Source organism: Salmo trutta, chromosome 24, assembly GCF_901001165.1.
Source record: "Salmo trutta chromosome 24, fSalTru1.1, whole genome shotgun sequence".
NCBI classification, from domain to species: domain Eukaryota; kingdom Metazoa; phylum Chordata; class Actinopteri; order Salmoniformes; family Salmonidae; genus Salmo; species Salmo trutta.
In genome coordinates, this window is record NC_042980.1 from 33,560,288 (window position 1) to 33,621,486 (window position 61,199).

The 61,199-nt window shown below is 41.3% G+C and overlaps 4 protein-coding genes across 6 annotated transcripts in view; all 4 read right to left on the minus strand.

Moving 5' to 3' along the window:
• The window catches only part of LOC115161161 (nectin-3-like), a 16,084-nt gene extending 9,879 nt beyond the window's left edge, over window positions 1–6,205 (minus strand). Inside the window, exons 1-4 of one of the 2 annotated variants that reach the window (XM_029711937.1) lie at window positions 5,774–6,205; window positions 5,398–5,470; window positions 4,483–4,830; window positions 1–73 (exon numbers count right to left, since the gene is read on the minus strand). The exon at window positions 1–73 is cut by the window's left edge and continues 233 nt beyond it. In XM_029711937.1, the coding sequence (XP_029567797.1) occupies window positions 1–73; window positions 4,483–4,830; window positions 5,398–5,452 (476 nt within the window). In that variant the 5' untranslated portion in view covers window positions 5,453–5,470; window positions 5,774–6,205. Of the gene's footprint in view, window positions 74–4,482; window positions 4,831–5,397; window positions 5,743–5,773 lie in introns of those variants that run through there. The other variant, XM_029711935.1, reaches the window with a different exon arrangement.
• Window positions 6,206–8,568: 2,363 nt separating this feature from the next.
• On the minus strand, window positions 8,569–9,126 carry LOC115161172 (uncharacterized protein K02A2.6-like; the record flags this gene model as incomplete). The annotated part of the gene is made up of 1 exon (XM_029711955.1): window positions 8,569–9,126. A coding segment is annotated over exon 1 (534 nt), but the record flags the coding sequence as incomplete, so codon positions are not given.
• An 870-nt stretch (window positions 9,127–9,996) lies between these two features.
• Window positions 9,997–10,845, minus strand: LOC115161165 (uncharacterized protein K02A2.6-like). The gene has a single exon (XM_029711942.1). The coding sequence runs from the start codon at window positions 10,836–10,838 to the stop codon at window positions 10,041–10,043; it is 798 nt and encodes a 265-aa protein (XP_029567802.1). The 5' UTR covers window positions 10,839–10,845; the 3' UTR covers window positions 9,997–10,040.
• A 21,668-nt stretch (window positions 10,846–32,513) lies between these two features.
• Window positions 32,514–43,364, minus strand: LOC115161169 (uncharacterized). Of its 2 annotated transcripts, none has more exons than XM_029711949.1 (5): window positions 43,119–43,346; window positions 42,613–42,936; window positions 42,222–42,327; window positions 42,030–42,075; window positions 32,514–33,394 (listed from the first exon to the last, which is right to left on the minus strand). In XM_029711949.1, exons 1-5 carry the CDS (start codon window positions 43,180–43,182, stop codon window positions 33,284–33,286), a joined length of 651 nt encoding a protein of 216 aa, XP_029567809.1. In that variant the 5' UTR covers window positions 43,183–43,346; the 3' UTR covers window positions 32,514–33,283. The 2 variants fall into 2 exon arrangements, with proteins under 2 accessions (XP_029567809.1, XP_029567810.1); XM_029711950.1 differs by lacking the exon at window positions 32,514–33,394 and adding an exon at window positions 38,730–39,349 and having other exon boundaries at window positions 43,119–43,364.
• Window positions 43,365–61,199: the final 17,835 nt, after the last annotated feature.

A 61,199-nucleotide genomic window follows, 5' to 3' on the forward strand; every position in this document is an offset into this window, starting at 1 on the left:
CAGGTTGCCAAGACAACCTCATTCTCCCCAATGACAGGAGTAACATCAACTGTCACATTCACTACTGGAGGAACTATGACCAGAACACAAACCAACAGAGAACAGAAAACATGAACAAGTCACTCATTGTAAATGTCAGACTATACATGGAAAAATGACCAAAACAGACCTCACATCACATGAAATGCTCATGTTATATGTCCAACAAACTTTAAATAAACCATATCATGTTAACTATTTGTTCAATTGCAACATACATCATTAGTAGCGACACATTTACTGTATTGGAGGTTTAGGCAAATCCAGTTTTAACAGGTTTTAGCTCAACCTGATGAGAGATACTTGCACCTGAGGAATTAAGTTTCACACACACATCCCAAAATCTGTTTTTCAGCTTCAGCAGTTCCACTGAAAAGCATTCACAGCCCATTCACAGCCCTACTGTTAAGGAATGCTGTATATATTGGTGTATTCTGTATATTCCAACATCTGTTCCACCATTAGAGAAACTATTGATGCCTGTACTCTCCTGGTTACAGCTTGAGTAAGAGATACACTCTCAGAAAGGAAGGCGCTAAGTACAACCACATAGGGTTCTTTAGTTTGTCCCCATATGGGATCCCTTTTTGGTTCTACCTAGAACCCTCTATGTAGGGTTCTTCCATATAATTAGGAATTAGAATTGGATCTCTATGGGTTCTTCATAGATCCCCCTTTAAATGGTTCTGCCTAGAACCCTCTATAAATAATTACATCTATTTTAAAATGTTTTATTGTCACATACACCGGATAATTGCAGTGAAATGTGTTGTTTTACAGGGTCAGCCATAGTAGTACATCACAGCTGGGGCAAATTAGGGTTAAGTGTCTTCCTCAGCCAGAATGAAGATATCTAACAATTGGAACTTTTAATCACCTTCAACATGCATTTTAGAAAGACTGCTAGGTTAGGGAAATTTGTTAAATTATCTACCTAAATAATCTAAATTGGGACAACTATCTCAGTAACGGGTGCAATAAGTCCAACTATTAAAAGACTAGAAAAATGTAGACAAATATTGTTATTTTTTTCCGTGTAGCATATAAGGTTAATCAACTAATCAATTCACATACAAAAACACAGATATTGAAACAAACACATCTACCTGCAATAGAGCATGCTGGGAAATATGATAATGATAGGCATGGTTTTGGGTGTTTAGGCTTCTCCAAGCTCTGATGCTACTGATGGTCATTAGTAGCCTACCAAACTTGCTTTCTGCTTGGTTCTCTGCACACTATTGTCCATCTAATCACTTTGACATCATTGCAAAGGTAATTGAAAATCTAATCAAACACATTTCTATAGGCTATGCAATTGCATGAGAAAACAGAGTTTTAATGGCCTCTATTAAAAAGGGGAGGGAGTATCCCATCAGCGTTCTATTGGCTAGATCAGTGGTGTAAAGTACTTAAGTAATACTACTTTTAAGTACTACTTAAGTAGTTTTTGGTGGTATCTGTACTTTACTATTGATATTTTTGACAACTATTAGTTTTAATCCACTACCTTCCTAAAGAAAGTAATGTACATTTTACCCCAGACATTTTCCCTTGCAGCTAAAGGTACTCCTTACATTTAAAATGCTCAAGCAGGACAGAATTATGGCACCTATCAATATAGCGCTTTGACAAGCATTTTAATTAATACTATATTCTGTTACCCAAAATAAATTCAATTCAATTCAATACATTTTGAATGTTCAGCAGAATAGGAAAATTGTGAAATTCACTCACGTATCAAGAGAACACCTGATCATCCCTACTGCCTATGTTCTGGTGTTAATGTCTGAGTGTTGGAGTGTGCCCGTGGCTCTCCGTACATTTTTAAAGCAATACAATGGTGCAGTCTGATTAACGTAATATAAGAAATTTGAAATGATTTATATTTTAACTTTTACTTTTCATACTTAAGTATATTTTAGCAATTACATTTACTTTTGATAATTAAGTATATTTAAAATCAAATAATTTTAGACTTTTACTCAATTAGTATTTTACTTGGTAACTTTCGCTTTTACTCGAGTAACTTTCTATTAAGGTATCTATACTTTTATTCAAGTATGACAATTTGGTACTTTTCCCACCACTGATGATTTGAAAAAGTTGGGGAAAAAAAGTTAAGCTGTGTCTTGCCTTACTGCACAAACTGGGCTTCATTCACAAGTGATAGGCTATTATTGTCAACTATCAGACTATTCTTTATTTAGTGTCGTCTTTTCATATACTAAATAATATATGTGTGAAATTAGTTTTTATTTAGAATGGACCATTATCATGCACCTGTCACGGAACAGGGAGAGGTTGAGGGTAGAGGAAGGACAGGAGTAAAAACAAACAAAATAGAACTAAAATTGACTAGTTTACTCAAATTAGGGGAGGGGTGGTAGGATTAGAAAGTAATAAAGTAAAATATATTTTAAAAAATGGGATGTGTAAAAAAATGGGATGTGTATGTATATATATATTTGCAAAGAATATATGGGGGATTGGAAGTGATGCAGACAATTACATTGATGGAAGATAGAATCTATCTGTAACATTAAAGCTGATCTACCCCTTTAAAGAAGTACTTTGCGTTGTCAGGGAAACTGTATGGAGAAAAAAGTATAACATTTTCTTCAGGAATGTAGTGAAGTAAAAGTAAAAGTTGTCAAAAATATAAATAGTAAAGGAAAGTACAGATACCCCCAAAACTACTTTAAGGAGTACTTCAAAGTACGTATATTTAAGTACTTTACACCAATGCAAATCATAGTCGCACACCTCATGTACCCTAGCCCATATACCTATATGTTTTGATAAGGTTTGTATCACAACTAAAGTGGCCAAATAACTTCTTAAAATTAAGCACATTAATTTGCTTTATAACAGGTAGAGCCTACTGGCATACACAGGCTGCGCTTGAGTTTCACGTTTCAGAATGATCATTTTCACCATAAATACGCACCTTTATAATAAACCATTAGATGCATAATTGCGTTTGTCATCACTTTTGAGAACAGTGCAAGTGCAATCGAAAATCACACCAAACACTTATCATCAAAACAGCTTTTTCATACTTTTAAAACTCACCTCACAGTGATAATCAATTTGAAAAAAGAAGTTCAACAGCAGGTTGAAACAGTGTAACGAAATGAACAGAGCTCACAAGGTGATGATTAATTCAGAACATCCCTATGCACATTAGAGCTTATGCATATGTATATCAGCATTATGGTTTCCTAAATTAATAACTGGGTAGCTGCAGGAACAAGGTTGGAGAGCCCATGGCAAACAGCGTTTAGGTGAAATATCACCTGTCGGGCAGCGAGAGCATACTCCTCAAACAGTGGTTGATGCGTGGAGTGAAATAAGTGTTATTGTATTTATTTCTCAGCTGCTCTTAAGCACATGCTCCACTTTAAAACCAAAGTGGCCTACCTATCAACATTGAAAATCAGCCCGTCGGGAAAACTCGCGGCCTCCATTCCCTATTCGAGTGCATAAAGATGACATGTATTTTTTTTTACACATTAGTGAAGACAAAATTAAATTGAGAATAGTCTCATGTAAAAATCGCTTGACGAGAGAACAGCTGTGCTGCCTAAGAACAGGGTGCAAGCTTTTTTTTGCTACTTTCTCAAATCATCAATAGCCTATAGTCGCACCATGCAGCCCATATATGTTCTGATTTCTAAGACATTCTAAGGTTGATATCATTCACAACTAAACTCTAAATCCAGTATATAGGACGTGTTTCCTTCAATTGTACTCTAAATCCAGTATATAGGACGTGTATCCTTCAATTGTACTCTTCATAATATAAAATCATATAAAATAAAATAATGGCACGGGATTTAAAGCATATCTTGTCAGCTAAATGAACAAGCCTACAGCATATGGCATGGAGTATAGCCAGATAGCATGCAGTAGGTCAACTCATATTTTGTAATTCTGAAATACATTTTCTTCATATCATAATTTTTCTTCAGACCTGATTAAAATAATTAATTAATGTATTGTGATGGTGTATATTAAATGTATTTATTATACTTTTTTTATGTAGATCATCAGCGGCTTGTATGTGTGGAGGTCCGGAGATGCTAAACGTGATTATGTTAAGAAACAGTCAATTACTGTGAGACATGCCTTCTTTATTTGCATGGCAATAACCGACTGCCACAGAATCATCAAATAACTATTTCTTCCAAAAACGGTTCTTAGGATAAAAAAAGGTTATAGGCTGAATCGTATCCCTCTGGATAGAACCCGTTGGGCACCTTTTTTTCTAAGCACAGGGAAGATAGAAGATGAGGGTTCTGTAGATGAGGGCTTTGCTCTTGCTTCACTTGAATAATGAAACTACCAAGTTCTTACCTTTCTAGTATTGATTATCACATTCAGTCTTTCCACACTGTCAATCATAGAAACAGTGATGCAGAGTGAAGGAAGAGTTCTTACCAAGCACAGTCAGAGGTATCTCTGTAGTGTATGCTCCACTGGGGAAAACACTGAAGATACATGTGAAGGTGCCTTCATCCAACAGTCTGACAGCTGTTATTCTAATAGATCCAAGGTTTTCTGATGGGTTCCCAATAAACTGGACTCTGTCTTTTAATCCATTTGGTGCAATAAACTTAAAAGCCCCATTGGGATAAATCAGCATAAAATTATGGTTCTGTGTTTCTTCCCAAGTACTTTTCTGCCATGTTATCTGTTCGAGGTCCTCAGTTGTCTCTATCAGTCTGCAGGATAAGTCCACATCCTCCCCCTGTACCACAGTCCTGCGTCCCCCAATCACCTGTGTACCTGAAGAGAAAACACAAGCCAAAAAAACTGTCCAAAAGAGACCTGTAGAATAGATGCTTATGAACTCTAATAAACAGAGATGTTACCTAAACACACAGACAAGACCATTATTAGTATTTAGCTGTGCTTATGAACTATGATATCCTATTGATGCTGAAATGTGGCTATTGTAAAAAGAAATGGCTAAAGCACATACTGATCTGGGTCCAGTCTAGGCTGAAACTACTTAGTGAATATGTTATTAGAATAATAAGCCAAAAGTCCTGACTCTATTCTAACACTTAATCATGACTAAGATATTCAATACATTCCCAGATACTTGTGCATGCTCAGCATGTCTCATAACTACTGAGTTAAAAACATAGTAAACATACTGAGTTAAAACATAGTAAACACCCTGAGCTGATGTGTGTGCCTTATTGTACCCTAAAAGGACAAGGACTATAGTTGAATGGTGGGATTGTGTGTTTGGTGGGTGTTATTGTCTTGCCTTGTGTCAATAAGAAAAAAGAGACAAAAACATGATCTCAATTTTATGGCATTTTATGACATCAATTGGAAACCTACTTTCTGTATCCCTCTGGATCATGAGTAGAATCACACAGCACAGATTCCGTAACATTCTTTGCTCTTCTCATTGCTAGGGTCAGAGGGGAAATGTAATTATGGAATTATATTACATTTTAAAATTGGTGATTTGTAAAAATGAGGACCTATTCATTGTTTATGTAAGACAGTTATGTAGGCTAAGCTGTATGTAAAATAAGGTTGAATGCAATAATATGTATTCACGCAATGGTCTGCAATCATCCCTCTTTGATGGAGACTATGCACATCTTGCAATGTAGCCAAAACCTTTTCACAAAAATAAACAACCAGGCTTATATTGGTCAGTAATAATGGAACTAAACATTTGTATCTGTAAATTTAATAGACCACTAACCTTTGATGAATGGAGGTTCCTCTGCGGAAATAGCCGAGACATTTGTTTTTGACGTTTGTGCTGACAGAAAAATGTCCTGCTGTAGGAAAACACTAAGTCAGTAAGCCACATCAGTTATAACACAATGGGGTAGATCATGGATGAGACAGTCTCCACCCCACTCGCAGACTCCTGGCTTTTCATAAGCTGTGTGCTTCCTCTTTGAAAGCCCGTACCACCTTATACTGGTTATGAAACATACACATAGGCCTCATTACAAAAAAAACAAGAATGATGGGACAAAATTATATATTTTCTTTAAGAAAAACAAAATTAAATACAACAACAGAACAGAATCTGTATGACTTGGGACCCCCCTCTCTGATGATACACTATATACACTCCCGTTCAAAAGTTTGGGTCACTAAGAAATGTCCTTGTTTTCCATGAAAACACACATGAAATGAGTTGCAACATGAATAGGAAATATAGTCAAGACGTTAACAAGGTTATAAATAATGATTTTTAAATGAAATAATAATTGTGTCCTTCAAACTTGGCTTTTGTCAAAGAATCCTCCATTTGCAGCAGTTACAGCCTAGCAGACCTTTGGCATTCTAGTTTCCAATTTGTTGAGGTAATCTGAAGAGATTTCACCCCATGCTTCCTGAAGCACCTCCCACGAGTTGTATTGGCTTGATGGGCACTTCTTACGTACCATACGGTCAAGCTGCTCCCACAAGAGCTCAAAATGGTCCGGGGACTGTGCTGGCCATTCCATTATAGACAGAATACCAGCTGACTGCTTCTTCCCTAAATAGTTATTGCATAGTTTGAAGCTGTGCTTTGGGTCATTGTCAAATCAAATCAAATCAAATGTATTTATAAAGCCCTTCTTACATCAACTAATATCTCAAAGTGCTCTACAGAAACCCAGCCTAAAACCCCAAACAGCAAGCAATGCAGGTGTAGAAGCAGGGTGGCTAGGAAAAACTCCCTAGAAAGGCCAGCATGTAGGAAGAAACCTTGAGAGGAACCAGGCAAGGAGGGGTGGTCAGTCCTCTTCTGGCTGTGCTGGGTGGAGATTATAACAAAACATGGTGTTCAAATGTTCATTGATGACCATCAGGGTAAAATAATAATAATCACAGTGGTTGTCGAGGGTGCAACAGGTCAGCACCTCAGGAGTAAATGTCAGTTGGCTTTTCATAGCCGATCATTCAGAGTATCTCTACCACTCCTGCTGGCTCTAGAGAGATGAAAACAGCAGGTCTGAGACAGGTAGCACATCTGGTGAACAGGTCAGGGTTCCATAGCCGCAGGCAGAACAGTTGAAACTGGAGCAGCAGCACAGCCAGTTGGACTGGGGACAACAAGGAGTCATCATGCCAGGTAGTCCTGAGGCATGGTCCTAGGGCTCAGGTCCTCTGAGAGAGAGAAAGAAAGAAAGAGAGAATTTGAGAGAGCATCCTTAAATTCACACAGTACACCGGATAAGACAGGAGAAAAACTCCAGATATAACAGACTGACCCTAGCCCCCCGACACCTAAACTACTGCAGCATAAATACTGGAGGCTGAGACAGGAGGGGTCAGGAGACACAAAGCCCTGACCTCAATCCAATAGACAATTTGTGGGCAGAACTGCAAAAGCGTGTGCGAGGAAGGATGCCTACAAACCTGACTCAGATACACCAGCTCTGTCAGGAGGAATGGGCCAAAATTCCCCCAACTTATTGTGGGAAGCTTGTGGAAGGCTACCCGAAACGTTTGACCCAAATTAAAAAATTTAAAGGCAAAGCTACCAAATACTAATTGAGTGTATGTAAACCTCTGACCCACTGGGAATGTGATTAAATAAATAAAAGTTGAAATAAATCATTCTCTCTACTATTATTCTGACATTTCACATTCTTAAAATAAAGTGGTGATCCTAACTGACCTGTAGTAACTTGACAAGGAATGCCCACAAACATTTCGATATTACTTTCCTTTACTTTCAACCCAAACCTAAAGGTGTATTGCCAGGTACAAACTGTACAAATATAGCAGAACTATATAGCCCACTCCACCGGTGGTAGAATCACATTGCACAGAACTCACTCTTAGTGATGACATCATCAAAAGGGAAAGGTCACGGTCAATACCAATAATAACCATGTCATTATTTATATAGTGTCCACACTATAACACTTCTCCCCCCTCAATTTAAATCCCCCCTGTAAGGAAAACATAAGGTTAACAAGTAAACCACATCAGTGTTTTCTTTTCTTTACTACAACACACTGTAGAACGTCTGCCGGTGTTACCGTAAATGTAAACAAAACAACAACAACAACAAAATGATAGTCATTATTTCTTTTCAACTAGGTCTGCTGCTCCACACAAACCCTAACACCACGAGTCTCTCAGTCTCAACTACAGAGTTAGTCTTTCAGGAGGCTTGTGACTACGCTGTGATCTGCGCAGTACTCCTGGTGTGCTACGAGACACAGGTAAGGCGTGTCCCAGTGGAGCTGGGTCTGAGGGCACAGGAGCGGGTTGGGTGTTTGTGAGAGAATGTCCATCACCCACTGCTGGAACCACTGAATGCCCCTGTTCCTCAGATGCTGTTTCCTGTGGGATTTCAACTTGTACACTACCACCCACAGCTGTTCCGTCTGAAAACATGGTCTTGTGTTTGTCATAGCGCAGGCGGAGATGGTCCTGGTGTCTGCGCATGACTCGCCCATCAGTCAGTTTGACCACAAAGGAGACGGGACCACTCTGACTCAGAATGATACCTGGCAACCAGTGTTGGCTGCTTGTGAAGTTGCGGATGTAGACAGTGTCATTGGGTTTTAACTGTCTCTCCCTTGCGTGGTGGTCATGTCTCTCTTTTTGTTTCTCCTGCTTCCGTTCCACTCGTGCTCTGATGTTCGGACGCAGTAGATCCAGGTGAGCTTTTGGCTTTCTGCCCGTTAACATCACCGCTGGAGCCTGTCCTGTTATTGTTTGTGGCGTGATGCGGTACTGGAACAAGAACCGAGAGAGCTTAGGTGTGATGGTTCCCCCAGTCATCCTTTTGAGCCCCTCTTTCAGTGTCTGCACAGCCCGTTCCGCTAAGCCGTTTGAGGCCGGGTGAAACGGGGCGCTGCGGACATTGCGGATCCCGTTTCTCTGCATGAATTCTTGGAACAAGTCACAGGTAAACGTTGTTGCGTTGTCGGACACCAGAGAGTCCGGCAGACCATGGGTTGAAAACACCTGCCGAAGCTTTTCGATGGTTGTGGTCGCTGTGATGTTGCTCATGATGTGCGCCTCCAACCACTTGGAGTGTGCGTCCACCATGACAAGGAACATGTGACCCATGAAAGGGCCTGCAAAATCTATATGCAGCCTGGACTATGGGCGGTAAGGCCACTCCCACAGATGTAGTGGCGCGGGCGGTGCCATCTTCTGGTTGATCTGGCACTCAGAACATGATTTAACTTTGTCTTCTACCTCCTGATCCATGTTAGGCCACCAGATGTAAGATCTGGCTAAACTTTTCATCCGGGAGGCACCCGGGTGAGCCTCATGGACCTCATCCCTGACTTGTGCACGGCCAGGGGGTGGAACAACCACTCTGGACCCCCAGAGTATGCAGCCATCCTGCACACTCAGCTCAGTTTTGCGCTTTGCATAAGGTCTTAGTCCATCATCCTCTATGACAGGAGGACAACCCTGCATCAGGAATCTTTTCACTTGGGACAGGATAGGATCCCGGTCTGTCCACATTTTGATCTGTTTGGCATTCACAGGTGAGTTTGACAATCTCTCCATTAGGAAAATTGTCTCGGGAGGCACCACAGTTGTGGCAGGCATCTCTGGTAGCGGGAGATTGCTGAGCGCGTCTACATTTGCATTGTCCTTCCCCACTCTATACACTATCGTGTACTGGTAAGCTGACAGTGTCAGGGCCCAGCGCTGTAACCTTGCTGAAGCCATGGGCGGAATGCATCTTGATTCACTAAAAAGGCTCATCAGTGGTTTGTGGTCAGTGCATATAGTGAAATGTCGACCGTAGAGGTACTGATGGAAGCGTTTCACAGCAAAGACTATGGCCAGACCTTCCTTGTCTAACTGTGAATAACCCTTCTCAGCACTCGTCAGCGTACGTGATGCGAATCCAATGGGTCTCTCTGACCCGTCCTCCATCTGATGAGAGAGTACTGCCCCGACGCCATAGGGTGAGGCGTCACATGACAGGATGATCTCTTTGTCTTGGTCAAAATGAACCAGAAGTTGTGCTGATTGTAGTAGTGCTTTCACTTCCTTGAAAGCTTTCTCTTGTGCTGGCCCCCACTTCCATTTACAGTCTTTGTGAAGCAACTGATAAAGTGGAGCCAACACTGTTGACAGCTCCGGGAGGAACTGTCATAGTAGTTCACCATGCCCAGGAACGACCTGAGCTCTGACCCATTCTTAAGGTTTGGAGCATCCTTGATTGCCCTGACTTTGTCCTCCACAGGACACAGACCCTGCGCTGTGATCTTGTGACCTAGGTATGTCACACTCTGTGCTTGGAATGTGCACTTGCTACGCTTCAGGCGCAGCCCTGCCTCAGAGAATCTCTTTAACACCTGGTCCAGATGGTGGGGGTGCTCCTCCTTCGTCTCCCCTGTAACCAGGATGTCATCCAGGTACACTGCTACATGAGGGATCCCCTGCAGCAGATTGTCCATTGTCCTCTGGAAAATGGCTGGGCTGGACGCCACTCCGAAAACCAAGCGGTTGTACCTGAACAAGCCTTTGTGCGTGTTCACTGTGACATACTCTTTTGAGTCCTCGTCCAGGAGGAGCTGTTGGTAGGCGTGACTCATGTCAAGCTTTGAGAACGTCTTGCCTCCTGCCAGTGTCGTGAACAAGTCCACCACCCGTGGCAGCGGGTAAGCATCTAGCTTAGAGGCCCTGTTGATGGTGAGTTTGAAATCCCCACATATACGCACCGTGCATTCACTTTTCAGAACGGGAACGATAGGAGCTGCCCAGCGGGAGAACAGAACGGGAGTAATGACGTTTGCTTCCTGCAGCCGCTCCAACTCATCTTCCACTTTCTTTTTCATGGCGTAAGGCACTATCCTGGCCTTGAAAAACCGAGGCTCGGCCTGAGGATCCACGAACAGCTTAAGTAGAACAGACATAGCTTATCCAAGGGCAATGAGTCAATTCTTTTCTGGTTGTGGGGCTGTGGGGCCATAGGGCTTGAACCCCGCCATGGCTGCATGAAACTATGTTTTTGTTTCATTCTTAGTGTACGTTTGAGTCTGATTCATTGGCCAGAGGAGAGAGTAGGTTTATATCCAAACTCCTCATTAACATCCACAAAGTAAGGTCTATATGAGGTAGGTCAATTCACATGAAGGTTAGTCATTGATAGGTAAAATCATTATTATAATATTGGTAATCCCTTGGAGTAACCTGTTCAGTTCTAATAACAAACCTGGCTGAGAAGTCATCCAATGAACACAACCACAGACACAGTTCTAAATCAAGGACATGTAATTTCCCTCTATCCAGGACATGCTGTGCAAATCAAACTCACGTCTAATCTAGAAACCCACTGTACAATTAATTGAACACTGGCCTATGTTATTAACCGCAGATATACAATGAACCGTAAATGTTGTTGAACTATTGTAACACGCTTAATAAGAAAAGATGAAGTTTAATCATGTGAAGGATCAAATGTTTGATTGTTGTCTTTCACAATACTTGGCTCTTGTTGCATGTTAAAAACTAACTGATTTTACGTTGTTTGATTAGCATCTGTCCATAGACTGAGTTGAGTGTTTTGAGTATTGACTCCGCTGGCATTGTTGTCTTCAGGCAGTGTGATCATGAGACTGGGCATTGCTCTCCTGTAGGGGAGAGAAGAGATGGGAGCAGAAGAGAGGAATGGAGAGAAGAGAGAGGAGCACTAGAGAAGTATGAACACACAGTGCATTCGGAAAGTATTCAGACCCCTTGACTTTTCCAAATTTTGTTACGTTACAGCCTTATTCTAAAATAGATACAAGTGTTATTTTTCCTTTTAAATCTACAAACAATATCCCATAATGGCAAGCAAAAAGTTTTTTGCAATTTTTGCAAATGTATTAGAAATAAAAAAAATGAAATACCTTATTTACTTAACCTCTTACATCTAGACATTCCGCTAGCGGAACACCTGCTCCAATAGCCAATGATGGGCGTGGCGCGAATTACAAATTCCTCAAAAATACAAAAACTTCAATTTTTCAAACATATGACTATTTTACACCATTTTAAAGACAAGACTCTCCTTTATCTAACCACACTGTCCGATTTCAAAAAGGCTTTACAACGAAAGCAAAACATTAGATTATGTCAGCAGAGTACCCAGCCATAAATAATCAGACACCCATTTTTCAAGCTAGCATATAATGTCACATAAATCAAAACCACAGCTAAATGCAGCACTAACCTTTGATGATCTTCATCAGATGACAATCTTAGGACATTATGTTATACAATACATGCATTTCTGTTCAATCAAGTTCATATTTATATCAAAAAACAGCTTTTTACATTAGCATGTGACTAGCATGTGACTAGCATTCCCACCAAACACTTCCGGTGAATTTACTAAATTACTCACGATAAACGTTCACAAAAAACATAACAATTATTTTTGTGAATTATAGATACAGAACTCCTCTATGCACTCGCTATGTCCGATTTTAAAATAGCTTTTCGGTGAAAGCACATTTTGCAACATTCTAAGTAGATAGCCCGGCCCACAGGGCTAGCAATTTACACACCCACCAAGTTTAGCACTCACCAAAGTCAGATTTACTATAAGAAAAATGTTATTACCTTTGCTGTTCTTCGTCAGAATGCACTCCCAGGACTTCTACTTCAATAACAAATGTTGGTTTGGTCCCAAATAATCCATAGTTATATCCAAATAGCGGCATTTTGTTTGTGCGTTGAAGACACTATCCGAAAGGGTAAATAAGGGTTACGCGCCCGACGCGTTTCGTGACAAAACATTTCTAAATATTCCACTACCGTACTTCGAAGCATGTCAACCGCTGTTTAAAATCAATTTTTATGCCATTTTTCTCGTAAAAAAGTGTCAATATTCCGACCGGGAAATCGTTTTTTAGTACAAAGAGAGAGAAAATAAAAACATGGTGTCGCCCCGTGCACGAGCCTCAGTCTGATTGCCCTCTGATCGACCACCATCCAAACGCGCTAAAGTTTTTCAGCCAGTGGCTGGAATTACATCATTCAGCTTTTTCCCGGGTTCTGAGAGCCTATGGGAGCCGTAGGAAGTGTCACGTTACAGCAAAGATCCTAAATGTTCAATAAACAGAGCCAAGAAGCCCAAGGAATGGTCAGAGAGGGTACTTCCAGTTTGGAATCTTCTCAGGTTTTTGCCTGCCATATGAGTTCTGTTATACTCACAGACACTATTCAAACAGTTTTAGAAACTTTAGGGTGTTTTCTATCCAAAGCCCATAATTATATGCATATTCTAGTTTCTGGGCAGGAGTAATAATCAGATTAAATCGGGTATGTTTTTTATCCGGCCGTGAAAATACTGCCCCCTAGCCATAACAGGATAAGGATTCAGACCCTTTGCTATGTAACTCCAACTTGAGCTCAGGTGCATCCTGCTTCCTTTGATCATCCTTGATGTTTCCTCAATTTGATTGGAGTCCAACTGTGGTAAATTAAATAGATTGGACATGATTTGGCAAGGCTCACACCTATCTATATAAAGGTCCCACAGTTGACAGTGCATGTCAGAGCAAAAACCAAGCCAAGAAGTCGAAGGAATTGTCCACAGTGCTCTGAGACAGGATTGTGTCGAGGCGCAGATCTGGGGAAGGGTACCAAAAGATGTCTGCAGCACTGTAGGTTCCTTTGAACACAGTGGCCTCCATCATTCTTAAACGGAAGAAGTTTGGAACCACCATGACCATTCCTAAAGCTGGCTGTCCGGTCAAACTGAGCAATGGGCCTCAGGGAGGTGACCAAGACCCTGATGGTTCCTCTGTGGAGATGGGAGAACCTTCCAGAAGGACAACCATCTTTGAAGCCCTCCACCAATCAGGACTTTACGGTAGTACAGTTGAAGTCGGAAGTTTACATACACTTAGGTCGGAGTCATTAAAACTTGTTTTTCAACCACTCCACAAATGTCTTGTAAACAAACTATAGTTTTGGCAAGACGGTTAGGACATCTAATTTGTGCATGACACAAGTAATTTTTCCAAAAATTGTTTACAGACAGATTATTTCACGTATTATTCACTGTATCACAATTCCAGTGGGTCAGACGTTTACATACACTAAGTTGACTGTGCCTTTGAACAACTTGTAAAATTCCAGAAAATGATGTCATGGCCTTAGAAGCTTCTGATAGGCTAATTGACATAATTTGAGTCAATTGGAGGTGTAACTGCAGATGTAATTCAAGGCCTACCTTCAAACTCATTGCCTCTTTGCTTGACATCATGGGAAACTCAAAAGAAATTAACCAAGACCGTAGAAAAAATATTGTAGACCTCCACAAGTTTGGTTCATCCTTGGGAGCAATTTACAAATGGCTGAAGGTACCACGCTCATCTGTACAAACAATAGTACGCAAGTATAATCACCATGGGACCACGCAGCCGTCATACCGCTCAGGAAGGAGGTGCGTTTTGTCTCCTAGATATGAACATACTTTGGTGCGAAAGTGCAAATCAATCCCAGAACAACAGCAAAGGACTTTGTGAAGATGCTGGAGGGAACAGGTACAAGAGTATCTATATCCACAGTAAAACGAATCCTATATCGACATAACCTGAAAAGCCGCTCAGCAAGGAAGAAGCCACTGCTCCAAAACCGCCATAAAAAGCCAGACTACGGTTTGCAACTGCACATGGGGGCAAAGATTTTACTTTTTGAAGAAATGTCTTCTGGTCTTAAGAAACAAAAATAGAACTGTTTGCCCATAATGTTCATCATTATGTTTGGAAGATAAAGGGGGACGCTAGCAAGCCAACGAACACCATCCCAACCGTGAAGCACGGAGGTGGCAGCATCATGTTGTGGGGGTGCTTTGATGCAGGAGAGACTGGTGCACTTCACAAAATAGATGGCATCATGAGGATGGAAAATGATGTGGACATATTGAAGCAACATCTCAAGACATGTCAGGAAGTTAAAGCTTTGTCACAATGGGTCTTCCAAAGCTGAAATAAATCATTCTCTCTACTATTATTCAGATATTTCACATTCTTAAATAAAGTGGGGATCCTGACTGACCTAAGACAGGGAATTTTTACCAGGATTAAATGTTAGGAATTGAAAACTGAGTTTAAATGTATTTGGCTAAGGTGTATGTAAACTTCCAACTTCAACTATATATATATATATATATATATATATATATATGTATATTGGTATCTCCTGTGTATTTATACCTGTGTTTTCTGTTTGTCGGTTTGCCAGTTCGTCTTGTTTGTCAAGTCAAACAGCGTTTTTGTATCTCAGCTCCTGCTTTCCCCAGTCTCTTTTTCTCACCCTCCTGGTTTTGACCCTTTCCTGTCCTGACTCTGAGCCAGCCTGCCTGACCACTCTTCCTGCCCCTGACCCTGAGCATACCTTCCAACCTGTACCTTTGCCCCACCTCTGGATTATTGACCTCTGCCTACCCTGACCCTGAGCCTGCCTGCCATCCGGTACCCTTGCCCCACCTCTGGTTTACTGACCCTTTGCCTGTCTTGACCTGTCTATTGCCTTCCCCTGTTTTATTGTTAAACCTTTGTTAATTCAACGTTGTCTGCATCTGGGTCTTACCTTCATACCTGATAGTACAAACTGGACATGACTTACCCAGCAGACCCGGGCCAGCTGCGCAACGCCATCTCCTCCCAAGGAGCCTAAATTGGTAGGCACGAGGAATTGCTTTGCGGTCTTATGGAGGGGGTCCAAACGTTGGCTGAGCACCATGACCGGGCATTGGACATGCTGCTGGACGAATTCCGCGGGTTGTCTGGGGTGGCAGTCTGCCACGGTGGTAACCCCACTGCCCCTCAGTAACTCGGCGGTTAGCAGCGTTTGGAGTGGCCCCACCGTCCACTCCACATTCCCGGGAGCCCCTTATACCTCCCCCGGAACAATTTAATAGAGAGCCGAGCACATGTCAGGTGTTTTTAGCGCAGTGTGCCCTCATTTTCGAACTTCAGCCCTCCTCCTTTCCCTTGGATCACTCCAGTTGGCCACTGTTTTCTCCAAGCTGGATCTACGAAATGCCTACCACCTGAGGTGGATACAAGAGGGGGACGAGTGGAATTAAACACGGCTGTCGGCCACTACAAATATCTGGTCATGCCCTTTGGCCTCACCAACACCCCTGCTGTGTTCCAGGTTATGGTGAATGATGTTCACTGCGACATGCTGAACCGCTTCATCTTCATCTACATTGATGACATCCTCGTATTCTCCCGCTCCCCCCAAGAACATGTGCTCCACATCCGACAGGTTCTCCAGCGCTTTCTGGAGAGCCAGTTGTTTGTTAACCTGTTGTGGTATAGGGGGCAGTATTTTCACGGCCGGATAAAAAACGTACCCGATTTAATCTGGTTACTACTCCTGCCCAGAAACTAGGATATGCAAATAATTAGTAGATTTCGATAGAAAACACTCTACAGTTTCTAAAACTGTTTGAATAGTGTCTGTGAGTATAACAGAACTCATATGACAGGCCAAAACCTGAGAAGATTCCATGCAGGAAGTGCCCTGTCTGACAATTTGTGGTCCTTCTGTTGCATCTCTATCAACATTACAGCATCTGTGCTGTAATGTGACACTTTCTAAGGCTTCCGTTGGCTCTCTAAAGCCGCCAGAAAGTGGAATGGGGTGTCTGCTGTCTCTGGGCAAAGTATAGGAGCAGAGTTTAAGTGGTCAGCCTGGGGACAGTGAGACTGGAGATGCGCGGTCACAAGAACTTGCCATGTTTTTCTTTCAGTCTTTGAATGAATACAATGTTGCCCGGTTGGAATATTATCGCTATTTTACGAGAAAAATAGCATACATAATTTTAAACAGCGTTTGACATGCTTCTAAGTACAGTAATGTAATATTTTGAATTTTTTTGTCACGAAATGCGCTCGCGCGTTACCCTTCGGATAGTGACCTGAACGCATGAACAAAACGGAGGTATTTGGATATAACTATGGATTATTTGGAACCAAAACAACATTTGTTGTTGAAGTAGAAGTCCTGGGAGTGCATTCTGACGAAGAACAGCAAAGGTAATCCAATTTTTCTAATAGTAATTCTGAGTTTAGGTGACCCCGAAGTTGGCGGGTGTCTGAATAGCTAGACTTGATGGCCGAGCTATGTACTCAGAATATTGCAAAATGTGCTTTCGCCAAAAAAGCTTTTTTAAAATTGGACATAGCGATTGCATAAAGGAGTTCTGTATCTATAATTCTTAAAATAATTGTTATGTATTTTGTCAAAGTTTATCATGAGTAATTTAGTAAATTCACCGGAAGTTTTGGGTGGGAATGCTAGTTCTAAACATCACATGCTAATGTAAAAAGCAGTTTTTTGATATAAATATGAACTTGATTGAACAAAACATGCATGTATTGTATAACATAATGTCCTAGGAGTGTCATCTGATGATCATCAAAGGTTAGTGCTGCATTTAGCTATGGTTTGGGTTTATGTGAGATATATGCTAGCTTGGAAAATAGCTGCGTGATTATTTGTGTCTATGTACTCTCCTAACATAATCTAATGTTTTGCTTTCGCTGTAAAGCCTTTTTGAAATTGGACAATTTGGTTAGATTAACGAGAATCTTATCTTTAAAATGGTGTAAAATAGTTGATTGTTTGAGAAAATTGAATTGTGCTATTTTAGTTGGTTTTGTATTTCGCGCCGTGCGATGCCATTGGCTGTTGGCTAGGGGTTCCGCAGGCGGAACGGGGTTGCGCTAGCGGAACGTCTGTCCTCAACAGGTTAATTATCCAAATGAATGAGAGCACAAGATCTTTGACACCAGACCACACACACCTCCTTTAACTCCCATGTCTGAGGGGTCTGAACCACAATATGATGTTTTTGAGGAATTGAAAAATGGTATAATAAATCAGAGGGGCGATGGTCTTGACAGAAGTGTTCGGGTTGTGTACCGAAATAAATTCAGCAATACAGAGATTCGACAGTGTTTTAATTTCACATGGCTGCATCAGAACCTTGATTATGCAGTGTTTTTATGTGATGATATTGGATACTCTGAACAAACTGTTAGACAGGGCAACAGATTTTGCCGAACCTCTTGGTGTCTTACAGCTTGAAATTTGTGGAGATAGCATGCAAAACACTGTATCTCTTGTTTTACCCAATGGCGCAGCAGATCTTGAACAATTTATAGCCCTGCTGGAATGACTTGTTACATCTAATTTATCCATCATAGCTGATAGGACCCTCGAGCTCGTAGTACAAATAGTACGTCAACCCCTAGGTGGAGGGGGTCAGATAAGGAAACTTGATAGTCTCATGCAATCAGAAATCATAAGCAATAAAAGGGCATACCTCATAAACGTTCACAATCCTGGTAATCAGTTATGCTTTGCAGTAGGCCTAGCACATTTACTCAACCTTGGATGTACTGATCTAGAGGCTTTACAAAAGGCTCGGGAGCTTCAAAATGCCGTGGGTCTAGGTGTAAAGGATGCTGTGGCTTTCTCTGACATAGTCAAATTTAGAAATTTTCTGAACATCAAGATTGTGGTTTTGTACCACAGTAGAGCTAATGCAGCTCTCTTGAAATTCCAGAACAACCCACAACCTCATCCTCAGATTCTGTACTTTTATGTGCAAAACGCCCATTATTATGCTATTACCAACATCACAGCATTTTTAGGAGCGCCATATGTGTGTCCATCATGTCATACAGGCTACACCCGAAAGGGGGGGCCCTCTTGTCGTTATAACTGTTCAGTATGTCTGGATGAAACATGTCCGATGCAACCCTTAAACCTAACACCCTGCGTGGATTATCAACGCACATGTCGTTCGGCCTACTGCTACGAAAAACACAAAATTGAAACATGGCATCCCAAGGCATGTAAATCTGTAAGCAGATGTGACATTAACAAGAAATGTCCAAAATGCCATTGCAATTACAAGTTAAAAGACAGCCCTAAACCTCATGTGTGTGGAATCATACATTGCCCAATCTGTAAAGGGCCTTTGAAAAGCAGAGACGCTGAAGTGGTTCAAGAAGTGCCACACGAGTGTTATATTCAGCCCTTGGCTGAAGATGAACATTCAGAGAAATATGCGTTTTATGATTTTGAGACTAATCAGCAATCAGGGGGTTATTTGCCTATTTTTGTATCTACCATGACTTTCAAGGGTGAAAAGTGGTCGGCAGAGGGGCCCAATTGAGCACTACTCTTTCTAAAACACTTCAGAAAACCCCAGTACAGAAACTTCGTGTTTGTAGCTCACAATTCTAGGGCCTATGACTCCTATTTTCTTTTGAACCCTCTGATACAACAAGGCGTTGCACCCAGTGTCATAGCTCAAGGTAGTAAAATTGTGTGTTTTGTAGACCCCGCCTTCAACCAGAGATACATTGACAGTTTAAGTTTCTTACCCATGAGATTGGCTCAAATGCCTGAGGCCTTGGGTTTTCAAAACTCTGCGAAAGGGGTTGTTTTCATCATTTCTCCACATCTGAGGAGAATCTACATTATATTGGATCTTATCACAGCCCCGAAAGGTACGGGTGTGATCAAATGTCTCCCAAAGAGCGAGAGAGATTCATGACATGGTATGAGACAGTATGTCATAGCACCTTTGATTTCCACAAAGAGATGGAGTCATACTGTGACAACGATGTGGTTATACTTCGTGAAGGATGCCTCAGATTCAGAGAAGAGGTAATCAAAGATGCAGACATTGACCCCTGGAGTTGTACAACTATTGCATCGACATGCATGAAAACCTATCGCACACACTGTTTACCTCCAGCATCTATAGCTATTCCATCACCTGACAACTACCGATGCCAATTCAAGTCATACTCTAGTGGGTCCATTCAATGGTTGGGGTACTTGGCCCAGGATAAAAACATTTTTATTCAACATGCTTTCTATAGGGGTGAGAAGGCGTTTGGGCCTTCTCACGTAGATGGATACACACAGATTGACGGTGTTGAGTCCGTGTTTGAGTACAACGGTTGTTTCTTCCACGGTTCTAAATCTTGCTTTGTGCCCCAGGCCATGTGTGTCCTAACCCAAAAGAGTTTTGGGGAAATGTACCAAGAGTTACAAGACAAATTGGAATCTTTACAGAATACTTACCGGTTGAAAGTGAATGTGATGTGGGAGCATGAGTGGACCGCACTCAAAATGTCTCATCCTCATGTTCGAGCTTTCCTTTCCAGCTTTGACACACCAGAACCCTTGGAACCACAATAGGCCTTGTATGGAGGCCGTACCAATGATTTCACATTGCGGTATGTAGCGCAACCCGACGAGACAATAGGATATGTAGATTTTACATCCCTTTATCCTCATGTAATGAGTTCCTCATGCTATCCTATGGGGCATCCTGAAATTATTCACCGTGACTTTCACTTACCCCAATACTATTTTGGTCTGATCAAAGCCACTGTCTACCCTCCTAGGGGTTTGTTTCTGCCAGTGTTGCCTTACAAGGGACCTCAAGGAAAACTTTTCTTTCCCCTTTGTCGCACCTGCAGTGTAAACAACAACCAGGAAAAGCCTTGTGATCATTCAGATCAAGAAAGAGCCCTGACAGGTGTATGGGTCACAGTTGAATTCTCTAAGGCTCTAGAGATGTGGCCAAAATCTTTGAAGTGTGGAACTTTTCCAGGAAATCAGACACTCTTTTTAAAGAGTACATCCAGACCTTCTTGAGATGCAAGCAAATGGCTTCAGGCTATCCTGCATTGGTCACCGATCAAGAGAACAAAGACAAGTACATTCAGGACTATCACGACAGAGAAGGCATACATCTTGACCCTGACAGAATATAGGTCAACAAAACCAAAAGAAATCTGTCGAAACAGTACTTAAATTCACTTTGGGGCAAGCTTTCCCAGAGAAGCAATATGCTAACAACGTCGATCATTAAAGACCCCAAAGATTTTTTTGAATTAGTTTTTTCGGACGAATACGAAATTTCACATTTTTCGTTCTTGAGTCAAGACATTGCCCTGGTGCAATAGAGACGTAACAAGAAGTGGGTGAACTCGAAGATGGTGACCATATCACAGAGTGGTCCTCCTGTGGTCCCAAAAGCTATTATTTTAGGACTAAAGACAATCACGTGGTGTTGAAAGCCAAAGGCGTGACTCAAAACTATGAAAATGCCCCGCGTGTAAACTTGGAATCAATCACACGCTTGGTCGAGGGGTTCATAAACGACCAGAATAGTGACTTGGAGATTTTGAGCTCGTACAAAAAGATTGTTAGAGATAAAAAGGGTTTCCATCTAAGGAATGTCTGACTTACTAAAAGATTCCAGGTAGTCTATGACAAGAGATTACTTTTACCTGACAGGACCACCTTGCCCTTTGGCTACTGACTTATGTTGCAAACCCTGAGTGTCTTAAAGCTTAAGATAGAATGTCTGCTGAAAAAGGTTTTGACCCCAGGTTGCAACTACCATTTTCAGCCTTAATCGCAGGCCCATCCAATAGCTGTAAAACTTGTTTTGTAAAAAGTATTCTAGAGAATCATGAACATGTATTATCTCAGAAACCTGACAATATTGTGTGGTGTTATTCATAATATCAACCTTTGTATGATGAGCTGTTGAAGAAAATAAAAATCTAGTTTGTTGAAGGAATACCCGCATCCCTGTCTGATGATGAACTTTTACCTCCTCATAAAAACAATCTTCTGGTTTTAGACGATATGCTATTTGCAGGTAGCGAACATCCTGAAATTGCACAAGCTTTTACCCAATATCCTCGTCATAGAAACCTGTCCGTGCATTAGTTGGTGCAGAATGTGTTTCACCAAGGTAAAAATAGCCGTACCAATAGTTTGAACGCCAATTACATGGTTTTGTTAAAAAGCCTAGAGACAAACTACAAATTAACACTCTAGCTCAGCAAATGTACCCGGGAAGGAAATCCTTCTTCATGGAGAGCTATGAGGACGCTACCAAAGTGCCATACTCTTATTTAATCGTGGATTTAAAATCAAATACTGCAGAACACCTGAGGCTCCAAACCGGCTTGTTCCCATGGGAGTGGCTGGTGGCTTACATTCCTAAAAAGTAACCTATGTCTCTGCGTTTAAAAAGAAACCTGCCGCTCTTGAGAAGCCTAGTTGGGGCTACCGCTAAAGTACAGAAGGCCATCTTGGGTCACTGTTCTTCAGATCTCATATTATCCCTATGTGAGATTGCTTTGAATCTTCTTAAAGGCAGCATTCCACTCACCCTGACCCAATTTAAAAAATGAAAGAGACAAAAGACCGAGATCAAGCTCTTTGCCAATAAAAGGGCCAGTCTTCAAAAGAAAAGACATAGCATACAACAGTCTGGGGTTTTTCTTATAGCTGTGCCCTTCATCACCAGCCTTATTGCTGCCAGACGTGGGGGTTGAACACAGAGTGTGATGGCAAATAAAATGTACTTGGTGCCTCTACAGGAGTTGGATGGACTTAAACAGCAATTACAGGGTCCTGAAAAGAGACAAACAGCGGAAAATGATTTGGATACGGCCATGGAGGATATTTTGAACCGAAAAAAGGCTTGAACTCTTATGATAAGGTCCAAAAATACACAAACCCCTAACCCATCTGGACAAGAGGATTACCTGTGTAAGAATGCTGTGTCTGGGTCTCGACCCCGCCCTGTGCAACTGGGTCCTGGACTTCCTGACGGGCCGCCCCAGGTGGTGAGGGTAACAACATCTCCAACCCGCTGATCCTCAACACTGGGTCCCCACAAGGGTGCGTTCTCAGCCCTCTCCTGTACTCTCTGTTCACCCACGACTGCGTGGCCATGCACGCCTCCAACTCAATCATCAAGTTTGCAGATGACACTACAGTGGTAGGCTTGATTACCAACAATGACGAGACGGCCTACAGGGAGGAGGTGAGGGCCCTCGGAGTGTGGTGTCAGGAAAATAACCTCACACTCAATGTCAACAAAACAAATGAGATGATCGGGGACTTCAGGAAACAGCAGAGAGAGCAGCCCCCTATCTACATTGATGGGACAGTAGTGGAGAGGGTGGAGAGTTTTAAGTTCCTCGACGTACAGATCACGGACAAACTGAAATTGTCCACCCACACAGACAGCATGGTGAAGAAGGCGCAGCAGCGCCTCTTCAACCTCAGCTTGTCACCAAAAATTCTCACAAACCTTTACAGATGCACAATCGAGAGCATCCTGTCGGGCTGTATTACCGCCTGGTACGGCAGCTGCTCTGCCCATAACCGGAAGGCTCTCCAGAGGGTAGTGAGGTCTGCACAATGCATCACCGGGGGCAAACTACCTGCTCTCCAGGACACCTACACCATCCGATGTCACAGGAAGGCCAAAAAGATCATGAAGGACAACAACCACCCAAGCCACTGCCTGTTCACCCCGCTATGATCCAGAAGGCGAGGTCAGTACAGGTGCATCAAAGCTGGGACCGAGAGACTGAAAAACAGCTTCTGTCTCAAGGCCATCAGACTGTTAAACAGCCATCACTAACATTGAGTGGCTGCTGCCAACATACTGACTCAAATCTCTAGCCACTTTAATAATACAAAATTGGATGTAAAAATGTATCACTTGTCACTTTAAACAATGCCAAATATGTGTCTCTAATATGGTCATAGATTTGGCAGGCGGTTAGGAAGTGCAGCTTAGTTTGCAACTCATTTTGTGGGCAGTGTGCACATAGCCTGTCTTCTCTTGAGAGCCAGGTCTGCCTACAGCGGTCTTTCTCAATAGCAAGGCAATGCTCACCGAGTCTGTACATAGTCAAAGATTTCATTAAGTTTGGGCCAGTGTGTACTCTCTGTTTAGGGCCAAATATCATTCTAGTTTCTCTGTTTTTTGTTAGTTCTTTCCAATGGGTCAAGTAATTATCTTTTTGTTTTCTCATGATTTGATTGGGTCTAATTGTGTTCCTGTCCTGGGTCTCTGTGGGGCATGTTTGTGTTTGTGAACAGAGCCTCAGGACCAGCTTGCTTATGGGACTCTTCTCCAGGTTCATCTCTCTGTAGGTGATGGCTTTGTTATGGAAGGTTTGGGAATCACTTCCTTTTTTCAACCAGGCAGGTGTGACATAAAAGTCAGCAATAGCAATATAATAAATGCTATTTGAAGATCTTCATCTTTTTGCAATCCCAAATGTCTCAGTGACACAATGAATGGTCGTTTTGTTTAACAAATTCCTTCTTTATATCCACAAAATGTCCATTTATTTGGCGCGTTTGATTCAGAAATACACCGGTTTCAACTCGCCCAACATGACTACAAAGTATCTGATAAGTTACCTGTAGACTTGGTCCAAACATTTCAAACAATGTTTTTAATCCAACCTCAGGTACCCTAAAATGTAAATACTCGATCAAATTTAAGATGAAATAAACTGTTTCCAATAACGGAGAAAAACAATGAGGAGCACGCTCCTGTTCACGCGCACCAAAAGACTAGAGTCCAACCTGAGTGACACATGAAAAGAATAGGACTACTTCTTCATTTCTCAAAAGAAAAACATCAAACAATTTCTAAAGACTATTGACATCTAGTGGAAGCCATAGGAACTGCAGTCTGGGCCCTAATAAATCAGGTTTCCCATTGAAAGTATTGGAAAACACAATGACATCCCCCAAAAAATCCCTGGATGGATTGTGCTCGGGGTTCGCCTGCAAAATCCGTTCTGTTATACTCACAGACATTATTTTAACCTTTTTTTTTCTATCCAATACTACTGTGCATATGCATATCCTAGCTTCTGGGCCTGAGTAATAGGCAGTTTACTTTGGCACGCTTTTCATCCGGACGGGAAAATACTGCCACCTAGCCCGAAGAAGTTATAGGGCCAAAAAGACTGGAGAAGTGGTTTACCCATACATCTTAGTTCTGGATAGATAACTCTTGGTGTTGTTGTTTGTTTAGTGTTTTTCAATTTTCCCAGAAATGGTTAGTCTATGGATTCTTCAATTACATTGAACTGATTTCTGATGTGCTGTTCTTTCTTTTTCTTTTGTGTTTTTATGTTTTGTTTTAGTGATTCACCATAGTGAAGCCGTTGGCTCAGGTTTTCTGGGTCTCTATGTTTTTGGTTGGATAGGTTTTTCAATTTCTTTTTTAGGTTTCTGCATTCTTCATCAAACCATTTGTCATCGTTGTTAATTTTCTTTGGTTTTCTGTTTGATATGTTTAGATTTGATAGGGAAGCTGCGAGGTCAAATATATTGTTAAGGTTTTCTACTGCCAAGTTTACACCTTCGCTATTACAGTGGAACGTTTTGTCCCGGAAGTTTTATAAAAGGGATTGAATTTGTTGTTGCCTAATTGTTTTTTGGTAGGTTTCCACAATACTTTCCTTCCATCTATAGCATTTTTATCTCTCTCTCTCTCTCTCTCTCTCTCTCTCTCTCTCTCGGCAAATCATTTATAAATGGAGAGCACTTAAAATGACAGCAACTCGCTTCCAAAATATCACCAAGCACCACAAGAACAATAATAAATCAGGTAAAAGCAAACCCAAACATAACATCTAGAGATTTGCAGACCTCCCGTACTGCATCTCAGGTAACTGTGCATGCTTCAACAATAAGAAGAACACTAAATCAAAATGCAATTCATGGGAGGGTTGCTAGGAAGAAGCCTCTGCTGTCCAAAAAATACCTAACTGCCCATCTTAACTTTGGCAGAGACCACCTGGACAAACCTGAAGGTTTCTGGAAGTATATTCTCTGGACAGATGAGTCTAAAATTGACCTTGTTGGTCACAATCAACACCGCTATTTTTGGCGAAAACCCAACACTGTCTACCACCAAAGAACCTTATCCCAACAGTTAAGCATGGTGGTGGGAATGTCAAGATCTGAGGCTGGTTTTCCTCCTCTGAACCTGGACGACGCCACATCATTAAGGGAACCATGAGATCTGAGGTATACCAGAAGATTCTGGAACAGAACGAAAGGCCATCAGTGAAGAAGCTAAGCTGGGATGAAAAATGGGTCTTCCAACAAGACATCAACCCAAAGCATTCAAGCAAATCTACCAAAGAATGGCTCAGGAGAAAGAAGATTTGTGTTTTGTATTGGCCAAGTCAAAGTCCTGACCTAAATCCAATCGAGATGCTGTGGCAGGACCTGAATCGGGCAGTTCATGCCAGACAACCCTCAACCCTCACTCAATTGGATGAATTCTGTAAGGAGGAGTGGGCAAATCTCCCTCAAAACAGATGTCATAGACTGATTACTGGCTATAGGAGACATTTACTCCAAGTTATTGCTTATTATGGAGGTGCCACAAGCTGTTGACTGAAGGGGTTCACATATTTTTGCACACATCAAATGAGTTTCTGTTAACCTGTTACATCTAGGGGGCAGTAATTTCACGGCTGGATAAAAAACGTACCCGATTTAATCTGATTATTAGTCCTGCCCAGAAACTGGAATATGCATATAATTATTAGCTTTGGAGAGAAAACACTCCAAAGTTTCTGAAACTGTTTGAATGGTGTCTGTGAGTATAACAGAACTCCTATGGCAGGCAAAAACCTGAGATGCTTCTGTTCAGGAAGTACCCTGTCTGAACATTTCTTGCCCTTCTTTATTATCTCTGTCGTTTACAAAGGATCTCTGCTCTTACGTGACAATTCTCACGTCAACAATGGAGTCTCACAGCCCGGGAAAAACAGGAATGATGTCATTCAAAGCCCTGGCTGAAGCACACGAGAGCAAATGCTGAGTGGTCAGTCAATGGACTAAGCCTTAGGCGCGTGACACGCCCCGCCCCCGGCTTTTGGTTTTTTCCTCAGTTTACAGACAGGCAGATTCCCGGTCGGAATATTATCGCTTCTCTACGAGATAAATTGCATAAATATTGGTTTTAAACAGCGGTTGACATGCTTCGAAGTACGGTAATGGAATATTTCGAAATTTTTTGTCATATTTTGCGTCATGCTCGTGGCCGAGATTTAGCGTTGGGATAGTGTCTAGAACGCACGAACAAAACGTCGCTGTTTGGATATAACGATGGATTATTTGGGACCAAACCTACATTTGTTATTGAAGTAGAAGTCCTGGCAGTGTATTCTGATGAAGAACAAGCAAGGTAAGAACATTTTTCTTATAGGAAATGTGATTTTGGTGAAGGCTACACTGGGTGGGTGTCTAAATAGCTAGCCCTGTAACGCCGGGCTATGTACTTACATTATTGCAAAATGTGCTTCATCCGAAAAGCTATTTTAAAATCGGACATATCGAGTGCATAGAGGAGTTCTGTATCTATAATTCTTAAAATAATTGTTATGCTTTTTGTGAACGTTTATCGTGAGTAATTTAGTAAAATCACCGGAAGTGTTCGGTGGGAATGCTAGTTCTGAACGTCACATGCTAATGTAAAAAGCTGGTTTTTGATATAAATATGAACTTGATTGAACAGACATGCATGTATTGTATAACACAATGTCCTAGGTGTGTCATCTGATGAAGATCATCAAAGGTTAGTGCTGCATTTAGATATGGTTTGGGTTTATGTGACATGATATGCTAGCTTGAAAAATGGCTGTGTGATTATTCCTGGCTGGGTACTCTGCTGACATAATCTAATGTTTTGCTTTCGCTGTAAAGCCTTTTTGAAATCGGACAGTTTGGTTAGATAAAGGAGAGTCTTGTCTTTAAATAGCTGTAACATAGTCATATGTTTGAAAAGTGTAAGTTTTCGGATTTAGAGGAGTTTGAATTTCGCGCCCCGCCCATCATTGGATATTGGAGCAGACGTTCCGCTAGCGGAACGTGTAGATGTAAGAAGTTAAATAAACCATTTTTGTTAAATAAACAATGAACACATCATATTTTTGTTTCTGTCATTTACGTGGAATGTCTTTCTAACAAATTGGGGCTTAAAGAAGGATTTTATATATTTATTTTGATATTTTATAGCAAAATAATGACCAGTCCTGTAGGGTTCACATATTTTCAAGCAGCATTGTATATGAGGTTATGAGAAATATGATGTAGCATGGATAACAAAGTTGAGCCAGATGCTCACTTATCTTTCACTGCATGTGTTAGACATATGGCCTAATTCCCCACTCTTCAGGACGGTATAACCACTAACTAAGATTGTCGTGATACACTCTTCTCTTACTTCATACGTACACTTCTTATTACCTACATACAAACTGAGGCAGCAGACTGAAAATTAATATTTGTGTCATTCTCAAAAAACATGACTGTAGTATTATCTCTTTGCTTTCTGCAGGAAAGTGTTTGCATTAGAGCCATGATGGTTGCTAGGGCAACATGATTGCATGTAATTGTAAATACAGATTGTTTCTTATATTAACTGTTTCCCCTCTCTCCTCACAGAGACCTCTGCTGCCTGTTGGGTTCTACTCGCTGTCATTCTATGTCTGTTGCTGCTGCACTCGTATGGTATCGGTGCAATTGTAAAAAAGTATTTCACCTTTATTTAACCAGGTAGGCAAGTTGAGAACAAGTTCTCATTTACAATTGCGACCTGGCCAAGATAAAGCAAAGCAGTTCGACACATACAACAACACAGAGTTAGTTACACATGGAGTAAAACAAACACAGTCAATAATACAGTAGAAAAATAAGTCTATATACAATGTTAGCAAATGAGGTGAGATAAGGGAGGAAAAGGCAAAAAAGGCCATGGTGGCAAAGTAAATACAATATACAGTGAGGGAAAAAGGTATTTGATTCCCTGCTGATTTTGTACGTTTGCCCACTGACAAAGAAATGATCAGTCAATCAATTTATAACATTTTTGACATGTGTTTTTCTGAATTTTTTTGTTGTTATTCTGTCACTCACTGTTCAAATAAACCTATCATTAAAATTATAGACTGATCATTTCTTTGTCAGTGGGCAAACGTACAAAATCATCAGGGGATCAAATACTTTTTTCCCTCACTGTAGCAAGTAAAACACTGGAATGGAAGATTTGTAGTGGAAGAAAGTGCAAAGTAGAAGTAGAAATAATGGGGTGCAAAGGAGCAAAATAAATAAATACAGTAGGGGAAGAGGTAGTTGTTTGGACTAAATTATAGATGGGCTATGTACAGGTGCAGTGATCTGTGAGCTGCTCTGACAGCTGGTGCTTAAAGCTAGGGAGGGAGATAAGTGTTTCCAGTTTCAGAGATTTTTGTAGTTCGTTCCAATCATTGGCAGCAGAGAACTGGAAGGAGAGACGGCCAAAGGAGGAATTGGCTTTGGGGGTGACCAGAGAGATATACCTGCTGGAGCGCGTGCTACAGATGGGTGCTGCTATGGTGACCAGTGAGCTGAGATATGGGGGGACTGTACCTAGCAGGGTCTTGTAGGTGACCTGGAGCCAGTGGGTTTGGCGACGAGTATGAAGCGAGGGCCAGCCAACGAGAGCGTACAGGTCGCAGTGGTGGGTAGTATATGGGGCTTTGGTGACAAAACGGATGGCACTGTGATAGACTGCATCCAGTTTATTGAGTAGGGTGTTGGAGGCTATTTTGTAAATGACATCGCCGAAGTCGAGGATCGGTAGGATGGTCAGTTTTACGAGGGTATGTTTGGCAGCATGAGTGAAGGATGCTTTGTTTCGAAATAGGAAGACAATTCTAGATTTAACTTTGGATTGGAGATGTTTGATGTGAGTCTGGAAGGAGAGTTTACAATCTAACCAGAGACCTAGGTATTTGTAGTTGTCCACATATTCTAAGTCAGAACCGTCCAGAGTAATGATTCTGGACGGGCAGGCAGGTGCGGGCAGCGATCGGTTGAAGAGCATGCATTTAGTTGTACTTGTATTTAAGAGCAGTTGGAGGCCACGGAAGGAGAGTTGTATGGCATTGAAGCTCGTCTGGAGGGTTGTTAACACTGTCATGACGTTGCCCTCTTTGGACACTGCGAGCACCATTCCCCTACCTCTGCACCATCTCCCTCTGTCTCCTTCACCCAGGGTGCTGTGGCCAGAAGAGGTTGTAAATTCCTATGAGGAGATCATCTCCTCATGGCCACAGTAGAGAGAGAGAGAGTGTTTTCATAGAGAGACAAAGGAATTTCTTCCACCTCACGGAACTGGAGAACCGAATGACATTTATGTTCTGTAGAAGGTATAAAACATCAGTGAAGAATCCAGCTACGAACTGGTCCGTTTGGTACAATTTTGTGAAGCTCATGAGAGACAATACAGCCACATTACCATAATCATGTTTATACAATAGCCTCAGCTATGAGACTTACATCTAAATGGTTGTGTAAAATGAATGAATAAGGATGAAGCTATTTGTGAGATGATGGGATGCTATGTAATGATGTTAATGTGAGAGAGATGTATTTCTGTTTTAGTCCTTGGCACGCCCCCACGGACACAGACAGGACCTGGCGTCATGAGACAGCCTTTTTCTATGTCCCGAATAAAACCCCCACCTAGGTTTTCTATCACCAGACCAAGCTTATCTCAATTACGAGATGGCTAAAGGTTGGAGACCAGCTTACCTCGATAACGAGATGGCCAAGGTTTGAGAGGAGACCAAGCTTTCCTCTTGCTGAACTTTTAACCATACCATGTGGTTAAACTCTCAGACTATCGATACTGGCAGAATAAGAACAAGTCTTTGATATTAATTACTGGTCTGCAGCTAGGAATTCGGTATCATTGAACACGAAGACCGACAACCGCCGAAACAGTTATTCTATAACGACATGAATGAATGTTACTCTGAACTATCCATTCTAACCACGACAGAGAGAGAGAGAGGGCGGACAGACTCTCCAAAAGAAACAAACTTTTCAACAGAGATCCGGATGACACACTGAGCGTAAATATATATATTGATTGCAATTGTTCCCGAATGAGTGAGCGTTCATGTGCAAAGGATTAGCATTTCAATTGTTATAATTATCAACTCTGTAGTGCCTTCTCAGATGACCCCCACACTCCCCTTTTGTCTAACAAGTTGCCATGCCGGTTTAGCCCACTAGGGCACATTCCCCTATGATTTCCTTGTAACCATATCTACTGTTAGTTATGCATTTCTGTGAATTACTTAGTTAGTAAATAAATGATTTTAAGACAATTGATGTATGGATGACTCATAGTGAAGACTGGGTTCGTGCAGATAACCAACAATTTACGACGTTTGGAATGAGACTGACGTGAGGTAAATAAGTCATTAATTCAAAGACTAATTGATCAGATATTAAAATATCTGAAAGTTATATTAGGAAAATTATAACTTTAATCTGAATATTTTCCTTGGTGCCCCAACTTCCTAGTTAATTACAGTTACATGATTAATCAGGTTAATTGCGTAATAATAATTACAGAGAGTTATTTGATAAATATGTCTTCAGTTTTAATGATGCCAAAGACACGACAACACAGTGTCCAAAGAAGGGCCAGAAGTATACAGAATGGTGTCGTCTGCGTAGAGGTGGATCAGAGACTCACCAGCAGCAAAAGCGACATCATTGATGTATACAGAGAAGAGTTGGCCCAAGAATTGAACCCTGTGGCACCCCCATAGACTGCCAGAGGCCCGGACAACAGGCCATCCGATTTGACACATTGAACTCTATCAGAGAAGAAGTTGGAGAACCAGGCGAGGAAATCATTTGAGAAACCAAGGCTACTGAGTCTGCCGATGAGGATGTGGTGATTGACAGAGTCGAAAGCCTTGGTCAGGTCAATGAATACAGCAGCACAGTATTGTTACAGAATTTAGCTTTGTGAAAAAAATTAATTGGCATGATCATATATTAATTTGGTACAAGTTCATATTATATTTTTTGGGGGACTATATCCCAGGAATTCAATCATGGCCAATCACCAGTTTAAAATATGTAAAGAATTGCTATTTTTATCATATTTTTATTCAACCTTTATTTAACCAGGAAGACCCATTGAGACCAGAAAAGGGAGACCTGTTCAAGAAAAATATTAAATAATACAGCAGTAAATACAATAAAAACCACATAGAATTCAACAGTACAGTGCAGACACAGCAAAAACATGTGACTTCCTCACATGACTCTGTTCCCCAGAGATGGAGGGGGTTTCCCTCTGGGATATGTAACTAGTGACAGAGGGGTGATAGAGAACTAGCAAAATGACTATCACGAGAAAGAGATATCAGAGAACACACATTGATGCTGTCTTCTTTCTCTCAAAGAAGTCACTGTTTACAAGCCTCCGCACTCAACACCAGATTCATAACTGAATGCTAGTAGCCAAGCCTTCACCCTCCACACCAGATTCTGAACTGAATGCTAAGCCTCCGGCCAGGTTCCTAACTTGATTAATATGCTGTTACTCAGAGAATTGACCCCATGCAATCTAATATGGTGTAGTGGCTGTGATGGAAAGGCCCGTGACATGATCCCCATGGAAACGGCACAGTAGATTATGGCAGTGCCTCAACCTCACATGGCTTTATTGTTGTGAAACAATCAACTGTGTCCCTCTGCACACTACTTTCTTAGTACACAAAGGAGAGACAATGCAAGAGCAGCTGTACTGCTGTGATGAATGTAAATAATGACAACAATTTGCTTTTATTTACCAAGTGCAGGAAATTTTATGATTTTCTATTTGCATATGTATTCACAAACAACGCTTATTTAACAGTTTGACACATTCACCAAGTCTTTCCCAGGCCTCGCTATACCACTTCGTCTTTCTCCCATCATGGTGTGACCAGTGGCCTTAAGTTGTCATGCTGCAGTGAGCATGTTTCTCTATATGTGTACACATTACAGTAGTTCAGTCATATTGTTATTCATAATAGACATGATTTTCATTTATTTGTTGTTGCTGTTATTATGTAGATCTAGTTCCTTACACCCAACTACCAGGCCTTCTTGTTGCTTATGTCTATTTCAGGGCCTGGACACATATCAACTGGTTGGATACATTATTTCAATGTTCTTCTGAATAGAAAAATAAAGCAGGGAGGCCACTGCTATCTAGAAACAACGTATGACTTCCTGAGATATATTGCATTTGATCCATAGATAAAATCCCATAGGCCTGTTATTTTTCTGTAAACAAGCCTTAGCTTTCCATCTTCTATGTAAATCCTAGCCCACAACAGTCTTACCAGTCCTAAACCCCTGAGCACCACCTTTTGACTATATAGTACAGAGATGTATCTGTCTCTCATGCTCTGGTACAAATTACGTCCATATACATTATTTCCATCACCTCAGCGCTGTTGTTAACCTGGTGGTCAATGTCTGAAATAGAAATGCTATACATTTTCTCACCCATACCTCCACCCCTCAGTCACGCTCTCTGTTCTCCTCCTGTTTAATCTGCCTCTTTTTCTCTCAGTGTTGTGGGTCCATGTTGACAGTGTTGTGCAGCATCTGTAGCTAGACAGTTTTCATAAATCACCTCCTCATTGCATTCCTGCTGCACCTAACAAAATGACAAAAGTGAATGACATTATCAAGAGATGCAACATAAAGAGACTGGGAGCAGACTGGGGAATTCCTTCGGTTCAACATTGGTTTCAGTTGGCCCCAGGCTAATGAAATGCCACCCCTGACCAATGAAGACCTACAGATGCCTGTGCCAAACCATTACACAGTAAAAGGTAATTACATGTAAAAGCTCTTCCCTGAGTGCCGTTTCCTTGACGATTTTGGGGAAGATTGCGTGTTTCAGTGATCCTGAAAGCTACACCGGTGGGGTTTTGGCCCCAGGCAGGTTCAACCATGCCTGGCAGGTTCCAGGTGAGAGGCCAGACTAAACACAGCACCTGGCCCTCCTGGTTGGGGGTTGGGTGTGGGGCTACCAACCCACCCCATAAAAACACACATTGTTACAGAAACTGCAACAACTTTGAAAACTACAGCAACAAGGGACTCAACAGGAAACTTCAGCCAACCCATATGCACTATGACAGCTTCAGATGAAAGCCCTACCCGAGAAATTAGGAGCTTTCTAGGGACCAAAACTACAGTCCCCACCATGTTTAAACCTTCAAACTCAGCTCAAGTTTACAGAGATATGGACAGGTACAACATGGACATCCTGTGTTAAAGAAAAAGCAAGTGAACTCGTTCTGGACCCAAGGTGACAAGCGATTGCTCAACAATACTCTATTCAGGAAAGGATGATTCTAGTGTTGTAGCCCTCATTATCAGTAGAACTGCCACATCACTCTTGGAATGGGAACCCATCATTAAGCAGGATTTGACTCTATGAACTGCAAGTTCACCAACCTGCAATGCAATGACCCCACCGGCGAGGCAGAGGTGGACAAGCATGACTGGTAGGAGCAGCTACAACAAGCAGTATCCAAGGTCCCACAACATGATGTGATCATGATAACGGGACATTTGAATGCCAAGGTTGAAGCCGATAACACAGACTGTGAACAGGCTATGTGGTAACACGGCTGTGGTACCATCAATAACAACGGTGAAAGGCTTATCGACTTCTGCCTCAGTAACAGCTGTATGACTGGTGGCACACTCTTCCCTCACAAAGACATCCATAAGATAACATGGAGATCCCCAGATGGTCACACCATCAACCAAATCGACCACATCATTATCAACAAGAAATGGCAAAGGTCTCTGTGTATGTCACGGTCCACCGTGGGGCAACAGCAACCACTACCTGCTAATACCCCAGGTGAGGCTGACGCTGCGATCCACACACACCATACAACAAGGGCAGAAAGTCTTTGACATCAACAAGCTTTGAGCTAGGAAATCGCTTCAGTCCATTAGCCAATGCAGAGGAAGAAGACCAGGGCACAGTTGAAACCACTTGGAGAAACATCAAGAATGCATACAGAGGAACATAAAGAAGAGGTTAACACATGATACATGGAAGAAAACCGATAAGAGGAGGCTGGCTATAGATAAACTGCTTAGCGCAAAATCCCCCAGGAAATTAAAATACGCAGGTTACGCTGGCTTGTCCATGTGCTGAGGATGCTGCCAGAAAGGATCCCCAAAGTTGCCCTCAGATGGACACCAACTGGAAAGCGCAAATAAGGCAGGCCAAAAACAACATGGCGACGGACAGGGGTAGCTGAGCTGGAAGAGATGGGTCGCTCATGTGACTGGGCTCTAACTTTGGCCAAAGACAGACTCCAGTGGCAGAAGATTGTTGCAGCCTTATATCCTACCTGGGACAAAGAGGACTAAGTAAGTAAGTACTCATGCAATTTGTAATTTCAGTAACATTACATTGACCTACCATTTTTACTGCCAGGATTCTATCTCTTAGCCTCGCAATTACCAGACTGATTACCGCTGTGCACTGAAACAGAATGTAACCTCACAAGCCTTCCGGATGGTTGTACGAGGTTATACCTGCTCAATACACAGTATGCTAAGAGCAGGGAAAACTACCAGGGAGAGAAGAATGTTATTTCAAGACAGTCTTGAGTATTCATTTTCAAGAAGGCTATTCTAATCTTAGGTTCATTTTTGTCTGTGTTTTTATATTTCTGCAGCACAAACACAATACTGTCATGCTGAGTTAAGGTAATGTGAATTAAGTTGTTGTCACGTGTGCTTCCTCTCCGGCCTCTAGGTCACCAGGCTGCTCGTTAGGGCGCACACCTGTCACCAGCGTTAGGCGCATAATGACATTCACCTGGACTCCATCACCTCCTTGATTACCTGCCCTTTATATGTCACTCCCTTTGGTTCCTTCCCCAGTCATCATTGTTCTTGTTCTACGTCGGTGCTCTGTTCGTGTTTCGTTATTTTATTTATAAAATGTATTCACTCCCTGAACTTGCTTCCCGAGTTTCTGCGTACATAATTACAGTTGTAGACTTAATTAGTAATCAAGTTTGCATGTCTAAATAGTAAGCCACTAACTTTGCAGGCTCTGAACAAGGTCACCACAGTGATGCTGACAACTGCAACCGTTCCCACAACTACACACACTCAGGGCCAGATTAAGAAATCATAGGCCTAGTGTTCCCCATCAAGTCAAGACTGGCAGCCATTGCTGGTGTACCCATGAGTTTCCCTGTTGGGGCTAGGGGGCAGTATTGAGAATTTTGAAAAAAATATGTGCCCATTTTTAACTGCCACCTACACCAACTCAGAAGCTAGGATATGCATATTATTACCATATTTGGATAGAAAACACTCTGAATTTTCTAAAACTGTTTGAATGGTGTCTGTAAGTATAACAAAACTCATATGGCAGGCAAAAACCTGAGAAAACCTGAGAGAAAAAAAGAATTTTGTGGCTGTACTATTTTTTTTGAGTCATTGTTTAATAGATAACACAGTGAGAAAGGAATCATTTCGCAACTCCTACGGCTTCCACTAGATGTCAGCGATCTTTATAAAGTTGTTTGAAGCGTCTATGATGAACAGAGATCGAATTAGAATGCAGGGAAGTTGACCTCCCTGGGATGTCGTCACTTCCATTAGTGCCTGCACCTGCACAATCATGTGACGCGAGACATTTTTCAAAAACGTTTTTCTAGACACAGGAGAGGTCGGGTTGATGTTTCACGTTAAAAATGGCTCTAAAGATTGATGCTAAACAACGTTTGACATGTTTGAACGAACGTAAATAGATTTTTTGTTTTACTTTTTTAACTTTTCGCCGTAACTTCCCACCCCCCCCGCGCTACTTTTTAGTAGCCACCGAAGCCTAACAACTTGGAGTTATTTGGACATCAATTATGAACTTTGTCAAAAGAAACCACATTTGTTGTGGACCTGGGAATTCCTGGAAGTGCCAATGGATGAAGATAATCAAAGGTAAGGGATTATTGACAATAGTATTATTGATATTACATCGTTACAAGATGATGCTAACCTATATAGCCTAGCCTATTGTTCTTAGCACAGCACCCGGTTTATTGCAACTTGTGATTTCCCAGTAAAGTTATTTTGAAATCTGGCAATACAGTAGCATTTACGAAATGTTAAACTATAATTATTTGAATGACAATATTATAATTTACCAATGTTTTCGAATAGTAATTTTGTAAATTGTAACGTTGTTCACCGGAAGCATTTCAGAGAAGAAAAAAATCGGAATTTCACCGCTACTGTAAAATGCTGTTTTTGGATATAAATATGAACTTGATGGAACAAAAAATGCATGTATTGTATAACATAATGTCCTAGGAGTGTCATCTGATGGAGATTGTCAAAGGTTAGTGCATCATTTTAGCTGGTTTCTGCTTTTGGTGACGCCTGACCTTGAATTGAAAATGGATGTTTGTACTTTTGTGGCTATATACTGTCCTAACATAATCTAACTTTATGCTTTTGCCGTAAAGCCTCTTTGAAAATCGAACAATGTGGTTAGATTAAGGAGATGTTAACTTTTAAATGGTGTAAAATAGTTGATTGTTTGAGAAATTGAAATTATTAGATTTTTGATGTTTTGAATTTCCAGCCTTGCTAGCAATCCCATCTCGGGGTTCATTGCTACCCCCTAGCCCCAACAGGGGCAGCCATTGCTGGTGTACCCATGAGTTTAACAGTCAAATTGCCTGGCTAAGCGGTTCTAAAACCCTTCAATGGATTATATGTCTATGCCCACAATGCAAAAAGCTGTATATTTGGTGCACATGCTTCCCAAACTGCGGCCATCTCGACTGTAGGCACACCGGTAACTGCCAAAATAAAGGAAACACTTAAATGAGGGAATGTGGCTCAGTTGGTAGAGCATGGTGTTTGCAACGCTAGGGTTGTGGGTTTGATTCCCACGGGGGACCAGTTCAGAAAACAAAAATGTATGAAATGTATGCATTCACTACTGTAAGTTGCTCTGGATAAGAGCGTCTGCTAAATGACTAAAATGTAAATGAGGGATACAAAGTATATGTTATGGTGTAAGGTGCATTTTCCTGGCATGGCTTAGGTCCACTTGTAGAATCGATGCCAAGGTGCTTTGAAACTGTTCTGGCAGCTCGTGGGAGCCTAACACCCTTTTAACACAATATGTAGGTGTTTCCTTAAATGTGGCAGTTACATGTACGTGCTTGTGATAAAACTTCATCCACAGTTATTTTTTTATAAACTATTTATCCTATTTAGCCCCTGACTCATACAATTGACCGGTCACATGTATTTATTATGCTGCGTTTTTCAATTTGTTTATTAATCAGTTACCCAATCAAGGCAGGGCCCCCTAGTTACGCATTTGGGCCCCCTACCTCCTCTCCTCCCCCCATCTGATGATTAGCAGATCAGAAGAGGGCTGTCAACACTCATTGCGAGTGGGCTCCTGAGCCCTTCTGTGATTAGTTAAATAAATACTAAACATATACTACATATACAATATTTAATGGATATATAACATTTATATTTATTTGCTGCCTCTTGGGCCCCTCATGACCTGGGCCCAGGGGCTTCAGCCCCGGTAAACCCCTGCATTAATCCCCCCCTGCACACACTATTATCCACCTCAATGGACTCAACTTAATAGCCACTGCACCTGCATCCCCAAAAGGAGGTAGGGAATAATGATGTGTCTGCTCATAAGTACAGGGGTACTTATGACAATTAATCTGAACTTCCTTCCATTAATCTGCACTGATATGAGACAATACTGTAGGACAGGTGAAATAACCTTCCCATTAGGCATATTGCATTCATCAGTCTTGTGTTCATAGACCAAAGCAGAAGAATGGGAGCGGAAGCTACTTAAAACTGCTGAAATGGACCCTAGGTCCTAGAATAGAGGATCCTAACCTGTGAGATAGGGACCTCTAGTGGGCTCCATAGAAACTACATAGGGGTGTCGTACAGCAGGTGGACCCCTGGGTATGCAGAGGGTCAGTGTAAATATTTATTTAAATGTTTTTATGAATATTGCTAGCAAAAACAGAACAAACAAATTTGAAATGACATACAGTACGTTGCAAAAATGTTAGTCAGGTGTGAAAAAATGCTTTAAAGTAAAAATGCTTTCAAAAATAGATGTTAATAGATTATATTTATCAATTAACTAAATACAAAGTGGGTGAACAGAAGAAAAATCTAAATCAAATTCATATTTGGTGTGACCACCCTTTGCCTTCAAAACAGCATCAATTCTTCTAGGTACACTTGCACATAGTCAGGGATTTGTAGGCATATAGTCAGGTGTATGATTAAAACATTATACCAAACAGGTGCTAATGATCATCAATTATATATGTTGGTTTAAACACAATCATTAACTGAACCAGAAACAGCTGTGTAGGAGGAATAAAACTGGGTGAGGAACAAGGTGAGGTTATTGAAGACAGTTTACTGTCAAAAGTCGTACACCATGGCAAGACTGAGCACAGAAATAAGACACAAGGTAGTTATACTGCATCAGAAAGTTCTATCCAAGGCAGAAATTTCAAGGCAGACAGGGGTTTCCAGATGTGCTGTCCAAGCTCTGTTGAAGAAGCACAAAGAAATGGGCAACGTTGAGAACTGAAGACGCAGTGGTCGGCCAAGGAAACTTACTGCAGCAGATGAAAGACACATCATGCTTACTTCCCTTTGCAACTGGAAAATGTCCAGCAGTGCCATCAGCTCAGAATTGGCAGAAAACAGTGGGACCCTGGTACACCCACCTACTGTCCGGAGAAGTCTGGTCAGAAGTGTCCTTCATGGAAGACTTGCGGCAAAAAAGCTAGAACTCCGACATTGTAACAAGGCCAAGCGACTCAACTATGCACGAAAACACAGGAACTGGGGTGCAGAAAAATGGCAACAGGTACTCTGGACTGATGAGTCAAAATTTGAAATATTTGGCTGTAGCAGAAGGCAGTTTGTTCGCCGAAGGGCTGGAGAGCGGTACACAAATTAGTGTCTGCAGGCAACAGTGAAGCATGGTGGAGGTTCCTTGCAAGTTTGGGGGTGCATTTCGCAAATGGAGTTGGGGATTTGGTCAGAATTTATGGTCTCCTCAATGCTGAGAAGTACAGGCAGATACTTATCCATCATGCAGTACCATCAGGGAGGCATCTGATTGGCCCCAAATCTTTTCTGCAGCATGACAACGACCCCAAACATACAACGAAAGTCAGTAAGTCCTGGAAGTGATGGTTAAGCTCCCACAGAGCCCTAATCTCAACATCATCGAGTCTGTCTGGGATTATAGGAAGAGAGAGAAGCAACAGAGCCTGCCTAAATCCACAGAAAAACTGTGGTCACATCTCCAAGATGTTTGGGCCAACCTACCTGCCGAGTTCCTTCAAAAACTGTGTGAAAGTATACCTAAAAGGCCGCTCAGCAAGGAAGAAGCCACTGCTCCAAAACCACCATAAAACAAGCCACACTACTGTTTGCAACTGCATATGGGGACAAAAATCATACTTTTTTGAGAAATGTCCTCTGGTGTGATGAAACAAAAATAGAACTGTTTAGCCATAATGTCCATCGTTATGTTTGGAGGAAAAAGGGGGAGGCTTGCAAGCCGAAGAACACCATCCCAACTGTGAAGCATAGGGGTGGCAGCATCATGTTGTGGGGGTGCTTTGCTGCAGGAGAGACTGGTGCACTTAACAAAATAGATAGCATCATGAGGAAGGGAAAATGATGTGGCTATACTGAAGCAACATCTCAAGGCATCAGTCAGGAAGTTAAAGCTTGGTCGCAAATGGGTCTTCCAAATTAACAATGACCCCAAGCATACTTCCAAAGTTGTGGCAAAATGGCTTAAGGACAACAAAGTCAAGGAATTGGAGTGGCCATCACAAAGCCCTGAAAATTTGTGGACAGCACTGAAAAGCGTGTGTGAGCAAGGAGGCCTACAAACCTGACTCAGTTACACCAGCTCTGTCAGGAGGAACGGGACAAAATTCACCCAACTTATTGTGGGAAGCTTGTGGAACGCTACCCAAAATTTTTTACCCAAGTTAAACAATTTAAAGGCAATGCTACCAAATACTAATTGAGTGTTTGTAAACTTCTGACCCACTGGGAATGTGATGAAAGAAAGAAATCATTCTCTCTACTATTATTCTGACATTTCACATTCTTAAAATAAAGTGGTGATCCTAACTGACCTAAGACAGGGGAATTTTACGAGGATTAAATGTCAGGAATTGTGAAACTGAGTTTAAATGTATTTGACTAAGGTGTATGTAAACTTCCAGCTTCAACTGTGAACAATCAATGTCACAATTTTCTCAAGGCTTATTAAAAATCCTTCTTTAACCTGTCTCCTCCCCTTCATGTATACTGACTGAAGTTGATTTAACAAGTGACACCAACAATGGATCATAGCTTTCACCTGTATTCAGCTGGTCAGTCTGTCATATTTCCAATGTTTTGTACAGTCAATGTATATGTTTTTGGAATCGCCACCAAGTGTTTTTATTTCAGCCGTTCAGAAGTATGAGGCAGAGACATAGGCTAAATCATCATGATCAAAATTGGTCGATGGTTTAGAAGAGGGTCAGTAGCCTAAAGCACTAGAGTAAGGAGAGCAACTTGAATGTTTGTGTAAAATAACGCATGGGCAGAACGTGATTTGTATCCTAAGTTTTGTTTCCACTAGTTACACAGCCACAAAATGTGCTTTTTGGTCTTAATTTAAGCTTAGGGTTAAGCATAAGGTCAGCAATATGGTTAAGGTTAGGGTTAAGGTTCGGTTTAAAATCACATTATGACTTTGTTGCTGTTTTAACTAGTGACGACCCTATAGTTTTGAGAAAGAACTTTCAGAGGGGCGTGACGGGGGCATAAAACTCCGTATTTGTATTCTGGCCTTTTAGAAAACGCAGAGGCTGCGCAACCTCTGTTCGCCCCAACCCCAGGATAACGTTTTCTGAAATCCTTTACATTCTGCACATTTTCAAGACAACATAAACCTAAGCAGGAGGCTGCGTAAAGTTTTTAGTGTGTGAAAGAAACAAATCTACAGAACATAATGAGTTTAAGAAAACAGGAAAAGGCATCCTGCTGGTGGGACAAACACAAGTCAAACAGCTCCTCCGTTTAGTAATGATCAAGTGCTGAATGGAAAGGGAAAGGGGATACCTAGTCAGTTAGTTCCACAACTGAATGCATTCAACTGAAATGTGTCTTCCTCATTTAACCCAACCCATCTGAATTAAGCTACTTACCTCTCTGTGCCTATCACAATGACTTGTCTGTTCCTGTTTTCGTTTCCTGCAGAAACAAGTTAACATGATTTAGGCATATGATTGAAACTATAACTCCTAATCAACTACAAACGCAATATGAGACCACAGTGCTTTAGGCAATGCAGATGTGATTGAACTGAGCTCTTAGGTACACTACTTTGAGCTACTCACCTACACAGCCAGACCATACAGCAGATGTTAATGCAGAGAACCACTCCTCCAATAGCAGATGGAATTGTGAAGAGCAATAACCTCCGTAGGCCATGTTCAGCATGATCTGTGTTAAGACAGAAACAATTGGGATTTTCAGGAAAGTCTCAAAAGTCTAAAACAAGTGTTATATTCCTTTGCTTTACAACAATATAGTAAAAAAAAGGGGAGATAACCAAATAATAATATTATAACATTCAGTATTGATGGTTTGCAATAATTATCACAATAATTGACATTTTTGTTCTTGTCAAAAATTCAACTTCAGAAATGTGCATATTTATATCTATCATTACAGAATACAGTTTCTTCTCCACATGTTACAATATAAACAGAACATTACTTCCATTACCTGTGAGGTTATTAGTGATGGTCAAATTCCACTCCATTGTCCGTACACCACTTTGATCATCTGTTATTTGACATCTGTAGCTCCCTGTGTCATGTAACTCTACATTAAAGATAGTCAGCTTTGTAGGCGGATCAACGCTCATCCTGTCAGAGGTGAATCTTCTTTCAGTTTTATTCAGTGTGTCACTATGAGAGAAAATGAGAACTGTGTCCTTCGTCCAGATGTATGATGCTTCCATCTCTGAGTTATTGCAAACCAAAGTAACAATTTCTCCCAAAGAAGCTGATTTATTTTTCTGATATTTTGTTGTGTCAGCTGCTGACTCTATGGGACAGAAAACAACAAAGACAATGTTGTAAGTCCTTTACTTTAAATACATTGTGAGATTTTTTTATCCTTTTAAGAAGTCATAAGAATGCAAACCGAACACAGACAGGCAGGTAGGTAGGCAGGCAGGTACACACACACTCAAACACACTGTACTATGGTCATCCACTGTAGCTTACCTGTACAGACAAGGAACAGCATGATGACAACAGACACTAGGTCCCAGGACAGGAGAGTTTCCATGACGACCTTGGACGTGACTGACTGACAGAGAGAGAAATGGATAGAGTGGAGTGGAACTTTAGAGTCAGAGATCAGTTTCACATGTCGTTAGTCTGAGGAGGAGGGAGAACAGAGGAAGTGGTCGTATGAGAGAGAAGCACGGAAGTGAGTTTCTCTGAAACATCACAGCCATTTACTCAGAGACATCACACATACCCACTGAGCATTTTATTACTGAGTGATTTATTGTGTGCTCAGAGTTGTATTTCAAGATGAATTTCATATCCAAAACGTTAAAATGTATTATTTACAACTGTATCAATGATAAATGTCCATTGGGGGGTGGTGTCCATTGAGGGGGAGCAGACACTGCCTAGTGCAACTCCAGTCCTCGGGGGCCTGATTGGTGTCACACTTTTGCCCCAGCCCCAGCTAACACACCTGACTCCAATAATCAACTAATCATGATCTTCAGTTAAAACTGCAATTAGTTTAAATCAGGTGTGTTTGCTAGGGATGGGGGAAACATGTGACACCAATCAGGCCCCCGACGACTGGAATTGTCCAGGCCGGAGCTCGGAGAATAAGAACTTCACTATACTCTGCGATTACATCTGCGACCCTGTGCATGTGACTAATAAACAAATCTAATCTAATATCTGCGGGGTAACTGGTGAGATTCATACCACCGTTGTCTCGCTCCCAAAACCAACGTCTTAACCATTAGACCAAGAGGCAAGTGCTACACCATGCCAGTGGTCAGCTCAGAAACTACAAATGGTGCTTATCCATCTAGACTTACCCCGACACCAGGGTGTCACCAGTGTTTTATGTTAATGTTAGCTCCAGTGTTATTATGTTTCCATCAGGAGTGTAACACCAAAGATTTGTGGCAAGCAGAATCAACAACCTCTACATCATTCAAGACTGTTGCTTTTTTGAGAACGTGGTCAAATTCACAGTTAGCCGTTGTTATATAATTGCCAGCTGAAATGTACCCAGGCCTTGCCTTGGCTCCAAGTCAGAGCAGGTCCGCCGAAGCCATGAGCCAGTGAGACACGGGTACCGGCCCACGTAGATGGAAACAGAAAGTCAGAGCCTTTTGGGTAAAACATTGAGTTAAATCCTCAGTGGAAATGTACCAAGAGAGTGCAGGAGTCTGGCCTAGTGGTAGCGCTGCCCACTCCATACCACACATACTCCTGGCAACGGGATTTGAGCCCTGTCTTGGCCACTCTGTCTGAGCCATAGAAATAGATTATATTAAATGTTGTATTATCTAGGGCCCTTCTATCTAACCTCTCTGTATTTCCCACAGTCATTTCCTAAAGGAAACCACATAAAGTATTGCAACTCTAAGGGGTCTGACACCCCAGAACATACTACATTCTGAACTACCTCAGTGTAGAATGTAGTACATGACATTAAGATTAGTTTCACATTGACTCAATCACATTGAATCACTTGGTGTTTTTCAATGCTTTTGACCATTTAGTTGAGTTTATTTGTCTTTACATTTGCGACGAAATGATCAACTTAAGAGTCTACCTATATGTTCATTCGATCCATCGGTAACTATACGTTTTGTTAGTTTATGTGTGGACTTTCCCCTATAACTGTTGAGAACTTCATGTGAGACTAAGATACAGAGGGTATGAGACAACCAGGCATAGTGGGAGGCGTCAAACTGATACAGGATGTGTGGTTTCAGAGAGAGGAGGGTTTGTGTGGTTTTAGACAGATTTTCCCTCTTGTACTTGAAAAAGGTAGATCTAGAGTTAGACAAACTTGGATATTTTGTCAGGGACATATACAAGATGCTACCCTAAACAACATAACCTTCAAATCAAAACTCCAAACCTGCAACCTGATTTTGGATGGAATTACCTGGAATTACCTGGAATGCTTCCTATGCCCAAGGATTATTATTCCCAAGCTATACAGCAAATGCTCTGTCAAACCTGAAAACACCATCCAACCTGGAACTGAGTGAGTCATGCTTAGTCTGAAGCTATTTTGTACTTTCAAAAGCCAAGAAGAAAAATGCATTACAGTGATATATTTTACTTTATAAGGACTGAATGCTAAGGCTACCAAGCTTCCTAGGACAAAGAGATACAACTTCAATTAGCACTGACATGTGAAGTGAGAGGTGTCAAAGACCTTGAGCCCAACAATGGCAGGAGAGCCCCAACCAAATGAAGAGGCCTTAGAAGCACCCTCCAGCTGTTCAGAGGTAATTAAAATGCAGCACCCTCTGTTTGTAAAGAACAATAAGACACAAAAAGAGTGCAAAATGAAGCTCCTTATGGAAAATCAAGAGACACTTTTTGCTGACTATTCTAAAAATTGGAACATGAGCAACATTATCTTCCACAAAGACCATCCCCTGGCATGGCACAGCGATATATGAACACACTACCCCTTTGTTAACCTCTTACATCTAGACGTTCCGCTAGCGGAACACCTGCTCCAATATCCAATGATAGGCGTGGCGCGAATTACAAATTCCTAAAAAATACAAAAACTTCCATTTTTCAAACATATGACTATTTTACACCATTTTAAAGACAAGACTCTCCTTTATCTAACCACACTGTCCGATTTAAAAAAGGCTTTACAGCGAAAGCAAAACATTAGATTATGTCAGCAGAGTACCCAGCCAGAAATAATCAGACACCCATTTTTCAAGCTAGCATATAATGTCACAAAAAACAAAACAACAGCTAAATGCAGCACTAACCTTTGATGATCTTCATCAGATGACACGCCTAGGACATTATGTTATACAATACATGCATGTTTGTTCAATAAAGTTCATATTTATATCAAAAAACAGTTTTTTACATTAGCATGTGACGTTCAGAACTAGCATTCCCACCGAACACTTCCGGTGATTTTATTAAATTACTCACGATAAACGTTCACAAAAAACATTACAATTATTTAAAGAATTATAGATACAGAACTCCTTTGTGCACTCGCTATGTCCGAAGTGAAAGCACATTTTGCAATATTCTAAGTAGATATCACGGCTAGCTATTTTGACACCCACCAAGTTTGACCCTCACCAAACTCCGATTTACTATTCGAAAAGTTTGATTACCTTTCCTGTTCTTCGTCAGAATGCACTCCCAGGACTTCTACTTCAATAATAAATGTTGGTTTGGTTCAAAATAATCCATAGTTATATCCAAATAGCGGTGTTTTGTTCGTGCGTTCAAGACACTATCCAAGGGTGACGAAGGGTTACGCGCCCGACGCGTTTCGTGACCAAAAATTTCTAAATATTCCATTACCGTACTTCGAAGCATGTCAATCGCTGTTTAAAATCAATTTTTATGCCATTTTTCTCATAAAAAAGCGATAATATTCCGACCGGGAAATCGTTTTTTTTACAAAGAGAGTGAAAGTAAAAGCATGCTATCCCCTCTTGCACGAGCCTCAGTCTGATGGCCCTCTGATAGAGCACTTGCCAAACGCGCTAGTGTGTTTCAGCCTGGGCCTGGAATTACGTCAGAAGTTCGGATGGCTGAGGTGCCCAAAGTAAACTGCCTGTTACTCAGGCCCAGAAGCTAGGATATGCATATAATTGGTAGTATTGGATAGAAAACACTCTGAAGTTTCTAAAACTGTTACAATAATGTCTGTTTGTATAAAAGAACTGATATCGCAGGTGAAAACCCGAGGAGAATCCATCCTGAATTTTATATTTTTGAGGTGACCACCCATTGAAATGGCTGTCTATGGGAAAATCAAAGGAAATCCTCTCAGATTGCAGTTCCTATGGCTTCCACTAGATGTCAACAGTCTTTAGAAAGAGTTTCAGGCTTGTTTTTTGAAAAGATTTGCTAGAATTTGAAGTTTTTCAAGGTGGCTCTCATTTTGACTGTAGTGCGGATGAGGGCGCACACTTCGTTATTTATCTCCGGTATTGAACACACTATTCTCCGTCTTAAATTTGATTGTTTATTTACATATTAGTGTACCTGAGGATTGATTAGCAACGTTGTTTAACTTGTTTGGATGAAGTTTATTGGTAACATTTGGGATTCCTTTGTATGCATTTTGAACGATGGGAACAGGTGGATTACTGAATCAAGCGCGCCAAATAAAAATAATTTTTGGGGAAAAAAGAAGGACTTTATCGAACAAAACAACCATTTGTTATGTAGCTGGGACCCTTGGGATTGCAAACAGAGGAAGATCTTCAAGGGTAAGTTATTTATTTTATCGCTATTTCTGACTTTTGTGACGCCTCTGCTCGTTTGGAAAATGTTTTTAATGCTTTTGTATGCTTTTGTATGTGGGGCGCTGCCCTCAGATAATCGCATGGTATGCTTTCGCCATAAAGCCTTTTTGAAATCTGACAAAGCGGCTGGATTAACCTCTCTGGGCTACTCAACAGCCAGTTGAATCCCGTGGCGCGTTATTCAAATACCTTAGAAATGCTATTACTTCAATTTCTCAAACATATGACTATTTTACACCATTTTAAAGACAAGACTCTCGTTAATCTAACCACACTGTCCGATTTCAAAAAGGCTTTACAACGAAAGCAAAACATTAGATTATGTCAGCAGAGTACCCAGCCATAAATAATCAGACACCCATTTTTCAAGCTAGCATATAATGTCACATAAACCCAAACCACAGCTAAATGCACTAACCTTTGATGATCTTCATCAGATGACAATCTTAGGACATTATGTTATACAATACATGCATGTCTGTTCAATCAAGTTCATATTTATATCAAAAACCAGCTTTTTACATTAGCATGTGACTAGCATGTGACTAGCATTCCCACCGAACACTTCCGGTGAATTTACTAAATTACTCACGATAAACGTTCACAAAAACATAACAATTATTTTAAGAATTATAGATACAGAACTCCTCTATGCACTCGATATGTCCGATTTTAAAATAGCTTTTCGGTGAAAGCACATTTTGCAATATTCTAAGTAGATAGCCCGGCATCACAGGTCTAGCTATTTAGACACCCAGCAAGTTTAGCACTCACCAAAGTCAGATTTACTATAAGAAAAATGTTATTACCTTTGCTGTCTTCGTCAGAATGCACTCCCAGGACTTCTACTTCAATAACAAATGTTGGTTTGGTCCCAAATAATCCATTGTTATATCCAAATAGCGGCGTTTTGTTCGTGCGTTCAAGACACTATCCGAAAGGGTAAATAAGGGTTACGAGCACGACGCATTTCGTGACAAAAAATGTCTAAATATTCCATTACCGTACTTCGAAGCATGTCAACCGCTGTTTAAAATCAATTTTTATGCCATTTTTCTCATAAAAAAGCGATAATATTCCGACCGGGAAATTGTTTTTTATTACAAAGAGAGTGAAAGTAAAAGCATGCTATCCCCTCATGCACGAGCCTCAGTCTGATGGCCCTCTGATAGAGCACTTGCCAAACACGCTAGTGTGTTTCAGCCTGGGCCTGGAATTACGTCATTCAGCTTTTTCCCGGGTTCTGAGAGCCTATAGGAGCTGTAGGAAGTGTCACGTCATGCCAGAGATCCCCTGTTTTTGTTAGAGATGATCAAGGAGGGCAAGAAATGGTCAGACAGGCCACTTCCTGTAAGGAATCTTCTCAGGTTTTAGCCTGGTTACTACTCCTGCCCAGAAACTAGAATATGCATATTATTAGTAGATATGGATAGAAAACACCCTAAAGTTTCTAAAACTGTTTGAATGGTGTCTGTGAGTATAACATAACTCATATGGCAGGCCTAAACCTGCGGTGGCGGTCCGCCTGATCCTCTCGTCCACAGTAGGATCCTCAGTTTGACTCGGAGTCCACGGAGTCAGGAACGGTTGGTATCACAGGATGCACTGGAAGGGAGTCAGCCCGGTGAAGGAGTGTTGAAGTTCTGGGCGTATTCCGCCTAGGGAAGGAACCGGGCCCACTCCCCCGGTCGGTCCTGGCAGTGACACCTTAGGAACCTCCCCAGCTCCTGGTCGGTCCACTCCACCTGCCCATTGGACTGAGGCCCGGTACCCTTCCTCCGGAAGGCCATGGTACCGGAAGACCCTCTGGAATAGTGCCTCAGCGACCTGGAGAATGGTAGGTATACAAGAGAGAGGGATAAAACGGAAGTATTTAGAGAATGTTTCAACCTAATAGTGTTAAAACCATCAGTACTTCTCGGAGAGGGATTGGATGTTGTCGGTGATACCTGGTGTCCAGTGGCGAGGGATGTGTGCCCAGGTCAACAGCCAATCTCTCACCACAGGGGGGACATATATGCGTTCTGGAAGGCAGGTAACTGGTGGATGTCCACATCTACGTCCTAAAACACAGGGCCAACAATACAGGAGGACCAATTGATGGGCTGGAGTTGATGGGCTGGAGGGCACTTACAGGTCTCTCAACCGGCGTAGAACCACAGGGTACAGAAAAGCAGGTCCTCCAGCATCCTGGTCCCCAGGCGGGGATTATCATCCTCAACCAGGAGATGGTGGGGTTGGGACATTGTAACCACGGGAGGCTGAGGATTGCATTGTGCTCTGTCTCTGCTCTGTGCTCTGTCTCAGGACCGCCAAAAGAGGTAGGCGAGTGGTGAGGTGGACACCGAAGAAAGTTATTGGACGGCCATCGCGATGAGAGCGTCCAAGTATATGTTGTCATCCTGACATGCCGACTCCGTCTGGACCTTCTTGCGCAATCCACTGTGGAATAGAGTGTGGAGCGCTGGCTCATTCCTTCCATTGGAGGCTACCACAGTCCGAAAGGTGAGGGCGTTCTCCACAGCGGTCTGGGCACCGGTCTGGGGAGTTGCTCACCTCCCTCTTCGCCCTCTGGAGGATGGTCGGACCGCCCTGAACAGAGCCATGAACCTCTCATAGGAACCTAGCTCATCCTCTCCTCTCTCCAAGACGGCAGTAGCACACTACAATGCCCGTCCGGTCAGCAGTGAAATGACCGTGGCAACCTTGGACCTCTTGGGGGTGGGGGCTGCCGTCTGATAGGTGAAATAGAGGGAGCAGGAATCCACGGCATTTCGATGGAGTACTGCCAAACTTCTCCGGAAAGGACAGTCGGGCATCGCTGACCTGGGTGGACGGCTGAGTATGCTGGCGGATTGGCTCACTGTGAAGACTCGTGGTAGGAGGCCCTCTGATAGGGGTATGGAGAGCCTCGCTGATGGTGTCGAGGCAGTGGAGAAAACGGAGGACCTCCTCCATGACAGTACCCAGTTGCGCTAGCTGGTCGTGCTGTTGGTGAAGTACATGTACATAACCCTGTTCGTTGATGGTGTAGAAGATAAAACTATCTTCTGCTGCTTCCATATTGCGAGATAGTATTCTGTTTTGTTATTTTGTTAAAAGGAGAGGCTGCCTGGATCTTTAATTTAAAGACCCTTGCTCCCTTCGGTCTCAACATAGACTTTGATCTGAAGCCATTCTTGTGATTATTGTGATTTTGCCATTGTAATTGTTTGTTAGATACATTTTAGACTACAAATGCTATGATCCATTTGTTTGTATGTTATCCATTTGTTTGTCTTTTTGTATGTTCTTTGTATACCATTTTTTTTTTAAATTTGAGTTAACCAATGATATTAGGCCATACTTGGCCATGATTACAAACACCTGTGTGTCTCTTGACACTATATAAATGACTCATCTCGCAGTGTTTGTGATGATACCCTGATGAAGACAGCTTCGCTGTCGAAACGTTGGTTATTACATTTTTGCATCTGAGCTCTTAGAGTGTGCGGCTTTCCTTTATTTTCTAGTGTTCTACTCCGCTAGCCAGCACCTCGCCTTTCTAGGTGTGCATTTCTTTTTTCTTCAGATAGTATTCTGTAACATACATGCCGGGATCAGGAAGCAAGTGCAGAAGGTGAGTTTAACCTGTTGGGGATAGTATTTGCACGGCCGGATAAAAAACGTACCCGATTTAATCTGGTTACTACTCCTGCCCAGTAACTAGAATATGCATATAATTGTTTGATTTGGATAGAAAACACCCTAACGTTTCTAAAACTGTTTGAATGGTGTCTGTGAGTATAACAGAACTCATTTGGCAGGCCAAAACCTGAGAAGATTCCAAACAGGAAGCACTCTCTCTGACTATATCTTGGCCTTCTTGATCATCTCTAACCAAAACAGGGGATCTCTGGCATAACGTGACATTTTCTAACGCTCCCATAGGCTTTCAGAAGGCGCCAGAACGATGAATGGTGGCTTTGCAGGCCATGGCTGAAAAACATTAGCGCATTTGGATAATGGTCGATCTGAGGACAATGAGACTGGAGGCGCGTGCACGAGCCGACACCATATTTACTTTCTCTCTCTTTGAACGAAAACAACGACTCCTGGTCGGAATATTATCGCTTTTTTTTACGAGAAAAAAAGCATAAAAATTGATTTTAAACAGCGTTTGAAATGCTTCGAAGTACGGTAATGGAATATTTTGAAATTTTTTGTCACGAAACACGTCGGGCGCGTCACCCTTCTTTACCCTTCGGATAGTGTCTTGAACGCATGAACAAAACACCGCTATTTGGATATAACTATGGATTATTTGGAACCAAACCAACATTTGTTATTGAAGTAGAAGACCTGGGAGTGCATTCTGACGAAGAACAGCAAAGGTAATCAAACTTTTCTAATAGTAAATCGGAGTTTGGTGAGTACCACACTTGGTGGGTGTCAAAATAGCTAGCCTGTGATGGCCAGGCTATCTTCTCAGAATATTGCAAAATGTGCTTTCACCGAAAAGCTATTTTAAAATCGGACATAGCGAGTGCATAAAGGAGTTCTGTATCTATAATTCTTAAAATAATTGTTATGTTTTTTGTGAACGTTTATCGTGAGTAATTTAGTAAATTCACTGAAAGTGTTCGGTGGGAATGCTAGTCACATGCTAATGTAAAAAGCTGGTTTTTGATATAAATATGAACTTGATTGAACAAAACATGCATGTATTGTATAACATAATGTCCTAGGATTGTCATCTGATGAAGATCATCAAAGGTTAGTGCTGGATTTAGCTGTGGTTTTGGTTTATGTGACATTATATGCTAGCTTGAAAAATGGGTGTCTGATTATTTCTGGCTGGGTACTCCGCTGACATAATCTAATGTTTTGCTTTCGTTGTAAAGCCTTTTTGAAATCGGACAGTGTGGTTAGATTAACGAGAGTCTTGTCTTTAAAATGGTGTAAAATAGTCATATGTTTGAGAAATTGATGTAATAGCATTTCTAAGGTATTTGAATATCGCGCCACGGGATTACACTGGCTGTTGAGTAGGTGGCCCAGAGAGGTTAATAATGAAACAATACAAATGAACAAACATGAGACACGTACTGAACATGAGAGAAAAACAATACTACCTAATTACTGATGACGACTGAGGGAGAAATAAAGGGGGAGTAATCAAATAAAAAATTATGACCAGGTGTGCGTAATGATGGGAAACAGGTGTGCGTAATATAGTTGCCAGGGCCAGTGGTCAGTAGACCGGCGACGTTGAGCGCCAGAGGGAGGGAAAAGAAGTAGGCGTGACAGGTACGTTACTGCATTTCGGTTTGGTACCACCATGTTTTGACTGCAGTTTTGAACATGGCATCAGTCTGGACGTAATCAGGCTACCGAAGCGCATACAGTGGGGCGACATCATCAGCACACTCCACACAAGTAACATTGCCCCCTGGTGGACTAGCAAGAGTCCCCGGGATTCCGACGTTTCCTGGATCACCTTGTACTCAGACCATTTTGGTAGATAGGCCTGAAGAATCCCAGTGCCCAGAAGATTCCATCAGATGCGGCAGGGCTTACAAACTATTACGGACTGGATTTCCCTTTGTAGTCCGTAATAGTTTGCAAGTCCTGCCACAATACTGCTAAATAGTTAGTTAAATAGTTAACCAAATAGCTAACCAAATAGCTACCCGGACAATCTTGATTGACACTTATTGCACAAATGTTTTTTTACTCATCACATACGCTGCTACTAGTGTTTACTATCTATCACTTTATTGCTAATTATATGTACATACAGTATCTACCTCAATTACCTCGTACCCCTACACATCGAGACTGTACTGGTACCCTTTTATTGTTACTTATTGTCTATCTATTATTACTTGTACTTTTACTTGTTTTTACTTTTCTATTATTTCTCTATTTTCTTTCTCTCTGCATTGTTGGGAAGGACCTGTAAGTAACATTTCACTGTTAGTCCACACCTGTTGTTTACGAGGCATGTGACGAATAACATTACATTTTATGTAGATGTTATTTTATTTCGGCCTTGGATACATTCTTTGAATAGTCCTCTGAATAGAAAAATAAAGCAAAGATGCCAATGCCATTTAGAAAGAGATATATTGCATTTAATTCCTAGATAAAAGCATAATCCCTTGACTTTAGACCATGGTTTTGTTGTTATGCAGTAAACAAGAAAAGCAACAAACCCTAAGCACCACCTTCTGACTATATAGCACAGAAGTGTATCTGTCTCTCATGCTCTGGTACAAATGACGTCCATATATTTCCATCACCTCAGCACTGTTGTTATCAGTTGGTCAATGCCTGAAATAGAAATGCTGTACATTCTCCCACCCAGCACCTCCCCCCGTTCTCTCACCCAACGATGTCGTCTTTCTGTTTACTCTGCCTCCTTTTTTATCTCTCAGTCTTGTGGGTCCATGTTGGTGGTGTTGTGCAGCATCAGTTGCTAGGCAATTTTCATAAATCACCTCCTCGTTGCATTGTTGAACATAAAGATAGCCTTTGTTTCAGTTGGCCCCAGTCTAATCAAATACCACACCATACCAACGGAGACCTACGGACGCCTTTACCAACCCATTTCACATTAAAGGCCAATTACATGTAAAAGTTCAATGTAAATTGTCATTTCAGTAACATTACATTGCACACTCTTGGCATTCTCTCAAACAGCTTCACCTGGAATACCTTTCCAACGGTCTTGAAGGAGTTCCATATATGCTGAGCACTTGTTTGCTGCTTTTCCTTCACTCTGTGGTCCAACTCATCCCAAACCATCTCAATTGGGTTGAGGTTGGAAAATTGTGGAGGCCAGGTCATCTGATGCAGCACTCCATCACTCTCCTGCTTGGTCAAATAGCTCTTACACAGCCTGGAGGTGTGTTTGGTCATTTTCCTGTTGAAAAACCAATGATAGTCCCAATAAGTGCAAACCAGATGGGATGGCATATCGCTGCAGAATGCTGTGGTAGCCATGCTGGTTAAGTTTGCCTTGAATTCTAAATAAATCACTGACAGTGTCACCAGCAAAGCACCCCCACACCATCACACCTCCTCCTCCATGCTTCACTGTAGGAACCACACATGCGGAGATCATCCATTCACCTACTCTGCGTCTCAGAAAGACACAGCGTTTGGAACCAAAAATCTCAAATTTGGATTTATCAGACCAAAGGACACATTTCCAACGGTTTAATGTCCATTGCTCGTGTTTCTTGGCCCAAGCAAGTCTCTTCTTATTATTGGTGTCCTTTGGTAGTGGTTTCTTTGCAGCAATTCTGCCATGAAGGCCTGATTCACGCAGTCTCCTCTGAACAGTTGATGTTGAGATGTGTCTGTTACTTGAACTCTGTAAAGCATTTATTTGGGATGCAATTTCTGAGCCTGGTAACTCTAATGAACTAACTTTAATGAACTTCCTTTCCTGTGGTAGTCCTTATGAGAGACAGTTTCGTCATAGTGCATAGGGTTTTTGCGACTGCACTTGAAGAAACTTTCAAAGTTCTTGACATTTTCCAGATTGACTGACCTTCATGTCTTATAGTAATGATGGACTGTCATTTCTCTTTGCTTATTTGAGCTGTTCTTGCCATAATATGGACTTGGTCTTTTACCAACTAGGGCTATATTCTGTATACCACCCCTACCTTGTAAAAACACAACTGAAGGAAAAAAAATCCAAAAATGAACTTTTAACAAGGCACACCTATTAATTGAAATGCATTTAAGGTGACTAACTCATGAAGCTGGTTGAGAGAATGCCAAGATTGTGCAAAGCTTTCATCAAGACAAAGGGTGGCTACTTTGAAGAATCTCAAATATAAAATATATTTGGATTTGTTTAACACTTTTTTGCTTATTACATGATTCCAAGTGTTATTTAAAAGTTTTGATGTCTTCACTATTATTCTGCAATGTAGAAAATAGTATAAAGAAAGAAAATCTCTAGAATGAGTAGGTGTGTCCAAACCTTTGACTGGTACTGTATATTAACTTAAATACTATTTCTAGGCTGCTATAGGACTCTGGAAGTAACACATTCAAACCTCAGCCACAGGTATAAATATTGAAATACACAGAAAGTTTTAATCTTGCAAGGGTTGTATAATTAACTAAAAACCAGTGATATATATGTGTATGTGCCTATCACTTCATTTGTAGCAGTTTCACTCCTCCACCCTTATCTTCGTCTTCCCCTCTTTCTCCCCGTCTCCCCCCACTCTCTCCCTCTGTCTCTTTCCATCTCCTTTCTCTCTCCCCCCTCTTTCTCCTGTAATAGAGATCTGTAGTACAGACTGTGTGTGGTTAGCCAAGATTAAAGCAGATTAACATGGTTGATGCACGCATCAAACACTGTCTGTATGTGATGATAGAACTATGATGCATTGGTGGAGAATTTGATTTGAATCACAGAAAGTTGACATAGCTCAACTTATACAATATACTTCAACCCTATGCAACTGTGTATGCGTGTGTGCATGTATATGCGAGTGTGCTTCTGTGGTTTGCTGACTGGTGGGGATGGAGAGGAAATAAATAATAAAAGTGAATTCAAATAATATGAAATTGACAGTGGTCAATAGAATAGGGGGACATGTAGAGCTGTAGTGGCCTCGCGGAACTCTCCAATTAGTAATGGTTTTGATGAGTGCATGTTCCAAAATAGAACCTTACCCTTTGCACTGTGGTATTTCCTCACAACACCATTTCAAAAAAGAAAAAACACTCACACACACTCTCTCAATTCAATTCAAGTGGCTTTATTGGCATGTTGAAACATATGTTAACATTGTCAAAGCAAGTGAAGTAGACAATAAACAAAAGTGAAATAAACAATAAAAATGAACAATAAACATCACACTCACAGAAGTTAATTTCAAATGTCATATTATGTACATATACAGTGTTGTAATGATGTGCAAATGGTTACAGTACAAAAGGGAAAATAAATAAACATGGGTTGAACTTTTTTAAGTGCAGCTTAGTTTCCAGCTCATTTTGTGGGCAGTTTGCACATAGCCTGTCTTCTCTTGAGAGCCAGGTCTGCCTACAGTGGCCTTTCTCAATAGCAAGGCTATGCTCACTGAGTCTGTACATAGTCAAAGCTTTCTTTAAGTTTGGGTCAGGTATTCTGCCTCCGTGTACTCTGTTCAGGGCCAAATAGCATTCAAGTTTGCTCTGTTTTTTGTGAATTCTTTCCAATGTGTCAAATAATTATCTTTTTGTTTTCTCATAATTTGGTTGGGTCTAATTGTGTTGCTGTCCTGGGGCTCTGTGGGGTCTGTTTGTGTTTGTGAACAGAGCCCTGAGACCAACTTGCTTAGGCGACTCTTCTCCAGGTTCATCTCTCTGTAGGTGATGGCTTTGTTATGGAAGGTTGGGAATCGCTTCCTTTTAGGTGGTTGTAGAATTTAACGACTCTTTTCTGGATTTTGATAATTAGCGGTTATCAGCCTAATTCTGCTCTGCATGCATTATTTGGTGTTTTACATTGTACAGAGGATATTTTTGCAGAATTCTTCATGCAGAGTCTCAATTTGGTGTTTATCCCATTTTGTGAATTCTTGGTTGGTGAGCGGACCCCAGACCTCACAATTATAAAGGGAAATGTGTTCTATAAATGATTCAAGTATTTTTAGCCAGATCCTAATTGAAATGTTGAATTTGATGTTTTTGTATTTGTGGTCCTGGCGACTGGACCTTTTTTGAAACACCATTATTTTGGTGTTGCTGAGATTTACTGTCAGGGCCCAGGTCTGGCAGAATCTATGCAGAAGATCTAGGTGCTGCTGTAGGCCCTCCTTGGTTGGTGACAGAAGCACCAGATCATCAGCAAACGGTAAACACTTGACTTAAGATTCTAGTAGGGTAAGGCCGGGTGCTGCAGACTGTTCTAGTGCGCTTGCCAATTCGTTGATATATATGTTGAAGAGGGTGGGGCTTAACATTGTAAAATACTGGAGTTTTTCAGGATGAAAAGAAACATTCTGCTTTACACCAGACACTAGAAGAGGAATTCACCTTTCAGCAGGACAGTAGCCTACAACACATGGCCAAATCTACACTGGAGTTGCTTACCAAGAAGACAGTGAATGTTCCTTAGTGGCCACGTTACAGTTTTACTTAAATCTGCCAAAGGTGAAACTTACATATAATTGACTTGGGGAGCTGAATAGTTATGCAACAACTATATTTTAGTTATTGCATTTATATTACCGGTCTAATGTCCATTGCTTGTGTTTCTTGGCACAAGAAAGCATTTATCTGGGCAGCAATCTAAGGTGCAGTTAAATCTAATGAACTTATCCTCTGCAGCAGAGCAAAATCTGGGTCTTCTTTTCCTGTGGCGGTCCTCATGAGAGCCAATTTCATCATAGCGCCTGATGGTTTTTGTGACTGCACTTAAAAGAAACTCTCAAAGTTCTTCACATTTTCTGCATTGACATGTCTTAAAGTAATGATGCACTGTCGATTCACTTTGCTTGTTTGAGCTGTTCTTGCCATAATTGTCACGATTTCCGCCGAAGTTGGTCCCTCTCCTTGTTCGGGTGGCGTTCGGCGGTCGATGTCACCGGCCTTCTAGCCATCGCCGATCCACTTTTCATTTTCCATTTGTTTTGTCTTTGTCTTACACACCTGGTTTCAATCCCCCAATTACTTGTTCATTATTTAACCCTCTGTTCCCCCATGTTTGTTTGTGAGTAATTGTTTGTATGTTATACAGTCCGTATTGTGGGCTTGCTTTATTGTATTGTATTTGCCTATTTTGAGTAAATTACGTGTATTTACTCATATCTGCTGTCCTGCGCATGACTCCTCTACAGAAGCTACACACAGACATCATTACAATAATATGGACATGGTCTTTCACCAAATAGGGCTAATCTTCTGTATACTACCTCTACCTTGTCACAACACAACAGATTGGCTCAAACTCAAAAAGAAGGAAAGAAATTCCACAGAATTAATTTTTAACAAGGCACACCTGTAAATTAAAATGCATTCAAGGTGGTTACCCGATGTATCTGGTTGAGAGAATGCCAAGAGTGTGCAAAGCTGTCATCAAGGAAAAGGGTGGCTACTTTGAAGAATCTCAAACATAAAATGTATTTTGATTTGTTTAACACTTTTTTGGTTACTACATGATTCCATATCTGTTATTTCTAAAATGTATTAAAAAAATCTACACACAAAATCCCACAATTTTTTTTGCAAATTTATACAAAGAAAAAACAGAAATACCTTATTTACATAAGTATTCAGAATCTTTGCTATGAGACTTGAAATTGAGCTCAGATACATCCTGTTTCCATTGATAATCAATGAGATGTTTCTACAACTTGATCGGAATCCACCTGTGGTAAATTCAATTGATTTGACATGATTTGGAAAGGCACATACCAGTCTATATAAGGTATCACAGTTGACAGTGCTTGTCAGAGCAAAAACCAAGCCATGAGGTCGAAGGAATTGTCCATAGAGCTCCGAGACAGGATTGTGTCAAAGCATATATCTGGAGAAGGGTACCAAAACAGTTCTGCAGCATTGAAGGTCCCCAAGAACACAGTGGCCTCCATCATTCTTTAATGGAAGAAGTTTGGAACCACCAAGACTCTTCCTAGAGCTGGCGGCCCAGATGGAAGCCACTCCTCAGTAAAAGGCACATGACAAGCCCGTTAGGAGTTTGTCAAAAGGCACCTTAAGGACTCAGCCCATGAGAAACTAGATTATCTGCTCTGATGAAACCAAGATTGAACTCTTTGGCCTGAATGGCAAGCGTCACGTCCAGAGGAAACCAGGCACCCTCCCTACGGTGAAGCATGGTTGTGGCAGCATCATGCTGTGAGGATATTTTTCAGCGGCAGGGACTTGGAGACTAGTCAGGACCGAGGAAAAGATTAACAGAGCAAAGTACAGAGAGATCCTTAATGAAAATCTGCAACAGAACGCTCAGGACCTCAGACTGCGGGGGGCAAAGATTCACCTTCCAACAGGACAACGACCCTAAGCACACAGCCAAGACAACGCCAGAGTGGATTCAGGACTACAGTGCCCCATAGGCCTACAGTGCCTTCAGAAAGTATTCACTCCCCTTGACTTTTTCCACATTTTGTGGAATTAAGATTGATTAAATTAAGATATTGTGTCACTGGCCTATGCCAAAATCTCAAATATCCAGAGAAATCTACGCTGATTGATTTGAAATTTACAAATGTTCCACATAAATATTATGCCGTTCGTTTTTTCTGTAATGATTTAAGTAACCATTGTGTTGTTGCTGTTAGAAATACTACGGTTCCTAAGACAAATCCACGCTTTATTCCTAAGAGAAATTTTAAGTTTTAATGTGCAGACTTTCTTTCATGTTTTGTTTTATTTTGACTGCAGCATGATTGAGCTTATTCCTGATGTGGAAAATGCCTGTAAATTCATTCATGATGTTGTTTTCCAAATAGTAAACAAACATGTCCCATTCCGCACGTTCAGAGTTAAAAAGCGGGATAATCCATGGTTCTGTTCTGAGCTGTCTTGTATTATTCACAAACGTAATCTAGCCTGGGCTAACGCAATGAAATTATATTCTGATGCTGATTGGCTTCGTTTTAGGCAGCTACGAAACAAGTGGTCTTCTCTTCTCGGGAAGGCCAAGTCTGAATATTTTATGTCTGTTACCACCGATAATCTGAATGACCCTAGAAAGTTTTGGAAGTCTATGTCTGGTATGTTAATGAATTACCGCCATGTGTATTAAAGGACTCTGTTGCTCTATATGACCAAACTGAAATGACGAATTGTTTCAAAGAGACCTTTGTATCATCTGGTAGGATGTTTGATTCGGTATCCTGGTCAAACTTTTAGCTTTTTGCCATTCTCAATGTAGGAGGTACATAAAGCCCTGAAATCCTAAAATCAGAGAAAGCCTGCAGGTCCTGGTCTTCGTGATCCCTGCTTTTTAAAATTGGCAGCTGATCTCATAGCTGAACCACTTACATATCTGTTTAATCTAACCCTGGAATGCAATTCAATTCCAATGATCTGAAATCAGCATGACCTACCACTTTAAAGAGTCTGGAGATCCAACTCTTAAATAATTATAGGCCAATCTCAAAGCTCTCACCCCTAGCGAAAATATTGAAACCTTTGTTAGTGAACAGCTCAAAAGAGTCATTATACAGTCGTCGCCAAAAGTTTTGAGAATTACACAAATATTAATTTTCACAAAGTTTGCTGCTTCAGTATCTTTAGATATTTTTGTCAGATGTTACTATGGAATACTGAAGTATAATTACAAGCATTTCATAAGTGTCAAAGGCTTTTATTGACAATTACATGAAGATTATCCAAAGAGTCAATATTTACAGTGTTGACACTTCTTTTTCAAGACCTCTGCAATCCGCCCTGGCATGCTGTCAATTAACTTCTGGGCCACATCCTGACTGATGGCAGCCCATTCTTGCATAATCAATGCTTGGAGTTTGTCAAAATCTGTGGGGTTTTGTTTGTCCACCCGCCTCTTGAGGATTGACCACAAGTTCTCAATGGGATTAACCTGTTTGGGATAGGGGGCAGTATTTTCACGGCCGGATAAAAAACGTTCCCTATTTAATCTGGTTACTATTCCTGCCCAGAAACTAGAATATGCATATAATTAGTAGATTTGGATAGAAAACACTCTAAAGTTTCTAAAACTGTTTGAATGGTGTCTGTGAGTATAACAAAACTCATATGGCAGGCCAAAACCTGAGAAGATTCTATACAGGAAGTGCCCTGTCTG

What these genes read in the sequence shown, in the direction of transcription:
- LOC115161165 (XM_029711942.1), bottom strand. Translation starts at nt 10,838, where the DNA reads ATGAAAAAGAAAGTGGAAGATGAGTTGGAGCGGCTGCAGGAAGCAAAC.
- LOC115161169 (XM_029711949.1), bottom strand. Translation starts at nt 43,182, where the DNA reads ATGGAAACTCTCCTGTCCTGGGACCTAGTGTCTGTTGTCATCATGCTG. An exon ending in GCTGTTCCTTGTCTGTACAG is followed by an intron (nt 42,937 to 43,118) that starts GTAAGCTACAGT and finishes TCTGTCCCATAG; the next exon opens with AGTCAGCAGCTGACACAACA. An exon ending in ATTGTGATAGGCACAGAGAG is followed by an intron (nt 33,395 to 42,029) that starts GTAAGTAGCTTA and finishes TCATTTTGTTAG; the next exon opens with GTGCAGCAGGAATGCAATGA.